The sequence below is a fragment of the Gorilla gorilla genome, chromosome 17 (genome assembly GCF_029281585.2).
Source record: "Gorilla gorilla gorilla isolate KB3781 chromosome 17, NHGRI_mGorGor1-v2.1_pri, whole genome shotgun sequence".
Classification (NCBI taxonomy): Eukaryota; Metazoa; Chordata; class Mammalia; order Primates; family Hominidae; genus Gorilla; species Gorilla gorilla.
In genome coordinates, this window is record NC_073241.2 from 93,199,178 (window position 1) to 93,267,614 (window position 68,437).

Genomic DNA, 68,437 nt, shown 5'->3' on the forward strand with positions numbered 1-68,437 from the left:
AAGTGTGATGAATATTTTAATAATTTATATCATTTACCAGTTTCCAGAATAATAATCTGGTCTATAGTATCATCTGAATTTGACTAATGGAGTTTTATATTTTTTCCCATGTAAGTATCATTTTTAAGTCATGGACTGTAATATATTTAAAATTTTAAAATTCACTACAGTTATTATTGTCTTTCATGCTCAAAGTTCCTCAATTTTGGCCACTGGGAACTTTTTCAATTGGCTCCTAGGTCCTCTTGACAAGATTTTAGTTGCCTTCGATGGCCTCTTTGCTTTCTGGTATGACAGAATGATCCCAACTCATCTTCTATATTGCTTACCCCAGACCTAGAATTTATAATTTTTTCAAGTATCCCTCATCCTCTATTTTAAATTTAATTTTTTTAATTGTTTTAACTTTTAAGTTCAGGGATACAAGTGCAGGTGTGTTACACAGGCAAACTTGTCTCATGGGGGTTTGTCGTACAGATTATTTCATCACCCAGGTATGAAGTCTAGTACCTATTAGTTATTTTTTCTGACCCTCTACCTCTTCCCACCTTCCACCTTCTGAGAGGCTCCAACATGTGTTGTTCCCTTCTATGTGTCCATGTGATCTCATCATTTAACTCCCACATGTAAGTGAGAATATGAAGTATTTGGTTTTCTGTTTCTGTGTTAGTTTGCTAAGGATAATGGCCTCCAGCTCCATCAATGTTCCCGCAAAAGACATGATCTCATTCTTTTTTATGGCTGCATTGTATTCCACGGTATATATATATAAACCAAATTTTCTTTACCCAGTCTATAATTGATAAGCATCCCTAGTCCTCTTTAGAGGCAAAAGTTTTGTAACTTAATACAAAATATTTTTCTGAGTTTGGGATAGAAAAGTTTTTTTTTTTTTTTTTTTAAGATGGAGTCTGTCTCTGTTGCCCAGGCTGGAGTCCAGTGGCCCAATGTCAACTCACTGCAAACTCTGCCTGCCAGGTTCAAGTGATTCTTCCACCTCAGCCTCCCAAGTAGCTTGGATTACAGACGCCTGCCACTACGCTCTAACTTTTGTATTTTTAGAGAAGAAAAGGTTTCATCATGTTGGCCAGGATTGTCTCGAATCCTGTGACCTCAAGTGATCCACCAGCCTTGATCTCCCAAATTGCTAGGATTTTGCTACAGGTGTGAGCCACCACACCTGGCCAAGAAGACTTTTTTTTTAAAGACATAAAATGCTAAGCAAGATGAATGTGACAGCATCAAAAGTCATCTTAAATGAAGGTTAAAAATGGCAAATTAGAATATTTTTGCAACCTATATAGCTAGCAAAGCTTAAATATCCAGTACATATAAAGAAGTCCCATAAGTCAATAAAAAGACAAATAACAACAAAAAAAGCCTTTCAAATCTTCTCCAAAAATTTTAAGTAAAAATTTCACAGAATAGGAAATATACATCATCATGATATTATGAAATATTAAGAGCTGTTCAATCTCTTCAGCAGTCTGAAAATTGCAAATCAGGACATGCCGCCTTATACATACTATAATGGCTTGTCAAAAATTAAGACATTTGACAAAATTAAGTGCTGGAGAGGTGTGTATTAGAAATGTCTTTGTATATTGTTGATGGGAATATATATTTTAAAAAGCATATCAGAAAACAATAACTAGAAACAGCCTAAATATGTATTGACAGGAAAAAATGAATAAATTGTGATACTTTAATTATTTCAATGGAGTAGTAATGAAAAAATGAAATATACCTACAAGAAACAACTGGCTGAATTTCGAAAATATAATGTAGAATTCTCTAGAGGACTTGTAACATTTTAGTAAATAATTTGGCATTCTTTTCTATATACACTAGAGAAACTCTTGCATTTCCCATGCGCATGTTCAGAGTTTCTCTAGAGGAGTCCGTATCCTATAGCATATGGCCCACCACAAGTATTTTGTAGGTGAAATTGAGTTGGAACACAGCTATACCAACTTGTTCATGTCTGCTTGCCTATCACAAGACAGGCATAAGTGGTGGCAACAAAGACTAAGATATTTACTATCTGACCCTTTTACCAAACAAGTTGGCTGGCACCCTCTCTAGAATATTTATAAGGTAATGTCAATTTTTATAAAGTTTACACACAAACAATACTAAACAATGTACTATCTGGGCATACTTTCATGGATAAAGATATAAAAATAAAACTAGAGAATAATGAATATAAATTCAGAAGAGTGTTTACTTCAGGTAAGGATGGAAAGGCTGATTTCTTTCTTTGGGAGAAATCCATAGTAAATGGAAGTTAATAGAAATAGTCCCTTCTATGCATTAAATAGTATATTAGAAACATAAAAAAATTAAAAAGACAAAAGGAAATAATTCAAGAAAGTTCCCTGAGACTAAATGACACAAGCTTCCAGGCTAAAAGGTCTTACTAAGTGCCAGTAAAGTGGATAAATGTAAGCCCACCCCAAGGCACATCACTGTGAAATTTCAGGACGTTGGAGACAGAGGGTTTGTAAGCTTTCAGAGACCAAAATTAAGTCACAGATTAAAGATCAGAAATTAAGATGACATTGGACTTCTAACAGCAAGACTAGAGGCTAGAGTATGATGGTAAAGGTCTTCAAATTTGGAGCAATAATATTTTTAAATCTAGGATTCTATACATCACCAAATTACCAATTTGGTGAAAGAGAGAGATGAAGCATTTTCAGAGATTTATGATCTCAGAAAGCTTTCTCCCCATGCCTTTTTTTTTTTTTTCTCTCAAGTAGCTCCTGGAGCCTGTGCTGCTTAAAAATGAGTCAGGGAACCATGAAGAGGATGATAAAAAGATGTAGGGAAAAGGGAAGCCGACCCAAGAGACAGGTAAAGGGATCCACCTCAGGATTCTGTGTTTTCTTTAGCAGTCAGAACTTCAGGGGCCTAAAGAGCAACCCCCTTCAGTCTGGAGCCCATCAGAGGCTCTGAGTGTGATTATTTTAAGAAAATGAAATTGATTAGATATTTCAAGTGTTTGAATGCATTAAAATAATGCTTGTCCAGCTAGGAGAGGCTTCGTGGTCAAGTTGGTGATAAGTATATATAACAGTAAACAAATTTTTTAAAAATCTGAGATAATGCTAGGAAAACAAAATGTGCAGAAAGTAAAATTATAGAATATGGCCCAGCAGTGAATTCCATGCACATAATCATGATAATGTAAACTGAAAATATTGATCAAAGTTTGGCATTACTACAGGTATATTTGAAATATGACAGGATGGGAAACGTTCACATGTGTATGAGAAATAGTCAATGCCTAGAGCTCTTTAAGAAGTAGCAATATAATCATGTTCTTTAGAGATATAGAGTTAAATATCAAAAAAGAAAAAAAAATTAGCTGAAGTAGTTTTAAAATTTGTCTTTTTAAAGGAGCGAGAAATGAGAAGAAAAACAATATGCATGTCTGGTTTTAATTAAAATTTAAAGACAAATTGCAACAATAACAGTGTAGAACAAAACTCATGTATTAAATATGATCATCTTCCTCCCGTCTAACCAACCAACCAACCAACCAACCAACCAACCAAATATAGTAATACTTGGAGTTGACCCTTTCCTTAATAGAAATTAATTAAACAAGTCTGCTTGAACCCGAGATGAGATATCATCTTTTGTAACCTTTTGAGCACATTACGCAATTCTTGAATGCATGTGAAGTTCGTTGCTCCAGAAACAAAATGCTGTTTGTCAGTTGAGAGAAAAAAAAAAAAAAAAAGAGCAGCATCTGCTGATATTTGTAAGCTGGACTGACACAGTTAGACCATGGTACTTACCTAGAAGACATAAACCACATAAACAAAATACCATCCTCAGACAAATTGCAAACCTCAGACAAGGTTACTCTGGGACCATGATAAAATGAGATCATTTAATAATTTTGTCTACGTGCAAAACATCACTGCACCACCCATAAAATATTACCAAATATCCACTATCTCACTCAAAATGATTGACTACTACTTCTTTAACATTTATAATCTTATCCTCTTTCTAGTTCCTGCTTCCTGTATATGAGATTTACTGAGATACCAATCAAAGACTTAACTCCACTTTCTGGCAGCACCCAATCTCGGGCAAAACCCAGGCACAAGTAGGGGTGGGATGTCAGATAATGTCTGATCAGAGGCAGCGTGACTAAGAGAAGATTCAATTTGGCAAATTTCTTGAGGACTTACCATTTTCTAATGACAACGCTAGGCCCTGGGGAAATCAAGATCAAAATCAAAATCAGGAAGAGCAATTATCTCTGTCTTTGAGGTTCTAACAGCGCCTTAAGCAATCACAGAAATGGAATCACACATAGTAAAATTGGAATGAGCAAGCAAGGTATTATCAGTGGAAAGAGCATTGGCCTAAAACACCTGGGTCGAATATACTCTGTCACAATTCATTAATAATGAGGCAACTCCCTTGACCACTCTGCATGTCTGCTTCTTCAGCTGTACAACATTTATCTTATTCAAACAATTGTTGAAATGATTAAATAAGATAATGTACATTGAAAGACATTATAATGGGGGCATTACAATGTAAAGAAGGGGAAGTCCGAAGAAGTTAAGCGACCTACCTAAGATTACACGGCTATTATCAGATTTCAGTTCAACACTCATGTGTAGGTAATTATCAATAATACCTCTATAATAATAATAATATCAAGGGCTTATTCTGATTACACATTCTGCCTAACATTTCACCTGCATTATTTCATTTATAATAACAATGCTTTAGTTTTATATATATATATATACATATATATATATATATATATATATATGGTGTATGACTTTTTTCAAATCTCTCCTACTTCATTATTTTAATCAGAGGTACTGGAACTCATAAGCATGATTACATTTTAAACAACTATATAAGAAATTTTGGACATGCAGGATTTGTGCTTATCTTTCCACATTGAGAAGAAGAAACAGGATCTTACTTCAACATTATGATGCCATATCAAGAATCACGCAATGTGATTTCAGTATGAGTCAGAGATAAGGCCCAAGGGGTCATGACTCTTCATTAGGAAATGTGATGACCAAAGGTTCTTTATGGATGCTGAAGTCTTCCAAAAAATGTTTCAAATGGGTTTTATGTGCTCAAGTCCAGGAAAACAGGAATTTGTCATGGAGTTAAGAGTGTTCAAACATTTGTAACTCTAGGAGATGATCACAAAGATATGCATACTTGAGCGCTGGGGAAAGTCTATCACCTTTCTTGAGTAAATGGGATGCATTTATTACCTATCTCTCCACGTGTTTGGGTTTCTTAGCAGAGCTTGGTGAGGCATGAGACTAATATAATATGTAGTCAGTTCTGAGTCAAAGAGACATTGGACACTAAGAAGGCAGTGCTATAGAAAGGTTAAATTATCATACTCTTCTGAGCTTTGCCCATAGAATAGTGAGCAATGTTTTCATACTAAAAGAAACAAGTATACGGGTGTGGATATTGAAATTATCCAGAAATGTGATTGAAATAGTGTTGGAAGGGTAATAAGAGTAAAACATCACTGAGAAATAACATGCTTTGGGAGGTACTAATTCCTTTGACTCGGGCTTCATCTAAGCAAAAGCTTTGAAGGGTTAGATTCAGTATCTAGAAGCAAATGCCAGGAAAAAAAAAAAAAAGGCTATCACAAGTCCTGACCTGAAGGAAATCCGGTATATTCCTTATCCTTGTTTGATTTCATTAGCCTAGTTACTTACATGTCAAATAAATCATTTAAATTATCTCTCACTCTGAAGCCAATGTTCTTGCAAATCATATGCAATCTATGAGCTAGAGCACAGTGTTTAGCAGCACTTTCCAAAGTTGGGAATTTTTTTGTCATTAAAAGTTTTATTTTCTTCTGTTTATAGCCAAGTATCTAATATAAAACTTAGAACATTAGGATAAGTGGAGTAGCCTTCCCCCCTTATGACTTCTCCTTTTGTTGCTTTTAACCCTTACCATCTTCTCTTTCTCTTTGTCTTCTTCCTTAGTACTTAATACGTACTCACAGTTTAGAACTTTTGTAATCCTATCTCTGGTGAGGCCTTACCCTAATCCAGGAGTGGGGACAGAGTTCTCTTGCTGCTGGCCTGATGCACTCTGTGCCTATTGCAATCAGTCAAGTTCAAGGTTTCTGTTTCGTTGCCTATGGATCCACCCCAGCACCTGCCCCTAAAGTCCCCTAAGCTCCTAGTCCCAGGATCCTAACATTTACCTAAAATCCAGTTCATGAGACTCAGCCTTAACTACTCCCTGTCCTGGAAGATGGTTTTCTATCCTCATAGCAAAGCGGGGAAAGCAGGAAGGCCATACTTTGAGGCTGTCTCAGTAGTGCTGGGGAGGATCAAAACTGAAGTACAAAAGTTTGTTTTCAGTTGAGTTCAAAAAATATTAAGTTGGGCATCCCCAAGTGAACACATAGTCTACTAAGTGCTGTGTATATAAAAAATAAAATGTACATTTTCTGCTCTCAAGAGAATTGAGGAAACAAACAGTAAAAGCATGAATTGGACACAATTTTCTAAGTATATTAATAAAGGTAAAGAAATAGTAATCCTTAATGCTAACAATTTTTGTGTACCTATGTGCCAGATATTATGATAAAAACTTCATCTAGAGTGGTTATCGTGATTAGAGAGGTGTCAGATAACTGATGGCCTTGGACACATATGAACCTAGCTAAGATATATCCTGTATTTAATGGAGAATCATTGAAAGATTTTAAGAAGAGTCATTGCTGGATCAGATTAAATTTATGGATTAAGGGACAAGACACTAGAAACACAGAACCCAGGGCTAAGATGATGAAGACCGGAGCCAGGGCAATAATTTTAGAGAAAAAAGAGGAGCACATTGACTCAAAAAATATTTTGAAGCTAAAATGATTGTTAAATTGTAGATGTGGAAATTGATAAGGACAAAAGATGCAAGGATGTTGCTTCGATATTAGCTTGAATAAATAACAGGCAAATGGGAAGTGAATGAGGACAAACAGGTCTGGGAAAATGATGGAAACATGATGTGTCCAGCTTCGGACCATGGACATGGGTGCAGCCATAATGAGGGGAGGGGTCATGGCTGGAGATAGAGTTGCGGGAGTCTTTGTTGTCTCTTTCTTTTTTCCCCGACCCACCACTCACATCCGATTCACATTCTCATCTTCCTGCCCATACACTCAGTGTATTATGACTAATCAACAGGGGAAGAACTGAGCAATAATTCTTTCTGCCTCCTCCTCATTTTTCTACAAGTCTAAATAAGGGTGTCATGATTAGAAAGCAATGCAAATTATCTGGTCCAACCCTAAGATAAAATGCATGACTACCACAAAGTTCCTTTAGTTTCTCCTTGCCATTTCCTTCCTAGAAATCAAGGGATTACCCACATTATTTTATATAGGATCAAATGAAGTCTGTCTGCAGGGCATGCATATATGTATTTTAGTAGAAAGTGTCAATCTGTTTCTGCTCTTTTAGCCACCCTTAATTAAAAAAAGATACAAAAAGTCATAAGAAGATAAAACAAAAATAATTGACATCTGAATTTAGAATGTATCTTATTTAGTTATTTAGTTATTTGTTTGTCATCTGAGTACATACGTGCTATGGCAATTAACACTGAATAGGCTACTTCCCCTAGGCCTAGAACACTGGCTGAGATGCACTAGGAACACGCTAGATAAGAGAGAGACTAAATTAAGACTTGTTAAGTAATATGAATAATTCATTTAATCATAATTAATCCACAAGGATAATGGAGAGGTGAGTGATGCATGGAATCAAGGTTATATGAGTCTAATATTATATATTAGACCCTCCAAGGAAACACACCATTGTAAGCCCGGAGTTTTACCAGTGTGTACAAGGAGTGAATTCATGACTCACAGTGTTCTGAGGCTGCTCTGGACATGCAATCTTGCATGCTTTTGTCATGACAGGTCTTAAGAAGTTTATCAGCTTTCTCAAATAGCTGAATGACAGAACACTGGATTTTTGTTCAGATAGCCTATCAACTTGGCATCTGTGTTGCGGTTGTCATTTGGTAACAAGATAAGTACTCCGACAGAGGTGTTACACTCCCTAACAAAGCTGACTTCATGTGCAGACTTTCTCACACTCATAGCTGGCCCAGGGCCACATCTTAAAATAGGTGAGGTTTGTTTTCTTTGCCCTGGATCTCGGGACCTTGCCTCCCGGTGGCCTAGGCCTATCCTTATTGAAAGCCTTCTCATTCTCCTATCCTCTTCACACACCCCGAAACTCCTTCCTGGACCACCCCTTTCTCTGTAAAACCCGCTTCACAGGAATTTAGATACACGTAATATTTCTCCCAAAGCCGTTAACAAACAAAGTGTTGTTGCTAATTTATTCTCTGATAAACAGATTTCAAAAAGTGTATATTGGAGAATGTTTTAGCCAAGATGTCCCAAATTCACACCATGGAGGTGACTGCCTTCTCCTCCATTTGGTTCTGCTCACAGCAACAACTACTTAAATTTCTGGAATAAACCATGCTATCTAACTACTAAGGCTAATTAATACTAATGATCTTTGTTGTAAATTAACGTTGTTTCAATATGTCTAACTGGAAGTCATTAAAAATAAGGTTATTATATAGAATTTTATATTAAAATAGGACTTCCTTTTGACCTACATTCATATCGTGTTTGAGATAATTTCAGTGGTGATATTACTGCTGATACAGAAATGATGCATTTTCCTAATTTGTACATTCCCCATATATCCACAAATCATGTAAAATAGGTAATTATGGAAGTATCACTGTTTGCTCTTCAAAGTGAAGAGGATAGAAATGCATTACAATGTGCCAAACATGAGTAAGTCATTCAGCAAACACTAAGTGAACACCTAATATGAGCCAAATGCCTGTCCTAGCCACTGGGGAAGACCATTATAGTCTTGGAGTTCATGGTTGTTACCATCTAGCAGGGAAGATAGGCACTGAAGAGTAAACTACACAGGTTATGCAATCACAGTTGGTTAGATGTTTCAAAGAAAAAGCACAGTGTATGCAAGTCTCAGATTAGTTATTAGAACTTTATTACTTATAAAGTTATTGTCTTCTTTTGGAAATTATTTCTCCTTTATACATGATTGATTGTAGTGATAGTCAGGAGAGAAAAAACACCTCAATATAGAAACTTTGGTAAATTATTTCTGATTTTAAAAGTAATGCATGCCTATTATGGAAAATGTGGGACTTTTTTAAGGTACAAAGAAAGACAATGGTAAATCTATAAAGTTACCACTTAGACATAAATCCTGTTTATGTTTTGAAGAAATATTATGTTAAGTAATATTTCTTCTGCATGTATTGTATTTATATAATTAATATCACACTGTTCATATAATTTTATTTCCTTTCATTTCCCACTTATGATTATCTTGTATACATTTTCCTAGAAAATAAGACACTTTCTGTTTCATTAATCTCATATTCCGTAGGAGTGACCTGCTCTGCAATTGTTGCCTGTACTGTTTCAGGTTATTTGAGAAAGCTTAATCTTATGTATTTTCTATTGGTAAGGAACACTCTTTAGTGACTGTGCTTTTTTTCTAGTTGACCTACTGGCTGGATGACTGCTATAGTCTCCTAATACATTTCTCACCCTTTAGGTTCTTTCTCTTCTGAATTTTCAGATTTTTCTTCATAAAACACCACTTTTTACAAGTCACTTCCCTTCTCCAGAGTTTACAGTAGACTGCCTTTAGCTTAGATCCCAACTCAGCCTGAGATCAAAGGCTCCTCTATAAGATCTGTTCCTTTTCTCCTTTCCTCCTCTATAAGATCTGTTCCTTTTCTCCTTTCCTCCTCTATAACACCAACTCGGATCCAGACAGACCTCAGAAAGCTATTCGATGATCTTTGCTTCCCACTTCTATAATATTAGTGCCTTCCTCTCTCTATTGTCTATTTTTCATTTATCTCAACTCTTTGCTCAAGACCCTAACACACTTTATCAATCGTTTCCCTTCTTTCTATGATACTTACTATTAGCACCACTCAATTTGGGTTTAAGTTACATATTATCTTTTACAAGTCTCTCTAGTTGTTTGACTTGTGAAAGTCTAGTCTTCTTATACTAGAGCTCATAAATTGCTCTAATAGGCAGAAAGGCAGCTCCCAAACCTGACACTAATAGTCACCCTGTTATATATCAGCTAATATTATGCGGCACTCACTACCAACGAGAATCTGCTAAGGATTTGGCAGGCATTATCTCATTGATTATTCACAGCAGCCTGTATTATTTAGAATGCTTTTGGCTGCAAATGACAGAGAACCCATAGTGTCAAATGCCGCTTAAACAATACAGACTTGTTTATTATAATATCTCAGCAACAGCAAGAACAAAAACTAGAGGTAGGTGGTTTCTAGCACTGGCCGATGTCAGAGCTCTTGTTTGGGATCGCTGCAAATTTCTCAGTCTTCCTATTTGGTTGAAATATGACTGTGACTGTGGCATCTTCTGGCATCACATCCTCGCACAACCATGCTCGAAGTTGGGTAGGAAGGGATGGTATAGATATGGAGGTTCTTTCTTCATGCTTTCTTCTGTCAAGGAAAGAAAACCTTTTGCCAAACATTCCCCAGTGGATTTCTCCCAAAACTCTTTGTCCAGAATTGGGTTTATATGTCCACCCATTCCCCACCCCCACCGCCCTGCCCAACACACACACACACCCTACAAGACTGGCAGCTAGGCTTTCCTTTCCTGAGACCAAGGGCTCTCTGAATAATACCTGAAGAAAATTAGGAAGAAGGGTAGCAGAAAGGCATTGATTGGGGTAGGCAATCAACAGCACCAGCTGTATAGAATTATTAGAAAATTAGAAGTTAGAGTAGTTGAGAAATATGTGCAAGATTATACAACTAGTAAGTGGCAAAAAGAAGATTCTGAGTCTGAGACTTTTCTGAGTCTCTCAGAATTCATATCCTTGTTCACCACAGTATGGGGCCTCTCTAGAGAGTTTTAGCATGTTACTCCACCCATTAAAAATATTTGGTAAGAATTTGCTTGATGCTCACCACTGTTCTTGCTGCTCAAGGGAAACCAAGTGTATATTTGTGGATAGATCCTAACTCAGATGATATTGTCAGAATATACAAGATTCCTATACCACATCCTGAACTCTGAAAGTTGCAGTTCTACGTAGAAGTTCACTGAGGGTTGTAAGAGTCAGAATGGACTCCATGGAAGTTATGGGGTGTGAATCAAACCTCATAGGTGAGTCAGTGGGGAGAAAGAAGCATGACATTCCTCTTGAGAATAACTGGAAAGAAAATAATACGGTGAGAAAGAGTAGCACCTGAAAAGTGAGTGAAGGAAAGGGTGGTGGAAGTTCTAGGTACATTGATATCTGTCCCAACTTGTTGAGCTGTCAATGTGTGGTTAAAAAACAGTTAAACAGGCCAGGCCCGGTGGCTCACGCCTGTAATCCCAGCACTTTGGGAGGCCGAGGTGGGCGGATTGCCTGAGGTCAGGAGTTTGAGACCAACCTGGCGAACATGGTGAAACCCCGTCTCTACTAAAAATACCAAAAATTAGCCAGGTGTAGTGGTGGGCACCTGTAATCCCAGCTATTCAGGAGGCTGAGACAGGAGGATCACTTGAACCCAAGAGGCGGGAGTTGCAGTGAGCAGAGATCACGCCATTGCACCCCAGCCTGGGCAACAAGAGTGAAACTCGATCTCAAAAAAACAAAAACAAAAACAAAAAACAGTTAAACAGATGGTTGGTCACATAGACATTACCAGAGGGGTCTTCTTGGACAGAGGCTGAAAAGAAAGAAGGGACTTAGCTCACCACCAGACTCCTCAGCACTCACGGGAGAAAAGCACTGAGGACAAAGGGGCACCTAACACGTGTAAAAGGGCAATGACTCCTAATAAAGGATAAGATCTGTTTTCTTTCTATTTTATTTTTTGTTTTTGAGATGGAGTCTCACTCTGTCACCCAGACTGGAGTGCAGTGGCACAGTCTCAGCTCAATGCGACCTCCACCTCCCAGGTTCAAGTGATTCTTCTGCCTCAGCCTCTCAAGTAGCTGGAAGTGGAGATGTGCGCCACCACGCGCAGCTAATTTTTGTATTTTTAGTAGTGACAGGGTTTCACCATGCTGGCCGGGCTGGTCTCAAACTCCTGACCTCAAGTGATCCTCCTGCCTCGGCCTCCCAAAGTGCTGGGATTACAGGCATGAGCCACCGCACCCGGCCATAAGATCTATTTTATAATCAAGAGAAGATGAAAAATTCTTCTTGTGTCAGGATATTAGGGTAGAATCCGAGTTATTTCGAAAATTACAGCTTGAGACAATGTAAGACAGTTCAAAATAGATAATTTCTAAGACAGAAAATGGATTTTTTCTTCCCTCCCATGCCCTAAGCATCGCTTGGGTCTCCCTAGGCTCAAAAGGGAGAGTAAATCTCATGATATTTATATATTGGAAGAAGCCCACAGGCCATGGTTGTCCAAAGCTAGAAGAAGTATTGTAGAATTTGATACTATCCTTGAGCACAAGTATAGTGGGGGAAATCTTGAAACTGGGGCTGACAGATTTTAGCTAATTTTCACAGGCATGTGTAGATATTGACAAATTCTTAAGTTTCAGAGTGACCTCATCCTCCCCCAAAATTTCTTAAACCATGCCTTTACAAACAAGTATTTCTATTCTAATGATGCCTTCCTGAGTAAAATGTTGAATCACTCAAAGGACACAGATCAAAAGACAGAAGGAGAAAATAAATGCCGTGTGGGAGGGGCAAAGCTGTATAAAACCAGTCATTACCATGTCTGAACTGTAACAACTCTCAGAGGAGCATTGCCGGTCAGACAGCAACTCAGAGAATAACCAGAGAACAACCAGGTATTTCAATGATTTCCATGCCATCTCTATGGGAAATAGGGTTTCATGTTTTCTCTTCCCTCATGCTGGTATTAATAGATTGAAAATTTGGATGTGGGGTGTTTGTAGAGGGCGAGTAAAATTTAAGTGGTGTTTTCTTGTTTAGTTGTTGAATTGAAAATATTTTATTTCAAGATTTGAATTAAATTTATAAGGTTTAATTTTGAATCTCAGAAGCCAACAAATACCTTTGTAGCATTAACCAAAACAAAATGTACATTCAGATTGTGATGCCAATTTTATTGAACAGGTTAGATTATATATGTTCTCTACTAGCTACTGTTTTGACACTAAATTTGATGGAAACAACTAGATACATTAAAATATTTTCATTTAAGCAATTGAATGTAATCTCTACATTGTATATAAATAATAGGAAAAGAAGCCTTCATTTGCACCTTAAATGAAAAAGCAGGAACTGCAAAAATTAAGTAGCAATTTGGGCTGGGTCAATCTAGCACAACAATATGTTTATTGAGTTTAGTTCAATAATGGGTCAATTTAGTGAAAGAGAATAATCAGCCAAAGTAGTTGCAGGGTTGACTGAAGTATGGTTCAGTAAATAACTTAATATCCCATAAAAAGATACTTATTCATTATGAAAGCCATCAACTAGGAGAAATTGCTTTTAATTCTGTTGGGGGAGATGTAGCAGTATTTGATGAGATATTCCCTTGAAACTGTTGTTTTCTGTTAGTTCTCATTAATTTTTGTGGTCAATTTCAAAATATTTCCACTGTCTAATTGTAAACAAAATTTGTTTTAAATGCTACAGCAAACTGCAATCTAACATCCAGGGCCAATAGGGTAAGAGACAATGGCCGTGTGCCTGGTGACTCCTCCCAAATTCTTCCTTCCCTGTGCCAAGTTTCAGTGGTGCATTTGTCAACTTGTGTTGCAGGAACCAACACAAGCACCACCAGGAAGCCCAACCCTGCATATTACTCCCATTAATTCATCCCAGTAATACTATTAAACCTTAATTAAGAGCATACTATTTGGAAGTTAATGAGATCATATAAATTACTATAATGTTAAAAAATTTACAACAGGTATACCTGTTCCAGGAGGCTGTGGTATTTCACAATACCCCATGACTTCAATTTTGCCTTGTTTTGAAAGATTTTCATTCAAACATAAAGTATGGCCTTATCTGAGAGTCAGGAAACACTGCATATGGGTGCCTTCATAGATTTCTAAAATTATGAAACTCTCAGACCTTATTTGAAAAGTTTGTAGGAAAGCATTAGACTTGGAATCAGAAGTCTGTGATCCAGTCTAGGCTTCTGAAATGGACCAGCTGTGCAATCTCTATTTTCATATTTTCATTCATATTACAGAAATTACTAAGCCTTACTGGACAGGTAATTATGCAAATTGAAAAGGGAGCTGAAGGAATTTGGTAACTGCCATATAGACATCAAATATTATTTTTACATTAAATGTAATTAATTACACCTTATTTAAAAATATAATTGAAACTTTTTTTTGAAAGAAGTAAATGCATCCAGGAAAATTTGCTTCTGTTCTTATTAATTTTTTTCTTTATCAAGTTACCTTAAATTCTAACTTAGTATTAACAGAACTTTCTGATAGTTTGTCTTTAGAGTTAAATATTTTTACTATCAAAGTTACTATGTAGATTGTTACAAAGAATCCGGTATGAATTGTTACAAAGAATCATGTATTTAGGTATGGGAGAAGTCTAAATTTACGTTTGTGGCTCTGATCTCTTATTTACATTTCTCACATGGGGATCGAGAAATATTTTATTTGTGTTATTAATACTCAGTTTGTTTCCAAAAGATATTGAGATAATTAATTTTAAAAATCTGTACAATAAATCTATTTAATTATGAAGAGAATTTTAAGAGGAAGAGGAACAAATTTTTGAGCCATCCAATGTAATCTAGTATCCATGATGAAGCAAGAGAAAAAAAAAAAGTGACTTTTTTTTTTTTTTACTTCCTAATAAGCCTTCTAGTAGAATTACAGGTTTACTACTTTTTTTCTTTTGACTTCCTCTTTCTAGCATTTCTTGCACTACAACTTGCTTAAGCTCTTACACTTCATAGTGAAGCTATGCATCACCGTGTGAAGCAATGTGGAACATTGGAAAGAGTGGGCTTCCTTAGACAGACCTGGGCTTGAATCCCTGCTCCACTACCTGCCAGCTGTGTGACCTTATACAAGTTACTTAATGTTTCTGGGCATCAGGATATAATCTATAAAATAGGGAGAATCACCTCTACCTCATACAGATTCTGCAAAGATTAAACGAGGAGAGGAGGTGAGAGAGTTTTAGGGATATGTTTTATTTAATTTACTATTTTTGTCTTGATAAAATAGTCTGGTTGTATTCCAAATGCGACATTTTAATACAAATAAATTTCAATCACTTTCTTAAAAAAAAAAGAGTTCATGAATCAAGGGTTCACACAAGAAAGAAGCGACCAATGGTCCTTGTTGGAGAGCAATGCTGTGTGAGACCACAGGTGTACACAGCCAAGACCAGAGCCAGAGGACATGCTTCCTCCTGGGTACTTCCAGCCCCTCCCCAGTTCTGGGAAGGCACTGTCATAAGGTTTCCTGAGGGATGATCAGTATCAGCATTGTTTGGTATATTTATGTATTTTGATAATTATCGGGTATGTTGCAAGCTATGATGAAAGCAAAACATACAGCTGGAAAGACAGTCATTGGTCAGGACCAAAAAACACACACACCTTGGGTGTGAGCATGCATTCAGTTGCCTGCAGAGCCTGAGGTCAGGGAAGTTCTCAGATGGTTCATACCTTGGTGTATACATGAGTTTCATAGGCCTGGGATTAAGGATTATCCCTGCAATCTTGCCTGGCATTGACTTTCTACCTGGTGGGGTGGCAGAAGAAGGGGGTCTTCTAGTCCTCCCAGTAATGAACTCCCCAGTATAGGAAGTCTTTTTTAGTAAGGCTGTGGTATGTGTGGTGCATATAGGGAAGGGGTTCTGGGATAAGGGCTGGGTGAAAGTCCAAACCTTCAAACAATGAGTCAAAGTCACTTTAGAAGCAGGAAAGTAGAAAGAAGATTGACCGTCTTACCAGATGCAACAAGGTATGTATGCAGGTGGCATCTATTTCAATATGTGTATATCTTCCTGTGTGGCAGTGTGTGTGGTGTGGATGTGTGCGTTGTGCTTGTGGGGGCAGCATAGAAGTTGAGAGCATGATCCTAGGGTCTGCCTATCTGGCTTCAATTCCTACTCCTGTCCCTATATATTGTCACTGTTATTCTATGGAATGCCACAAATTGTCACTGCTCATCATACAAAACACTTCATGTATCTCAGGACTGGCTATGTAATTTACAGGGTCTGGTGCACGATGAAAATGTGGGCCTTTTGTTTAAAATTATCAAGAATTTCAAGATGGCGATAGGAGGGCATTTGGCTAAACAAGGGGCTTTTTACGGCTGCACAGGTGGTATGTCCATGAAGCTGTCCCTGACCTGCCTCATGTTGTTCCATGAGGAAGAACAGACAGGGAATCTGTCCCTACACAGAATGCAGCCTGTCCTACTGTGCTGACCTCACCCAAAATGTTACCTTATGTTTCAGAGCTGTTTTTTTCTTCCTCTCTTTGCTTCTAGATTGAAACAATGGAGGATCTTTGTGTGGCAAACACACTCTTTGCCCTCAATTTATTCAAGCATCTGGCAAAAGCAAGCCCCACCCAGAACCTCTTCCTCTCCCCATGGAGCATCTCGTCCACCATGGCCATGGTCTACATGGGCTCCAGGGGCAGCACCGAAGACCAGATGGCCAAGGTGAGTTTGAGCTGAAGCTCCACATTTGGGCCGAGTGGTTCCTGAATGGAATTGGAGAACTGCTCTTGTTTTATGCTAAAGACATTTTAACTCAGGAGGTCAGCAATCATCACAGGTAATGAAGCACTGATCCTTACAACACAAATTCCTTAGATTCAAATCTATAAGACAGCCGAGCCCCCGAATCCCTCAACTGTAGCTGTTGAAGGCATATGGGAGTTGAATAGCCTGCAAGGCTGGAAAGTTATGAGTGACCACATCTTATATTTTAATAATATAATATTCTTATTTTTCAAAGTTAGTGTTTTGTACCCATTATCTCATTCAGTTTTAAGACAGATATCATTTTACAGATGAGAGCCCTGGTGGTGTCAGAGAAGCCCCCACTGTCTCCTAACTCCTAGCCTGGGCTCCTTCCCATTACTGTGCCACTGTGGTGTTTGTTCCCTATTCCTATGAAGAATTCCTTCTAATAATGTTCAGAGAGTATCACAAAGGGAAAAAAAAAACATACCAGGGTGGTGCTCACTATACCCACAGGATGCACGGATAGTGTTGTAGCTGCAGAAGATCATGCCTGTGAGGTCACGGTAGCAGAATGAGACCTGGCATTATTATGGCCAGCCCTGAAAACCAAGGTGGATGGGATGCACAACATCATTGTGAGGGATTTCTGCAAGGCCACTGCCTGCCTTCCTTGGTGAATGGACGCGGACTCAGTCAGGAAACTCTTTCCACGGAGTCTGGGTCCTTGAAATTATGCTGGACTACTTCAATTATACACTGCAATCGTTACTGTAATAGTCACTCAGCACATACAAAATTCTTGTGATCATGCTACTTCCAAGGTTAGTGACCTCGATGTGGCCATGATATCATTAAAATTCCTTTGCATTCACACACACAAACATTAACATTAAATGCTTTAAGGACAAGCATGCATTGTGCATGCAGTCACACCAAGATGCCGCCGGCTGGTTTCCAGTTTCCCACGAGAATGTACCTGAGTGTAAATACATTCTTTCCATGCATATGGTGACCCATGTAAGGTGGGCCTCATTTGAAGTTTGAAGTTTCACAGAGAGAGCATTGGCCAATATTGCTGCAGGAAGACAAGGGATGGGTGAATCAATCTCTGTGTTTGTGACAGTTGAAACATTGAGACTTACAACAAAACTCAATTGCTCAACTCCCTGACACAAGTAGTCTTTTGCAATATTCTTTCCCCATTATTTTTTATTTTTTGCCTTGAAAGAATAAAGACAGTAAATTGGCACAAAAACTTTAGAAACATCAGGTCTTAGGTTTTTTCTTTTTTCCTTTCTTTTTTTTGAGATGGAGTCTCGCCCTATCACCCAGGCTGGAGTGCAGTGGCGCGATCTTGGCTCACTACAACCTCCAACTCCCGGGTTCAAGCCCTTCTCCTGCCTCAGCCTTCCGAGTAGCTGGGATTACAGGCGCCTGCCACGATGCCCATCTAATTTTTGTATTAGTAGAGATGGGGTTTCACCATTTTGGCTAGGCTGGTCTCAAACTCCTGACCTTGTGATCCACCTGCCTCGGCCTCCCAAAGTGCTGGGATTATAGGCATGAGCCAGTGCACCCGGCCTAGGTTTTTTTGCTTTTTAAATGGAAAGGAATCAGTAGCAATATATTTTGGGAGCAAATGCTAAATGAAGTGCTCTGGGTTGTTAAAGTAAAAATCTTGATTTTGGTACTAGAGGAAAATAAACTGATTGCTCTGGACACAAGACAGCTTTTCTGTGTCTAAGAAGTGCTTTAAGCCTTTGGGACTATGCGAGGATTCTATTTTTTTTTTTTTGAGACTCTATATATATCATCTTTTGACAACTCTGTTGCATGTGTAGATTTTGAAATTCAAATGTTAATATGATTGCTTCCCAAATAAAAAGAAAAATACATTTATTGGCTTGGAGAAAGAAGCACAGACTTTGGGGACAGACGTATCTGTGTTTGAGTCATGGCTTTGTTCCTTACTACGTGTGTGTGAGGACATTGAAACCATTTGCATCTCAGTTTTCTCATCTACAAAATGGGAATAAAAATGTGTAGCATGCAAGAAAGTTGTGAAGATTAGAGGTACTATGTAAGGCACTTAGTAGCAGTCGCTGTAATAACACCGTACTTATTAGTGCCTTAGCCAGGCATCTTTCTAAGAACTTCTTATAAATTTACTCACATAAGACAAAATATTATGAGGTAGGTACGATGATTACCGTACTCATTTTACAGATGAGGGAATCGGGGCAAGAAGAGGCCACACAGTTGAGAATTGCTGTAGCTGTTACAAGTGGTACATTTGTAGTGAAAGAAAAGAATACATAAAAGATATAAGCTCCTGGACGGCATAGGTCTGTGGGAATTAGGGTACAAGCTCTTTTCCTTATAGTGAGGCAACAAACCCATCCAGGCCAAACTGCCTCACTATTTTCTCTGTGGCCTTTGTATGGACTAGGGGCAGCTCACAGTCCCACTTTTGCAGGGACATCTCCCTGAGTGACTTTAACACTGATTCAGGAAGGCTTTAGTGCTAGCCCAAAGAACCCTGATTTAAGGGTCAATTTCCTTGGAAGAGAGGAAAACCAGCCAAGCTGTTGTAGGAAATCTTCTTCTTTTACGTGAGGGTGGAGTTGCACCACTTCTTTTCAGAGAGTACTAGGCAGGACTTACGATGTATGACTCAAAGAGCAGAAAAAGACCTCACAAACCCTAACACCTCTCCTTCTAGCCCAGAAATTCACCAACTTGCTGGACAAGGCTGCCTTAATTAACTTCATTAGCAGAACCCCAACCATCAAGCCACTTACCAGATCAGCTTCTCCTCAGGGACCCCATAGGGAGGTGCTGCAGGACCAAGGGTTCCCAAGGAGGTGGGATGGGGTGGGTGGCTGGGAGGCAGGGCCAGCTTGCAGGTATTAAGACTGGCAGACCAAGGCGGGCAGGCAGCAGTGTTGTGGGAAGGGGATCTGAGGAAGCTTCAGAGGGGACAGTCCTTGTTGCCAGCTTCCCCGTGTCAGCCAAAACTGTCTACTTACTATATGAAGAGATTCACAGTGTCATCAGACCAACTTGCCCCTCACATGGACATTAATTTCTCTGTGTATGAATATGGTATGCGTAAATATTTTAGGTGAACCCCGTTAATATTACATGACCTGTTTTATGCCTTAGCTGACTCTGGCTTGTAGTTTTTGACAGATTGAAAGTATTTTGTGTATAAGGCCACTGAAAAGAGAGAAACACACAAGGTTCTGAGTTAATCTTGTGACTTTCTTTAAAATGCTGGCACTTTTTTTTCAAGGCCATTTATTGGTTGGATATAATTAAGATAATTTGGGGAAGAGGTTTAAAATCATTTCATAATAACAATTTGTTTTCCAAAATGGCCAGGATATAAATTAATCTAAAACACCTCATGCTGTTTTCTATAAGGGAAATTTAGGTTGGCTGATACTTTTATATTACACAGAAAGAGTATTGAGTATCTATGGTTGTTCCCCATGTATAAGGGCAGGAAAAAGATCTAGGACCATTTTAGAGCCACCTGATAGCCATCTGTTTTAAAAGTTCAGTAAATCCGTGGGCAAGTGTAACCATTTTCTCTAATTCTGATTGCAGGTGCTTCAGTTTAATGAAGTGGGAGCCAATGCAGTTACCCCCATGACTCCAGAGAACTTTACCAGCTGTGGGTTCATGCAGCAGATCCAGAAGGGTACTTATCCTGATGCGATTTTGCAGGTATCTGACTTACTGGTCCAAATTTCTTTTGTGGTTTATTTTTGCAATCTTGCTGTCTTAAAGCCACAGTGTTAGACTGGGAAGGAAGTGAATATACCCTCTCCCATTCACAGAAAGAAAACTAAGACTCAGAGTCATTAAGAAAAACATGTCCTAAGGTGATACCCATAATGAGAGACGAGCCAGGACAGAATCCAGATTTCATGAGTTTTAGGCCAAGCCTATTTACTTCTAAATTCTCTCATGCCTCTCTGTCATTGGTGAGGTATGTGTAATTTGTTATAAATCCACAGTAGAGACTCCTAGAATACATGTGTATGGATAAGGATTTCCAGAGGAGAGAGGGTAGGGACTGACAACTGATTGAGAAATGGCAGAAGGCTGGGCCCAATGATTGCATGAGAAATCACTGAACATCAGGTATCTTTCCTTCTGTCTATCTAATCTATCATCTATCTCATTGATCTCTCTCATCTATCTTACCTATCATACATCTATCAATCCTATCTATCTATATATCTATTTTATGTATCATCTATTTATCATCTATCTTCTCTGTCATCTGTCTATCTTATCTATTAATCAATCAGCTATCTCGGAGAGTAATACCTTTCCTCAATACTCCATTTCCTTAAATGTCAGCTATCCAGTTAAATTATAAAAACTGAATATAGACTGCTCCTGTTGGCAACCAACTTCCACAGTCATGCTTATGAGGTAGACTATGAAGAGATATCTCCCAAAGCTCTCTTCCTGGGCACTCTGACGCTCCTTCTACCCAGTGCCCAGGGAATTATGGGCTAGAGGAGGTGGACAGGACCCTGATCATGTGGAGATTCCGCCGGGTGTTCTGCGGTACCTGGCAGTCCATCAGGAGGGCTCTGTCCCCTGCCCTAGGACAGGCTGCTGCTGTGACCAAGCCCTGTGTCTGACATGGTGCTTACAAACTTCAGTTTGAGAACTGAAATAACGATTCACTTTTGTGGTTTTCTAAAACCCATGTTTTCCACTGCATAGTTTGCCCCATAAAATAGGTATCTAGAGAAGCTATATGAACTTTGTAAGATCATTACTAAGGCAACATTTCCTCCCTGCCAGCTTTACTGAGGTATAATGGACAAATAAAAATTGTACATGTTCAAGATGTACAGTGTGATGACTTGCTATACCTATACATTGTGAAATGATTACAGTCAAATTAATGAACACATCCATCACTACAATTACCTACCATTTGTATGTATGTGTGTATGTATAGTGAGGACACTTAAAAAATATATTCTTCACAAATTTCAAGTAAACAGTTTTATTAACTATAACTATTAATGAACACAATCTTATTAACTATAGTCATTATACTGTACATTAGATCCCCAGAACTTATCCATCTTATAAATATAACAAAAAGTCCTTAGAGACTTTGAAGTTTAGGAAACTGAGAAGGGGCCTTTCTTCTAGGCTGTTGGTCACCTGGTTAAATCCAATCCATAGACACAGCAAAATTGGAAAGAAATTAAAATTCACCTTATTAGTTTTAATGTACCACATCCTTATCGAAATGATTTTCTCAAAGATTCCTCTAATGTACCAAAAATAAAGTATGTATTAATAAAGCATTTCATGATTGTATTCAAAAACTATTACCATGGCTTAAGAACTATCTTGTTTAGTAGTCCTGTGTTATATAGAGAGAATTCCTTCTTTCTGTTCAAGGCACAAGCTGCAGATAAAATCCATTCATCCTTCCGCTCTCTCAGCTCTGCAATCAATGCATCCACAGGGGATTATTTACTGGAAAGTGTCAATAAGCTGTTTGGTGAGAAGTCTGCGAGCTTCCGGGAAGTAAGTGAAACCTGTAATTGAAATGGCTGGATCCCAAACAAGTAATGAAGTCACTTTCAAAGCAATTCTCTACAATTCTACAGTTCACAAAAGCAGAGTTGGAATTCCACACCAGCTCCCTAGGGCTGGCCTTGCATAACAGCTGCCCTTCCTGTACCCTCTGGGGCTTCCTCCTCTTCCCATTGCAAATGTCCCAATCTCAGAGTCATAAATCAGGAAAACAAATGCAACTGTTTTCCAGAGACACTATCCCCCAAGTCAAACCTCTTTCCTTTTATTCTGTCTCTATAATGCAAGGAGTGCAAGAGGGTGGATAGAGTTGGGGCGTGAGCATGGACAAAGTGTCTGCACTCTTTCCCCCTTCAGCACCTGCCTTCCATAGCCAACCTCCACTCCCACCCTACCCCAGGTCTCCTAATTTCAGTGGGAAGACCATAATTCACAATTATGCCATGGCTTGTTTGGTATGTATTTTATGTAACCTTTGTCATTTTCTTGCTTTAAAGGAATATATTCGACTCTGTCAGAAATATTACTCCTCAGAACCCCAGGCAGTAGACTTCCTAGAATGTGCAGAAGAAGCTAGAAAAAAGATTAATTCCTGGGTCAAGACTCAAACCAAAGGTAAATCCAAGAAAATATTGTATTTACTTCTTTCCAGTTAGAAAACTCTGATCTATCTTTTTCCATCCATGAACTTAGTTAGCCCTCACCCCTTTACAATTTGTCCAACTTCAGTTACTTTGGTGGATGCAAATTTATTCCTGATTAGCTCAGTGGAGTTTTAACTGAGAAGAAATAATTGAGGCCTACTAATAGAAGACATATGTTTAGTACTTAAATATTTGATTTTGGATATTGCTTGAGGATAGAATATGAAAGGAGGCAGAAGCTTTCAAAACAGGAAATATCAGCATTGAAATAATTGTGAGTCTATGCCCACTGTGGACAAAAAGAAAACAAGGCTTGACCCTGAGCTTAGTAAATGGTGTGAGCTATAAAGAATACGGGCAGTGGAGGAGGGAAGAATCATAAAATTATTTTCACTCTTTCTTCTCTTTCACCATTCAAAGCCAATCCATCGTCAAGTTTTTTTGGTCTCTGCTTCATCCCTCCTTGATTATCTAAGTCGCGTCTACCATTTTAACTCATGCTTTTAATTGTTTCACAGGCTCCTGCCTCCCTTTGTATATTTTACAATGAATAAATTATTTAATTGAATCATTTATTCATTGTAATTTAGTTTATTAAGTCATTTATCATTAAATTCATTCATTCATTAAGTTCAATTAAGTTCATTCACTTAGTCAACAAATATTTATCCACCACACACCATATTCCAGAAACTATATGTGGAGATAAAGATAAAAATGGTAAATCCTGCCACCATAGAGCCTATAGAGGAGGGATTCAGTCATGTTGGCAATTGCTATAGAGTAGTAGTCAGTGCTTTCATTGAGAAGTACAGGCGCTATGTGGGAGTACACAGGAAAGGCATCTGACTGGATTTAAAAATGATTAAATTGTAATTGGGAAGACAGGCTGGAGCTGGCCAGGTGGAGGGTGTGTGCCTGGGGGCAGATTTCCAGACAGAGTGCACAGAATATGCAAAGGTCCAGAGGTAACCCTAAGGAGAAGAATAGAGTCTGGTCTGACTGCAGTGTGGAGGGCCAAGGGAAGGAGGTGAAATTAAAGAGGTGATGCAATACACTTATTATGCTATTCCCACACTAAAAACTGTCAGTGACCTCCTACTGTCCTCAGGAGAAGGTCTCATTCTTTACCTTGACTTCTGAGTTCTCAGTAATCCAGTTGACTGTGCTTGGCTACCACTGGCCCTTGGAGCTCCTTAAACACTCATTGCTGCCTCTAGACTTTGTTTCTGAGGATGCCTCAACTACAGGATTTAAGTTGCAGTTTAAATTGCAGCCAAAGTCTTACTCTTTCCTGGAAGTGACTCCCAATTACTTCCTGATCTTTTCTTCTTCTCATCTCCTCATCTGCTTTTTCAGCTTCACAAGTCATATTAGTGTTAGTCATATATGGCCTTAAACAATTATGGAACTGATTTTTGTTAGTTTGCTTTGCTTTTCCTCTCAGGCTCTAATTATTTTTGGGTAGGGCCAGTATGTCGCACTTATCCTATGCCCCCACAAAAATTTGCACAGTTTTTTGCTGACAGTGAAAATCCTTCATTCTTCTGAATTTCCAGGTAGAGTTGTAGGCCTTAAGTAAACAATTGCTGAATAATAACATATAAATGTATTTCTAAGAAATAGAGATGATTATGAATTCAGAATTGTGTAAGTATTTCATTCATTTATGATCTGTTAGGATTGAAAATGTCCTAAGAGAGCTCCTATCCATCTTACCAATTTGTGGTTGGAGCACCATGTTCCCAGGGAATTAGCCAGCTCCCCTAAGATCCCACTGGTAGCGGTAAAGCCAGGGTTGCTTCTTCTTCTGATCCTTAGTCTAACTCCAGAATTCCTCAATCGGATGTTTAAACATTTTATAACTTATTTTTTTAAGGATTTTCATTTAACTTTTATGTTTAAGACATTGTTTCAAGAAATAGTTTGGTGTCTTGCTTTATTAGTTACCACAATGGAAAATGCACATAAACTAAGTTCTATGGGATTTCAAAAAATATGTATTTATTTGTTTATCTGAAAATAATTGATTTCCTTTTAGTTCTTCATTTTCATTGTGGATTTGTGAAATACTGTTCTAAAATATTGACAGACCACTGACACAAAGGAAGCAGAGAAAGATGATTTAAATCAAAAGTTCAAGTAAAAATGGAGAGCAAAATTAAAGAGACACATGGAAGTTTTGCCTTCTTTAAAGAATGGCATGAATTGTTTTTCTCTTTAGACATTGTGCTAAATGGCTGTAAGTCAATCAGTTATTTTGCCAAAATGCCAAGCAGCTATTTTGGCAGATTGTTTTACCAGCTTTTGTAAGAATTGGAGAGAATTGTCTGTTTCATCATGTTATGATCAAATACTAGTTTTATCATATACATCACAACATTACTATACCCCAATACTAACCAAAAATTTTAATAGCTTGGGAAATATATTGAATGTATATATTAAATGAATACATTGAAGATGAAACTGATGCAAGGCAGGCAAGCTCCAAAGTGGGGCTTAGCCTTGAAGGGTTCTTGGCTTCACCCAGGAAAGTATTGAAGGGTGAGCTGGAGGTAGGGTAGAAGAAAACAGCTTTATTGAAGTGGCAGTATTACAGCTCCATGATTCCTCCTGCAGAGCAGGGCTACCCCAGACACTGTGCTGAGAGGCACAGCTCAGGGCAGTTTTGGGGTCATATTTATACCTACTTTTAATTACATGTAGATTAAGGGGCAGTTTACGCAGAAATTTCTAGGGAATGGGGAATAACTTTTGGGTCATCAGGTCATTGCCACAGAAAGAGGTGGTAACTCCAAGGTGTTGCCATCACAATGGTAACTGACATGGTACACTGCTTCTACCCTGTCCCTGGTCCCCGTTTTAGCTAGCCCTCAATTTGGCCTGGTGTCTAAACCCTGCCTCCAGAGTCAGGTCCCACCTCCTATCACATTGACCTATTAATTTGTTAAGAGTCTTGTATTTGTCAGTAGTTTTGAATGTGGAGGCAGAATTTTTACAAGCTTACCAGCATTGTAACGTTGGGAAGACTGCTAACCTAGTGGTGTCCTTTTGCATAAAATGACACTAATAAAACCCACCTAATAGAGTATCAAAATAATATATTTTGATGCTTGGAATACTGCAGAGCAAGTACTAACTATAAACAAACTGCTTCTTAAACCAATTTCATTTTTTTAAATGACCACACTCAGTTGTCATTGTTTCTGTCAATCTTCTCGGGCTTACTCCTTCACTCCCTTCTCTGTATGATCATAGTACTCAATATATTATTTAGCTCAATTGCAGAAGTTATCACACTGGGTTTCACGACTGATTTTGAATGTCTCCCACAGTGTTCTAGGCTCATCCAGGATAATTCTTCCTTTCTCATCTCTTGTATCTGCACTACTCTTAATTTAGGTCTAGTATATTTTTTAAAAAATGTTTTTGAATAAATGAGTAAGTCAGATCCTCAGACTATCTAGACCAGATCTAGCAGTACATGATATATTTTGGAAAGGCACTATTATATTCCCTAAGAGCCTCTCTTTCACTTCCTTCTAATTTGAATAACTTTCAACTGCCAAGCTTTGAGAAAAGAATATAAAAGGAAGTGAAAATCTCCATTCCAAACTTGATAGGAGGTCTAAATTTTAAATGCATTATTTCTTCATTTTTTCTTGGATTTTGCAAGCTTTTGGGAAATTTGTTTCAATTTTAATTTTGCTTTAAATAAATCTAAAAAACTTTAGCTTGAAGATTAACATCTCTGCAATTTGAAGAATTTAGTTTGATGGCTACTCAGAAGATTCAGTAAGTAATTTCACAGTTCTTGATTATGAAACCTAAATATATGTTATGTTTTCTGTAGGCAAAATCCCAAACTTGTTACCTGAAGGTTCTGTAGATGGGGATACCAGGATGGTCCTGGTGAATGCTGTCTACTTCAAAGGAAAGTGGAAAACTCCGTTTGAGAAGAAACTAAATGGGCTTTATCCTTTCCGTGTAAACTCGGTATGAGACAACAAAATACATCTTCCTAGCATATATTTTAGGGCTTTTGACAAGATATAGACAGAAAAATTAGAGACCGCTCATTAGAGACTTGCTAGTTAGAAGTTATGCATGTTGGACAGTTGATTGACTCTAGAAACAGTATAGGTAGAGGGGAAGACCGTGGCTTCTTAATTATACATGCCCAGACTCCAACGTTGGCTCTACCACTTATTTCAAAGGGCTGTAAATATTGAGACATGGCATGGTTCGTGGCCCATAGTACGAACTAAACAAGTGTTTTAGAATTATGGTTGTCATTACCATTGTTGTCCATCTTACTAAATAATGGGTATAAAGTTGAACAAGCTAATAACATCAGAGTACCCACTGTAAGGTTGTACAAATAATTTATTTTGTTGATTTAAAAAAATCACATTTATCCAACACTAAAGTAGAACCAATCTTCCTTTATGTCTAATTGTAAATCTCTTGATATCTTATAATCAACTTCCACATTTTACCTTTTAATATTAGGTTCAGCGCACACCTGTACAGATGATGTACTTGCGTGAAAAGCTAAACATTGGATACATAGAAGACCTAAAGGCTCAGATTCTAGAACTCCCATATGCTGGAGATGTTAGCATGTTCTTATTGCTTCCAGATGAAATTGCCGATGTGTCCACTGGCTTGGAGCTGGTAAGACATTCAGATATTTGAGTTTCTGGGGCTATACCTACCTTTTGTGAGATGAATATATACTCCTTACAAATGGTGTGGTAATTTCTCATGGAAATATATGAAACAGTTGATAGTAAATATGGCATGCCTCTACATTTCATTCAAAGCCTTAACTATGTCATACGCGTTACCTTCTTGTAAAAATCTGACCAATCTGTTAACTTTCTATATCACCCACAATATAGTAAAGTCACTGATTTTTAATACTAGACTTAAAGTTGTTTTCCTTCTTTTCTAATACTTGCTGTATTTTCTTTTGTTCGTTTTGTTTTGTTTTGCTTTGCAGCTGGAAAGTGAAATAACCTATGACAAACTCAACAAGTGGACCAGCAAAGACAAAATGGCTGAAGATGATGTTGAGGTATACATACCCCAGTTCAAATTAGAAGAGCATTATGAACTCAGATCCATTCTGAGAAGCATGGGCATAGAGGACGCCTTCAACAAGGGACGGGCCAATTTCTCAGGGATGTCGGAGAGGAATGACCTGTTTCTTTCGGAAGTGTTCCACCAAGCCATGGTGGATGTGAATGAGGAGGGCACTGAAGCAGCCGCTGGCACAGGAGGTGTTATGACAGGGAGAACTGGTCATGGAGGCCCACAGTTTGTGGCAGATCATCCTTTTCTTTTCCTTATTATGCATAAGATAACCAAGTGCATTTTATTTTTTGGCAGATTTTCCTCACCCTAAAACTAAGCGTGCTGCTTCTGCAAAAGATTTTTGTAGATGAGCTGTGTGCCTCAGAATTGCTATTTCAAATTGCCAAAAATTGAGAGATGTTTTCTACATATTTCTGTTCTTCTGAACAACTTCTGCTACCCACTAAATAAAAACACAGAAATAATTAGACAATTGTCTATTATAACATGACAACCCTATTAATCATTTGGCCTTCTAAAATGGGATCATGCCCATTTAGATTTTCCTTACTATCAGTTTATTTTTATAACATTAACTTTTACTTTGTTATTTATTATTTTATACAATGGTGAGTTTTTAAATTATTTCTCACTGCCTATTTAATGTAGCTAATAAAGTTATAGAAGCAGATGATCTGTTAATTTCCTATCTAATAAATGCCTTTAATTGTTCTCATAATGAAGAATAAGTAGGTATCCCTCCATGCCCTTCTATAATAAATATCTGGAAAAAACATTAAACAATAGGCAAATATATGTTATGTGCATTTCTAGAAATACATACCACATATATATGTCTGTGTCTTATATTCAATTGCAAGTATATAATAAATAAACCTGCTTCCAAACAACAATACGTTTGTTGTCATTTCATTAGGTCTGCAGATCACAGACCTTGACTCCTAGGAGGTGAGCATTATGACTCACTTGTGAGAACTCAGAAAAAATAGACAGGATGAAGGAGCCGAGGGCATAACAACCTTCATTCAAAAAGACCCAATGTTGAGGGTCAGTGGGATGGGGTTGTATGAAAAATGGGTTAGAGCTGCTTTCTCACAGCAGCAAAGAGATAGCAATTCAGAATAGTCTAGGTTAGAGTCCTTTGGGGAAACCACTGTCTAAACACTAAGGACACCAGGATTAATGACCAAGTCCAGTGGTCCAGACACAGAAGAAGGCCTCAGTCATTGAGCTCAGAGTTGCAAGCAGTGAAGATGGGAGATGGGTTGGGTGCAAGAGCAGGAGGGGAAACATAAGATGGCTCTTTCTAAGGGTGTTTGTTTCTAATAGCAGTAATGCTTTTGAGTGAGTCAGAGGCAGAGGAGAACATAATTGAAGACCTGAGAAATAAGGCAAATTGTAGGTTGGGGGCCTGAACAACAGAGTCTGGCTGCAGAAGTGTGGCTGGATCCTGGAAATGCAGCACACTCCCTTTGATGGCAGGCAGGGATGCTTGATGCACTAGAACATGGTAGCTAAAAAAGTGGCCTCAAGACTTAGACTCTCTGCCTCCAAATCCCAGTTGTAACACTTACAAGTAGCTTCACCACAGGCCAACCGTGGTGCTTCTTTGTGCTTCAGTTTTCTCTCAGTGAAAACTAAACAGAAAACTGCTTTTATCATATTGCTACAATGACTAAATGAGTTCGTATATATCAAGCAATTAAAATAATACTTGGCATATATAATATTTGATAAATATTAGTGATTATGATCTATCTTGTCTTTGTCAGTAATAAAACTGTCTCACTCTAAGCTGGTCAAACACGAATCCCAGAAAATTACTCAGTTAACTTTTTAAGGCTTGAATAATGGTGTATTTCTTCTAATCAGACATTCCTGAAAATTAAGAGTTGCTGTTTCTTGCATTCTTCTACTTACTTTTAATTTCATTTCTCTATGTGCTTTAATAATTCTGCAAGGTGGTAGGTGGTAACTTTGTGAATTATCATGAGTCTTAAAATATCCATATTTCACTCTCATTATTGAGTTAGAGTATGGATATACAATTCTGGGTTCCAAGTGCTTTTCAGCACTTTGAGGGTATGATTTTATTGTCTTTTTGGTACCCAAAATTGTTGATAGGAAAGTTGATGATAAGATAATTCTTGACCCTTATAATTTTCATTTTTTTGTTTTTGATTTTTTTGATATTTCATTACATTAAGGATATTTTTAAAATCATATTTTAAAAAGCTTATCCTGTTCAGCAGCAGATTTTTCTATCTGGAAACTTATATCTCATTTCAGTTCTGGGAAACCTCAGCCATCACTATGGGCTCAATATATCTTCCCAAAATTTATATGTTGAAACTTTAATCCCAAGTGTGATGGTACTTGGAGTTGGTTCCTTTGGAAGATAATTAGGGTTAGATGAGGTCATGAGGGCAGAATCCATGATGGAATTACTGCCCTCATAAGGAGCTCTAGGCACCAGATCTTTTTCTATCTGTCATGTGAGGATATAACAAGAAAGCAGTCATCTGTGAATCAGGAAGAGGCCCTCACTAGAACCTGACCATGTGGAAACACCCCTCTCAGATTACCAGTCTCCAGAACCATGAGAAATACATGTTTGTAGTTTACGCCACACAATCTATGGTATTCTGTCGTAGCAACCTGAACTAAGACAGCAATTATCTACTCAATTGCTTGGCGCCAGTTGATCTACTCTCTTCTTCTGGATTCCTACTAAGATAATATTGATGCATCTGATGCTTCTCTCTCTGTTTCCAAATTTTTTGAATACCTAATAAATTCACATGGCCCAAACATCAAATATCATAAAAAAGACTAGAGCGAAAAGTCTTCCTTCCACTCCTGTTCCCTATTCATTTAGTTCCTATTTCTCTGTCTTTACTAGTAATATATGTGCATATTGCAGTATACACACAGGGTCATAAATAAAAACAACAAACAAAATTGTTCTAATAATACTGTATTATTAACTTTGTACATGATTACCCCTTTCTGTTTCCTAGTCCCCCAACAGGCAACAAAATAATGTACAGCTATGATTTTACTATTGTAGGCAGTATACCTACACGTAGGGTGATATAGTTTGGATATTTGTCCCTGACCAAATCTCATGTTGAACTGTAATCCCCAATACTGGAAGTAGGGCTTGGTGGGAGGTGTTTTGATCCTAGAGGCTAATCCCTTATGGCTTGGTGCTGCCTTCATGATAGTGAGTTCTCATGAGATCTGGTCACTTAAAGGTGTGTGGCAACTCCCCCAACCCTCTCTCTCTCTTGTTCCTGCTTCTATCATATGATATGCCTGCCCCCCCCTTTGCCTTCTGCCATGTTTATAAGCTTCCCGAGGCCTCCCCAGAAGCTGAGCAGATGCCATCACTATGCTTCCTATACAGCCTGCAGAACTGTGAGCCAGTTAAACCTCTTTTCTTTACAAATTACCCAGTCTTGGGCATTTCCTTACAGCAATGCAAGAATGGCCTAATACATAGGGGGTTTAATCAAGAAGTGAGGAAGAGATCTGGAGAAGGTTTTGAGGGAAAAAATGAATAAAACTTAATCTTTGACTTTAGGGAAGATGAAACCATTTGTTGCATAAATCCACAAAATCTACATTGATGCCTTTACTATAACACAAGCAACACAAGCAAGTTTTCATGCTGGGTGGTGTTGCAGCCCAAGTCACTGTGGTGGACTGCTGTCAGTCAAGGCGAACAGTCCTTCTATCTGGAGGCTCCATATGATGCTTTTGTCTAATAGCAGTCCTGGAGGCATCCTTGGATAATCATATCTGCTCAGTGCAAAGTTGGGCAGGCATCATGGAACTTTCTAGCACACATCTCATTCCCTAGTGAAATCCAGAGTATCACTTTGCTCTGGGTTCCACATCAACATTCAAATATTAAAGTCTGAGCCATCTTGCCAGAAAATAAGTATGCCTCTGTGAAGAGAAAAACAGGAACTACATGAGAAAAATATACAAAATAGTTTATAAATAGAGAGGCTCCTTCTTTGTCTTAATCCCTCCTGGAGATGTCTTCCTGTTCCAATCCCTCTCCCCATGACCCGCCCCGCCTTCCTCTATACACAGGCAAATGAAACAAATGGCCTGTTATTTTTCTTTTGTAATAAATAAGGAGTGAAAAAGCATTCCTTGGGAAAAATAAAAGGGAACCAGAAAATGATGAACTAACATCCGACCCAATAATGGTGTCTAAAATTTTGATCCAAAACCCTTGTCCCTGCTAGTGGGGAAAACAGACATCCCAGTCATTCAGGTGATGCTCTGGGTTCTACACCAATGCTCCAAATGAGAACAGAAAATCTTCCGGGGTGCCTTTCACATAGTAACCGAGAGCCATTTTTAACAGGCTTACAATAAAGGCCAGGCATGATGGGTTGTGCCTGAAATCCCAGCACTTTGAGAGGCCAGAGGTGGGAGGATCACTTGAGCCGAGGAGCTAGAAGCTGCTGTGAAATATGATTGCACCACTGCACTTCAGTCTGGGTGACAGAGTGAGACCCTATTTCTAGAAAAAACAAAACAGACACAATACAAATTAATAATTCAGTAATATTTTCAATTTCATTGATCATTATTATTCCACTAATTTGAAGCTTTCTATTTGTGTTTTATAAAAAAAATGCTACCTGGGAAAACCATGCCAAATATTCTCTGTTGGCAGACTAGAGAAAGGATTAAGCAAAAAAAGGATGAGTTATAATTTGTCAGAATCCAGGTCTCTCATGTGTACAGAGATGGAAAATGTGAGTAACTAAATAACTCAGGCAAACCCTTAACTGTCTCTTTCTGTCTTTTTATTGAGACTTCTGACAAAAATAAGCCTGAAAGAAAGAGTATACATGCTTGTGAAACTGAATCAAAGGGTGGAGCTAAGAACAGGGAGGTGCTAAGATTTTTTTTTTTTTTTAAATTTCTTCAGTTGGAAGTTTCTCAACTCTTCAGCCACAATCTCTTACTACAGGAGCAAATTGCCAGTTCTGCTCCAGTGGAAGAAAACTAGGTATTGTAAATATTTCTTTGGTTAATGATTTTATTTATGTTTTTCTTCTTGGTTGAAGTGCCTAGCTAGGTAACAAATAATGAAGACCCCTTCCCCCAAAAAAGTCCAGAAATAATAGATAAGGGCCAATCCCTTAAGAATTTTTCTGTATAAGTCAGAGAGTAACCTGAGCTGGTTTGAAGTTTGTACTAGAAAAAGGGATATGGGGGAAAGAACATTCATTCCCCAAAAAAGTTAGAGAAATTGTTTTTCTAGGAATTGTGGAGTGGAATTTGCTCCTTGTTTTACTGGGAATTGTGAAATTATGAGTGGAGTTTCCTCCAGTCACATATATGTATCTGTCAACATGGGCAGAGATAAATAAAATATTCTCTCAGGACAGTTGAGCCAAAACCCTTCAACTCTTTGGGAAATTTGAGCTTGGCACCCTCAATTTGGATGCTATTCATTAATATATGGAACTCATGGTTTGACTCTTTAACTGTTCCCCCCACAAACCCAAAACCCGACTCTCCTCTCCTGGCCACCATTTCATGGGCCATTAGCTTTCTTCTCTTCTGTGGAATAATCAATGTTCCTAATCCCCCACATTATACTAGGTGCTCTTCATAAACCACCCCAAACTATTACCTGTTTCTAAAAAAGGCCTTAGGTGAATAGAGAGGTGCTGAGGATTGGGGAAGCTGTCATTCTCTGATATGCAGAACTCCATGAGGAGGTAATATTATCAGTGTCATCAGAAAGGCAAGAGGCCCTTGGGAGTGTCTCATGGAAAACGGGACAAGAATCCTTCTCCCCACTCTCCAGATCTTCTTTCTCCCCCTGATGGTTCTCCATCACGTAATCTCTCTCTTTAGCCACTAAAATCTTAAATACAATGAGATACAATGGCAAGAGCAACTGTATTCACAATCAAGATAACGCAGTTGCAGTTTTGACTCTGCTGTGCATCCTTCGCTCAATCAACCTCTCTCAGCTTCAGTTTCTTAGCAGACAAAATGGGGGAGCTGGGTTAGGGAGATTCTAAGGGTCTTTCCAACACTGGTGTGCTAGGGGCATGCGATGATGAAATGTCTATGATGAGACATTTTGATGAATGACACTATCCTTTTCTTGCTTTCTTAATTCTCTTTGGCTTCTCCTCTGAGCCTGTCTACAGGTTAAGCTCATAGATGATCAGTTTATAGCTCTTGAAAACTGCAAAAGAGCAATTGATTTTGAAAATAACCTGGTAGACTTCTGACCTACACATTTGCAGTCTTCTCTGAAAATACAATTGTCCAACATTTGTATGGAATAATTATTTCCTGTAAAATTTCACCTCACAATTCTACACCCTTCAGAAAGTATTTTTCATTGTTGGGTTAAATATCACTAATGGATGGCTTAATACTTCATTAGATTTCTTTAAAAAAAGAAAATAAAGAATTGTTTCTCTTGTATGTTCTGGGTAACATCTGATATACAAATAATGATATTAATAAGGGAATTAATGAAGATGAGTACAACTAAATATTAAGCTTACATGAGAAATTAGCTTTTATAATAGGAAATTATTGTTTTCAGGAACATGTTACAAGTAAATAAACACTAGAATAACCATACACTGAGGTAGAAAAACCCCAGCCTCTGAAATGGTACTTTCTCCCCATTTCATGAAGAGTGTGGTTTGGCCAAAAACCAAAGATTTTCTGTGTAAATTTAATTCATGAGTTGTAAAAATACAAAGCTTGATATATACTGTATGCAGGTAGCAAAATGTTATTTGAATGAGTAAGAGCCTTAAAGGAAGTACAGAGTTATTTTGAAGATGGCATTTGATCTGTTGAGGAAGAAAGTCACAGGCAAATATTCAATATTTTATGAGAGTGTAGAATTACTACAGATCTACAGTCTTTTTTGTTTTCTATTTAATCAAATAATGTCAGCCTGGGATTATCATAAGCTTTTGGAGTAGGCAGGAGCCACACCTAGGGCATGATTTAGAGGTGGGGAAGCTGTTTGGTTAAGTGTAAATTTGTGGCTAGGGGGGATTCCCACAGTATCACTATTAACTCCAAGTTATGATGAAACCAAAACTTTGTCTACACATGCCTCTCTCATGATTAAGTTATTTGAGTATAGAGAATTCCTGACATTTTCCAAAGCTCTCATTCTAGGTTTCTCAGAAGGCCAGGTGACATTCATTGCAAGACCTAACTCTACACAACTTTGGCATTAATGAGATTTCCTAGGCCTAAGAATTTGAATTATTTTGTTTTTTAAATAATTTCAGTTTTTACTTTTGACTCAGAGGGTACATATGCAGGTTTGTTAGAAGGGTATAATGTGTGATGCTGAGGTTGAGGTTTAATTGAGTCCATCACCTAGGTAGTGAGCATAGTACCCAATAGTTAGTTTTTCAATCTTTTCTCCCTTCTCTGCCTCCCCATTCTAGTAGTCCCCAGTGTCTATTTTTGCCGTCTTTAAGTCTATGAGTACCCAATGCTTATCTCCCACTTATAAGTGAGAACATGTGGTATTTTGTTCCTGTCATAATTTGCTTAGGATAACAGCCTCTAGTGCATCCATGTTGCAGCAAGGGACATGATTTAATTCCTTCTTTTGGTTGCATAGTATTCCATGGTGTGTATGTACCACGTATTCCTTATCCAATCCAACACTGATAGGCACCTAGGTTGATTTCATGTCTTTGCTATTGTGAATAGTGCTGTGATGAACACGTGTGTGTGTGTGTCTCTTTGGTAGAATGATTTATTTTCTTTTGAATGTATACCCAGTAATGGGATTGCTGGGTTGAAGGGTAGTTCTAACTTCCTTGGGAAATCTCCAATCTGCTTTCCATAGTAGCTGACCTAATTTACATTTCCATCAACAGTGTACCCTTTTCTCCACAGCATCATCAGCATCTCTTGTTTTTTGACTTCTTAATAATAGCCATTCTGACATATACAAGGTAGTATTCATTATGGTTTTGACTTGCATTTCTCTAATGATTAATGATGTTGAGTATTTTTTCATGTTTGTTGCCCACTTGTATGTCTTCTTTTGAGAAGTGTCTGTTCATGTCCTTTGGCATTTTTTAATGGGGTTGTTTTTTGCTTGTTGAATTAAGTTCCTTGTACATAATAGATATTAAACTTTTGTCAGTGGAATAGTTTGCAAATATTTTCTTCCATTCTGTAGTTGTCTGTTTACTCTGTTGATAGTTTCTTTTGCTGTGCAGAAGCTCTTCAGTTTAATTAGGTCCCACTTTGTTTTTGTTGCAATTGCTTTTGAAGACTTAGTCATGAATACTTCCCCCAACACTGATATCCAGAATGGTGTTTCCTGGATTTTTTTTTTCTAGGATTCTGATAGTCTGAGATCTTACATTCAAGTCTTTAGTCCATCTTTAGTTAATTTTTGTACATGTTGAAAGGTAGGGTCTACTTTCATTTTTCTGGATATGGTTAACCAGCTATCCCAGCATCATTTATTGAATAGAGTCCTTTACCAATTGCTTGTTTTTGTTTACTTTGGTAAAGATTAGATGTCTGTAGGTGTGCAGCTTTATTTCTGGGTTCTCTATTCTGTTCCATTGGCCTATGTGTCTGTTTTTGTGCCAGCACCAGGCTGTTTTGGTTACTGCAGGCTTACAGTGTAGTTTGAAGTTGGGTAACGTGATGCTTCCAGGTTTGTTCTTTTTGCTTAGGGTTGCTTTGGATATTGGGGCTCTTTTCTGGTTCCATATGAAATTTAGAATAGTTTTTTCCAATTCTGTGAAAAATGACGTTGGTAGTTTGATAGAAATAGCATTCCATCCGAGGTTTGCCTTCGGCAGTATGGCCATTTTAACAATATTGATTTTTCCTGTCCATGAGCATGGAATGTTTTTCCATTTGTTTGTATTATTTATGATTTTTAGCAGTGTTTTTTTTTTTACCTCACTTTGTAGAGATCTTTCAATTTCTTCATCAGGTGTATTCCTGGGTATTTTATTTTATTTTATTTTTTGGCTATCGTAAATGGAATTGTAGTCTTGAGTTGGCTCCCTGTTTGAATGTTATTGGTATATAGAAATGCTACTGATTTTTGTACGTCGATTTTGTGTTCTGAAACTTTACTGAAGCCGTTTTTCGGTTCCAGGAGGCTTTTGGTGGAGTCTTTAGGGTTTTGTAAGTATAGAATTATATTGTCAATGAAGAGAGATAGTTTGACTTCTTCTTTTCCTATTTGGGTGCCTTTTATGTCTTTCTCTTGTCTCATTGCTCTGGCCAGGACTTCTAGTACTATGTTGAATAGGAGTGGTAAAGAGTAGGCATTCTTTTCTTGTTCCAGTTCTCAAGGGGAATGCTTCCAGCTTTTGCCTATTCAGTATGATATTGGCTGTGGGTTTGTTACAGACAGCTCTTATTATTTTGAGGTATATTCCTTCAACACCTAGTCTGTTGAGGGTTTTTATCATGAATGGATATTGGATTTTATTGAAAGCTTTCTCCACCTCTATTGAGATGATCAGATGATTTTTGTTTTTAATTGTGTGGTAAATCACATTTACTGACTTGTGTATGTTGAACCAATATAGTACTCCAGGAACAAAGCCTACTTGATGGTGGTAAGTTAACTTTTTGATATGCTGCTGGATTCAGCTTGCTAGGATTTTATTAAGCATTTTTGCATCTATGCTCATCAGAGATATTTGCCTATAGGTTTCTTCTTCTATTGTGTTTTTGCCAGGTTTTGGTATCAGGATGATGCTGGCTTTGTAGAATGAGTTAGAGAGGAGTCCCTCCTCTTTAATTTTTTGAAATTATTTCATCAGCATTGATGCCAGCTTGTCTTTGTACATCTGGTAGAATTCAGCTGTGAATCTACTTGTTCCAGGGCGTTTTTTGGTGGGTAGGATTTTATCATTGATTCAGTTTTGAAACACGATATTGATCTGTTCACGGTCTCAATATTTTCCTAATTTAATCTTGAGAGGTTGTGTGTTTTCAGGAATTTATTCATTTTCTCTAGATTATCTAGTTTGTGTGCATAGAGGTAGTCATAGTAGTCTCTGAGGATCATTTGTATTTCTCTGGGATCAGTTGTAATGTCACTTTTGTTATTTCTGATTGTGCTTATTTATATCTCCTCTTTTTTTCTTTGTTAATCTAGCCTGCAGTCTTTCAATCATGTTTATACTTTCAAAAAACCAACTTTTGGTTTCATTGATTCTTTGTATGGATTTTTGGGTCTCGATTTCATTCAGTTTTGCTGATTTTACTTATGTTTTTTTCTTTTGGAAGTTTTAGCATTAGTTTGTTTTTGTTTCTCTAGTTCGTCTAGGTCTGATGTTTGATAGTTAATATGAAATATTTCTAACTTTTTAAGGTAGGCATTTAGTGCTATAAACTTTCCTCCTAACACTGCTTTTTGCTGCATCTTAGAGACTTTGGTATGTTATGTCTCTGTGTCTGTTTCAAAGACGTTGATTTCTGCTGTAATTTCATTGTTTACCGAAAAGTCATTCAGTAGCACGTTGTTTAATTTCCAAGTAATTCTGTGGTTTTGAGAAATCTTCTTGGCATTGATTTCTATTTTTATTGCACTGTGGTCTGAGAGTATAGTTGGTACAATTTCAGTTTTTAAAAATTTGTTGAGACTTGCTTTACGGCTGAGCATGTGATCAATCTTGGAGTATATTCCGCGTGCAGATGAGAAGAATGTATATTTTGTGGTTGATGGCTGGAGTATTCTGTAGATGTTTATTAATAAGTTCAATTGGTCAAGTTTTTGTTTGTTAGTTTTCTCCCTCAATGATCTGTCTAATGCTGTCAATGGGGTGTTAAAGTCCCCCTCTATTGTTGTGTGTCTGTCTAAGTCTTTTTGTAGGTTGAAGAGTACTTGTCTTATGAATCTGGGTGCTCCAATGTTGGGTGCATATACATTTAGTATAGTTAAGTCTTCTTGTTGAATTGAACCTTTTGCTGTTATATAATACCCTTCTTTGTCACTTTTTACTTTTGTTGGCTTAAAGCCTGTTGTATCTGATATAAGAATAGCACCCACTGCTCTATTTTGTTTTCAATTTGTGTGATAGCTCTTCCTCCAACCATTTAGTTTAAGCCTATGGGTGTTATTACATGTAAGATGGGTCTCTTAAAGACAGCATATTAATGGGTCTTGTTTTTCAATCCAACTTGCCACTCTGTGCTTTTTAAATATGGTGTTTAGCCCATTTACATTCAAGGTTAATATTGATATGTGAGGCGTTGATCCTATTGCGAAGTTATTAGCTGGTTGCTTTGTGGTTTCTATTGTGTGGTTGCTTTATGAAGTATGTATGCTAAGTACTTAAGTAACAGGTATCATTCTTTTGTTTCCATGTTTAAAACTTCCTTAAGGATTTCTTGTAAGGCTGGTCTAGCAGTAACAGATTCCCTTAGCACTTGGTTAAATCGTTTAACTTATTCGATAAATTATTTTGCCATAAAATCAAAATAGATGGAATTAACTATAGAAACCTAGTTTTAAAAGGCTTTTAAATTAAAATATTATGGTATCGGTTGGGTATGGTATATTGGCTTTGGTTTAGGGTGGACTTGGTAGCATAATATCCATGCGGTTTCCTCAGTTGTAATCATCATCAATAATGTCTGCAATTGCCTCAGTGGTCCAGGCTGTGAGTGTTTGTGATGGAGTGGTGGTGGTGCACATTTGCTGTGGATTGGGGCACCTGTCATTTTCAGGCCAGGTACATGCAGGTGTGGTAGGCTGGCCAGCTGTTTGGTTGCTTCCATTAGAGATGACATTTAGATGTTGAGTATAATATCAAAAAAGATGAGGAAAACTGAGTATTCTTGTTCCAGAAGACCAGTTTCAGACGGTCTCAAATGAGTGAGAATAAAGACAAACAGTCTTAACTTCTCAATTTCTCTACAAGCATTTTCCAATTAGTTGTGCATGATTCCATGTTTACATAAATTAAAAATGGTAGTTACAGCCCAAACCATGAATATTGTAAATGAGTAATAAATATTTACAGGCACCCATTTTGTGCAAAATCCTTAGCTAGGTGCTGTTGGGTGCACGAAGCAGCATAAAAAGAATATTTTGTTCTCAATAAGCTTATGCTGGAGTTGGAAAAACTAGATACAAACACATGGAAACAAAACTGGTGGTGTGAAAAATGTCAAGAGAGTGGCAAAAACTATGTTATGGGACTCAGCTTTTAACTGACCAGAATCCATTTATTCTCTAATGCACATTAGCACTAAAATTTGAGGCAATTCCCGTAAATTCTCTAAACTTCAGTGTTTTTATATATAAAATACTATTATTGGACTAGAATTTTGCTAAAGTCTATTCAGCTCTTATGACAATGTATATAGATATGTATGCAACTATGAATACATATTTTTTCAAAGGTGAAGTGGAAATAAATATTAATATGCTCTCTAATTTTTGCTTTATTTTTCTTAGGTTTCCTCAATGGACGCTCTACCAACATCAATCAACCAGTTTGGCCTGGAGTTGAGCAAAAAGCTAGCTGAATCTGCTCAGGGTAAAAATATTTTCTTTTCTTCCTGGAGCATCTCAACTTCCTTGACCATGGTGTATTTGGGCGCCAAAGGTACCACTGCAGCCCAAATGGCCCAGGTGAGTGGAAAAGGTCAACTATCTTCTGTTTCTTGTAAACTAAGTGCTTTCATTGCCTTTTAACTTCAGTTTTCTCTTGACAACTCAATAATTTACATTTCACAATAACATTCTCTAAAACAAGACATACATTAAAACATTCTATACCATAAAACAAATCCTGGTAAAGAGAATCAACTTGCAAACTGTTGCTAGGAAAACCATTTGAGAACCTGTGTCCTTTAGCAAAATAAAATGGAGAAAGGATAAGGTTATCAATTTTCGTTCAACACCAAAACCAATTTTATTTTGATGATATTATTTCAAAAAGTAATTGGTCAAACTTTAAATAGTAGAATTATTCAGCATCTTTATAATCACATAAGGATTTTCTTGAAGACACAAAAAAGAAAAATAAAAGAATTCTGTTTCTCATGCTTTGTTTGATTCTCTCTTTGTTTAGTCCCTGGTTATCTGAATGAATCTAAGGAGCCCATTAAGATCATTACAATAACAATATAATACTATTATATACAGAACTATTTTTGCAATAAGCATCCTCAAAACATTGTGTGTATGTAAATATATATATGTAGTCATAGATAGCAAAATAGCCATGTGTGTGTAAAAATATATATGAATACATATATATATATGCAACAATATGTATATATAAATGTGATTTTAAATTAAAAAAAACCAGAAGGAGGAAACTCGGCCCTAAATCTTGCAAAACCAAAAGGCCAAATGACAGAATTTTCACCCAAGAAGGTGACTTCCTTAGAAAGTATGGATATGAACACGGTTGGTAATTCTGAGGGAAGTGGGCAGAACACATGCTATATTAGTCTGGACTTGGGATAACATCCTTACTCTTGTAGTTCACAAGATATCAGGTGGTTTAAAAACAACAACAGCAACAACAAAATCCTTGTTCACAACTTGTTAATGACAGGTTCATTAGCTCAAAAGTCTTAATCATTAATGTGACAGACAATCTTAAGTGGATTCCAATGTGAATCTATTTCATATAAATATATTGCTGGGTGTTGCTTGTCCTTGTTTCGGATGTTAACACTTTTAGTTGCAAATGGGCCTCATTAATTAACTGTGCACCCCTTTATGTATGGCAGGTGGCCCTTGTTCTATTAACATGGGTCAATGCAACCCTTGATGCAGTATACTGTATTTCTTATTGTCAGCCGGGTCCAGGACTTGGCAGATAAAAGTATTGCCTTCTGTTCTATTGTTGTACAATTCCAAGGAAAGAAGAGTATCTACATCCTTCCTGTTAACTTTCCAATGAAATGCTGGGGTAAACACAAACATTGTGCCTAAATATGTCAAGTGGTGGTAGACAATAGGAACTGAGCATTTAACTAGAAAAAAAAACAATTAAAACTCTTTAATTTTCCACATAATTATGGCTTTTACCTAAACTGTCTAAATGATGGTCTCAGTTGGACACCTAGCATTCTTCTTAAAACAACCATCAGTAAAAAGGAAACACGGAAAATAAGAGAATTTTACCTCAAGGTTTTCCTAACATCATTCTAGTTATAAAACATAGGAAAATAAAGAGACTAGCAACTTAAATTCGACTTTAGAAAATTTATTTAAGAGCAGTTCTTGACTTATTTTATTACACACATTAAGTCAAGTCAGAGCCCCTTTGTTTAACTAATTATATGTTCTGCAATTATAGGAATGACTGACTTGTATTTACAGATGATGTATGATTTATATGATTACTTCTCTGCAGTCTATTCATTTGTCTTTTTATTGAAATTACAGGTGCTTCAATTTAACAGAGACCAGGGAGTCAAATCTGACCCTGAAAGTGAAAAAAAAAGGAAAATGGTATATCTTATCCTTTAATATATATTTCATAATTAAGGAAAAAGTACTTTTAGTACGTGTATTTTAGTGATAACTGAAGCAACTTTTAGCAGGTAATTTTTCTTAGAAACATATATTAAAGTTACTGAAACTTTTTTTGGAATACAAAATATCTACACTTTTTGAAAGATCTCTTGTCCTCACGCCCTTTTAATCTCTCTAAAAATTTCTCTAGTTTCAAACTTTTTCTTGCCTGCTTTTGCAAACTAAATGTGAAGAAAATTATGGCCTCAATAACATTTCATTCTTTTGCACTAACACTAAAGAAAACATTTTTATCCACTTTAGGAACATTTTCAACTTTTGTTTGCAATTCCCCAAATAATTTTATTTAGCTTTAGTTTGCTAACATGTACGTAACTCTTGCTCAACATTTTTATTTGACTAGTTCCTTCTCTTTTAAAGGAATTCAACTTGAGCAACTCGGAAGAAATACACTCTGATTTCCAAACACTTATCTCAGAAATCCTGAAGCCCAACAATGACTACTTACTTAAAACAGCCAATGCGATATATGGAGAGAAAACGTATCCATTTCACAATGTAAGTGCAAATGTCTTATTTTAAGCTAATGGAAAAGAAAGAGCAATGTGAGACCAATCAGTAAACTCTGTATATTTCTCTAGGGATCCAGGGACAATCTTCATGTGGTCAGTACTTCCCTGTAAACAATCAATTAGACCAACCAATGAGTGTCTAGTGGTAAAGGAAAGCAATAACAGGTCTCAAATCAGATCTAGCAATCAGATATTTCTGTCTAGAATAAAGAGGTAGCCCCTGAGAATGGCCTACAAATACATATGGAGACTTGGCTGGAGACTGTCTACTTGAGAGCAAAACTGACCTTGGGATGAGAGAAGTGAGCAGTTTTCACATCAAGACTTTACAGACTTTGGGAACATGAAACATGAAATAATATCAACTTCTCCTCTTTACTAAGGGTTGAAACCCCACCAATGCAGATCATGATGACTCTGTCCTCTGTTAAGAGGGTCACATGACAACCCAAGTCAATAATTTACTTCATTGTCCAACATCTCTTTGGGCAGGAGGACCCGTGTGTCCAGTGGGCAAAGAGCAAGGAAATTAGATAGGGTAGAAGAATAGCAATAAATAAAATAAAGCTACCTTGTGATTTCAAGCAATGCTATCCCTGTTCAAATCTAGTGAATTCTGGGGAGTTCAGGAATTGAGCTTTGTTATTACTAAAGATATAAAATCATCCAAATGGAATCTTAAAGACAGTTTCCTTTCTTGTAGGCTCACGGACTCTCGTTTGATGCAGAAGTAGGAGACATGATTGACTCAGTGGGCGCTTAGAAACAAGAGGGACACAGAGATAGAGACAAACATATTTTTATATGTCCACAAGCCCTGAATTAAGACAGGCAGTGGTCCCTCATAAATATTTAAGTTTTCCTTTTATTAGATTTTAAATTCCATAGAATTTAGACTTCATAATCTTCAAGCCACTTCCTGGCAACAGAATTAACTCATCACTTTTTACTCCTACAAGCCCTGCATAAAGTAAGCAAATTGAAGGAATACTACAATGTCTTGAAGAATAAATTGTGTTCCCAAGGCAGATGCCCCCATAACAGCAAACTCAGTCATAGCCTACATGTGATGACTGCCACTGGGTGAACATCAGAGGACCAGGAGGAGGTGGAGGCCTCATTTTTTTTTTTTTTTTGCCTCAGAATGCCTAATATAACATTCAACTCTGCTTAGAAATCCATTTTCATGGCAGGATATCATTTTCTTCAAGGGCCCTCCACAAGATTCTTGATGTTTAGAATCCACAGAAGGAAGCTACCAGTATCACAAGCCTCACTTTGGTTTCATCCCTACCATAAAAAGTCAAGTACAATGCCCAATACCTCTTGGCCACTGGGGTCACTCTTGTTATTTGTAGTCCCTTTCCATTCTAGCCTCATTTCAAGGCATGGATAAAAATAGAAAGGAAGAGGATGTGGAAGCCCCAAATATGTGGGCATCCGTACTTCCTTCCACAGCTGGAGCTCTGCATAGCTAGCCAGTGCCCTGCTAAGTTTGAAGAGTGAGGTGTTTAGTTTTTGACCAAAACTGGGAGTCAGGAAAGAGAGGATGGAGTGATGGTGTGGGAGTGTGCAATTGCCCGCCTACCTAGTTCTTTTGATAATCTAAATAGATTTGATTTCTCAATTTTGAACAAACTCTACAAAAGGGGATTTTTATCTATGTCTTTCAGAAATATTTAGAAGACATGAAAACATATTTTGGTGCAGAACCTCAGTCTGTTAACTTTGTGGAAGCTTCTGATCAAATCAGAAAGGACATCAACTCTTGGGTTGAAAGACAGACCGAGGGTAAGCTTTCACCAAGGGGTTTGGCGGCGTGCTTTTCCCAAACATCCTTGTATTTATTTTAGTTTGTGTCATGTGTAAGTATGTATACTCCTTAAATAGAAGTGTGGACACATTGTAAATATTCAGAACATTTATTTCTATTCATGTACATTATTTTTAGATTCACTGCTTTCCTAATAAGTCTTATCTAAAACAAGTAAGTCAGGCCATCACTTTACCAAATAGACAAGAAAATTATCATCTCCCACTAATTCCAAAGAAGAGCCCAAGGGTAAAAAGCAGAAAAATGCAAAAAGGAAATTGAAAATACTGCCACGCGCATGGTTTTTAAGGAAAAATATCTACTAATAACAGAAATGTGGCATTAAATGTGCTATAGAATCTTAAATACTTTTCAAAGTAAGTTCAAGTATCAGTTAGAGTATGGATTAAACTACTCTAAAGAAGAGACCCAAAATATAGTGGCTTAATAAGACACAAGTATGTCTTTCTCTCAAATAATAGTTCAAAGGTAGTTAGGCATCCTGGGTTAGAGAGAGCATTCTGCCTCCCAAGGCCATCCAGAGATCCAGGCTGGTGTTCAGCACTGCCATCCTCAATACATGGCTTCCATCTCTAGGTGCAAGATGGTTCTTACAATAGCCAGTTGTAGTAGCAGCAGGAAGTGGGGAAAAGAAATTTCAGAAAAAGCTAATTTGTCTTTAAGGGGATGCCCTGGAAGTTTCACATGTTAATTCCACTCATCTCCCGCTGGTCTAAACTTAGTCCATAGCACACTTTCTGCTAGGGTGACCAGTGCATTCTGGTTTGCCTGTGACTTTCCTAGTTTTAGGATCAAAAAGCTCCTAATTCCAGGCAAGAGTGACCAACCACATTCCAGTCAATTCCAGTCACCATACTTGCTGGAAGAAAGACCTGCAAAATGGAGTTTTCAGCTGGGTTGCCATTTGTCACCTAAATTTCAGGGTTTTATTTCTAAAAGGAAGTAGTAGAAGGATTCTCCCAGGCAATTAACAGTCTTTTATTATTATTCTTATTTTAGAAATAAGGAAGCTGAGATTTTAGAGAAATTATCTATGATTACACAGTTTAAAGCTTCAGCAATAGGATTTCGAATATAAGTCAGCTTAGTTCCAAAGTCTGAACTGATTTCTACACAGCATGCTGCCTTTTAAATCAACATTTCAATTGATATTATATTATATCTTATGAAGAAATTCAAAGGCATCATCATTAATGAAGATTAATTAATCATTCATGACTTAATGAAGATTAATTCATCATTTGTCATTAATGAATATTAATGATGATGCCTTTTCTTTGTGTCTAAGCACATAGAATGTTTTGCTGTCTTCTCCTCTGAACTTCAGGGCTCATAACAAACACCTGCTAGACATATTTGCCAAGGGTCCCATGCATTTCAAATTCACCATACCTGAAATCACATTCAGAATGGTTTTCCCAGACCTTGTCTTCCTCATGTATTCTCCATCTTGGTGAATGGGTACACCAATCACACACTTGCCCAGAACAGTAATCTGAGACATACTCTAAATTCTACCCTTTCCTTTGCTTCTTCTTAAATGTTTCTCAGAGTTCACTTTTCCTTTCCATTCCTTTCCTCCACAGCCTTTCTTTCTTAGCTATCTTTTATCTGCACCAATGCAATAATTTGCCTCTAATCTTGTTCCCTTCAAATCTAACCTCCATTTACCACCCAAATTACCTGCCTAAAATACAAATTAGACCAGATAGGCCATGTCACTCCTCTACTCAAAACTGATTCATACTGCCCCATGACCTATGGGATCAACACAAAGCCCCTAACCAGACATATAAGGGCCAATGTGACTGTGGAGCCTTGCTTGTCTCTCCACTTAAACTCTCGTCACTCCCTGGATTAAAATTTATATTTCAGGGGTTCTACATGTCATAGAATGTCCCTAACTCCCTGTGCTACTTAATGGCCCTGTACTCATGCCATTTCTTCTATCTGAAATACTGTTTCCTGCCCTGCCACCCCCAACCCCTCTTTTGCCCCCAAATAACTTCTCAGGGCTTCATTCAGGCTAAACATCCTCCTCTTTGCTCCCAGACATTTATGCAAACCTTTACTTTGACACTTACCACACTGTTATCAAAACTAACTGCTTATACATCTATGTCCCCTGCTACACTGAAGGACTCTATGTGCGATAACTCTGCCTTCAGCTTTAAATCACACATAACAGGCCTGCTCATAGCAGTTGTTCAGAACATTAATGTTTATTGGAATGAATTGATAACATTGGCAGCCCTAAGTGCTCAGTTCCTTTTACATTGAGCCCATGACTCAAAAGCCGTGGTGAAGCAAGAGTGACTATGATATTTAACTTCCATCCTGATTTGCATTCATCTGAAACTAAGTTTGTTTTGTTTAGAATTATAGATTAGCTAGCAGTTACTAGGTACTTGCACTTTTGTAGCTTGTGTGAGACCACGTTTGATTGTACAGGCAAAAGTATGTTGTGACCTACAACACAAATTCAACATAGCAGGAGTAGGAGTAAGAATGGTGCTGGAGTTGGGAAAAATGTTATGTTTTAGATTCCTGGCCTGGTGACTGTTATGTTGTTTGGAAATCAGGTAGGGATCCTACAGATAGGAAGGCTGGGACAACTAATCTGCTAGCTTTGCATCCTAGCAAAGCCTTTTAGAGCCAAGAAGACAGCTGTTGTCTGATGCCACATAAGCACGGCTCTTAGGGGTTGGTCCTTGCCTTGCTTCCCCAGCTTAGACTGATGCACTCAAGGCACATAACAAAATCCAGGTGTCTGAATTACAGAGCTGTCCAGAAGATCTTCCTATGATGATGGAGATGTGCCATAAATCTGCACTGTCCAGTGGAGTAGCTTCTATTCCCATGTGAACACAGGTGATTTGAAATGTGGCTAATGCGACTGAGGAACTGAATTTTCAACTTCTTTCATTTCAATTAATTTAAATTTAAGTAGCCACATGAATCTAGTGGCCACCATATTAGACAGCATAAGTCTAGAAGTTTCATTTCTGAAGAAGAACTGAGCAAATAATCTTTTACTTTATGCAAGAAAGGGCAGACTGCAGATTATAGTACTATATGGCCACAGTATGGGACATCCACACTTCAAAAAATTCTCTGTTATCATACCACTGGTCAAATGAGAGGCACCAAAAAATAAGCTCATGGTGGACACAGTTCGAATCTTTTACTGAGCCTTGTTTGCCACATCCCATGATTTCATTCCTCCAGCTGACCCTCCTCACTCTATTCCTCAGAAGCGGAATTGTCTAGAGAGGGAGAAAGCTGTAATCCTTCTGTATTTTCTATTTTGGACACAAATATCTGCTATTTGAAAGCATTCAACATCAAATAAAATAAGGAATTAATTAGTTCTTCAGGAACTTAGACTTTGTCGAGGCAGAGTTCCATATGTCCTTAAGGGAAAGTTCCTAGGGTGTTTGGCATGACTAGGTTCTACCTGAACCATCTCAAAGATACTTCTTTCCTTGAGCTTTCAACAGGTCTTCTCCAAGGTCTTCATTTTTCCTTTAGACAGTAGCATCCAGCATCATTAATAAAAACAACAAACCTGCACCCTGAACCTTCCCCAGAAGATTTTAGAATACCTTTCTTTCTTTTTGGTGTTCTGAGGTTTCAACATTATGTTCTAGGCAGGGGTCTTTTTATTTTTATTTATTTACTTTATAACTTTGCTGGCAATTATTTTAAATCTAAATATAAAGGCCTTTAGGTAAACAAAATTGAGTATATTATTTATTTCATGATTTTCTTCTTTTCATTCTGTCCCTTCTTGCCTTCAGTACTTCCAATAAACAAATTTGAAATTTCACAATCTATCCTATCTGCTTTGATTTTCCATTTATATTTACTTTTCATTGCTTTGCCCTTCTGTTATCCTTTTCCAGCTCATGATTTTGCTCCAGCCGTGTTCATTCAACTATTCAGTCAATCTATTCAAGAGTTTTATTTCCACAGTTATTTATGTTCTGCTTTGACAATTATTTCTTTTCTCTTCAAGACTTATGGTTATTGGTTATTTCTTTTTCATTAGTGAGATCAGTCAGCTTTATCTGAATATGTAAATTTTGCTTATTGTTAAGTCTTTTTGCTGTATTAATTCTGCTTCCTGTTAGTGCATGTTGATGTTGGTGCTTCTCTCTCATAGGGTGGATTTTCTTACCTGTTTAATCCTTTTGGTTTTCTGTGTGTCTTTTTGTTTGGCAACCCCAGTTTACCAGTCTTAGTTTATAATACAGATCGCAATAACTTGTCTATGGTCACTGTTGGACTGACATTGATGTGCTGTGTTTATAACTTGCCTTCTGGGCATGGGAAGCTTCCAGTTTTTCTTGGGAATTCCTAGTACCTTGGGAACACTGTTCTAACTCCACTGTGATATAGGGTGTCCTCACTCATTACTCTAGACTGTAAGCTAATGTATTTGTAGCCCATTGCTGGTACCCAGGGAGGTATAGAAAGTCAATAAACACAGTTGCTGTAAACCAGTGACTCTCAATCGTGGCAACATATTAAATTGAATTTACTGATTACTAAGCCTAACTCCAGATGAACTAATTCAGATATCTTGGAGTGAGGTTCAAGCATCAGTATTTTTAAGTCTTTAGGAGATTCTAATTTGCAGTCAAAGTTAGGAGCCACTGCAATAAATGGAATTATTTCATTAATCTCACTGATGCTCCCTGCCCCCAACAAGCTCCATGAATGCATGGCCTTTGAGTTTCTAACTCCCTGAGCAACACCTCAACCTCCCAAGAAGTCATCTGTGATGCCTTTTGTGTGTGTATGCTGTGGTTTCCTCTATCAGTCTAATCCATCTGTATTTTCTCTTTTGGAATTCTTCAAATTTTCCAGTCCTTTAATGGCATCTTGGCTTGTAGCACTGTTTCAGATACATTCTTTTAAACAAACATATGGTCTAAAACATTAAGTAACCTTGTAAAACAGCATTTTTGACTATAAATTCAAAGGTTAAAAAAAGTAAGTATACTTCGACTATATATTTTAAGGCTGAAAAAAAGTACACAAATATTGTACCCTAGTTTTTAAATTTGTTTTTAATAGAAGAATGGATTTGCAATCCTGAAACTACTTTATGTTTGTTCTAGGATTAAGCAAATAAGGAAATATATTGGAAATCATGAGAGCCGGGAAAGAAATTACAAATAAGGCAAAGACAAAGCCTACAATGAACCCTGTGTTATTAGATTGGAAGTGAAAGTATCAATATGACCTCCTACTCTTCAATATATATGCAGAAAGATAATTCATTAGATAAATGTAGAAATAGATACAGATGTGTGTGTAATGCATACATTTCCTAGCCCCATTTGCTGAGAGGATCTGGAAGCAATGACATCCCAATAGTAATCAGCATATCTGACACCAAGATCTTGATTTCTAAACTCCTTCTTTCAAAAAAGAAAGCAGAGCTCCTGGACAAAATGGTGGTAACAGAGCTTGGACAAGCGAAGTACAAGATAAGGACTTTTTGTGGTGACAGAATGTAAGGAAATGCTCAAAATACTTGGGAATATGTCAGAAGGACACAGGAGCCAACAGGGGAGGCTTCCAATGACAAAATCTGGAGCAATTTGTGCAACAAAATAAATAATGATAGTAATGGATTATAACCCATAGAATAAAGCAAATACCCATGAGTCTATACTGATATAAACAAATAATTGAAGATCCAAATAAATGAAGAAGGGAAGGCTCTTTCTCACAGTAGAATTCTAGTTAATGAATACAGAAGAATGATGGAAATAGAAAACCACCATCTGCAATAGTAACCACAGTAGTAATTGTTTTAGATAGGAATCATAAATGGATACTAAAATTAGTGGACAAAAGCCTGATGGGAAACAGAATATTACACGCTCTCAGAGTATCTTCCCACATGACACCAAAAAATAAAAAAACCAGCCAGTCCTTTTACATTGGAAAAATCAGTGTTCAAATTAATAGCACCAGTAATAGGACATATGGGCATCATGCACTTCCTTACATGATTCATTGAGAAGAACACAGCATGACTTCGGTGGTTGTATTAGTTTCCTAGGGCTGTCATAACACATTAAGGTAAATGGAGTGGTTAAAAACAACGAAAATATATTCTCTCACAGTTTTGGGGGCTAGGTGTCAAAATCAGGCTGTCAGCAAGGCAGTGCTCTCTCTGAAGGCTCTAGAGAAGAAACTTGCATGAACTTCTCATAGCTTCTGGTGGTTGTTGACAATCCTTGGCGCTCATTTGCTTGTTGATGCATCACTCCAATCTTTGCCTGCATTGGTACATGGCTTCCTCTTGTTATCTGTATCTCTCTTTTGTCTCTGCATCTTCTCATGGCACTCTCCTCTCTGTGTGCCTATGTCCAAATTCCCCCCTCCTTACAGAGAGACTAGTCATTGGATTGGGTCTCACCTTAATCCAATATGACATCATCTTAACTTCATTTCATCTGCAGAGACTGTATTTCCAAATAAGGTCACATTCACAGGTACTACAGGTTAGAACTGGGACACGTGTTTTTGGGGGACACAAACCCACCACGGTGATACTCTCACAAAAATGCATAACTTGAATATTATCTTGATTAAACATCAGACAAACCTAAACTGGGAATTCAGGAGAATTCTACAAAACAAACGGGAAGTCTTTCTTAAAGGTGTCAAGGTCATGAAAGACAATGAATGAGTGAGAAACTGTTCCAGATTAAAGGTGAATAAGAAGAAATTACAACTAAATGCAATGCAAGGTCTTGTATTGATTTCTAACCCAGAAAAAAAGGACTTTATTAAAACAACTGATGAAATTGAAATATGACCTGTCAATAATATTCTATGAATGTTAACTTCCTGGTTTGGATCACTGGTGTATATAAGATGTCATCATTTAATGATATTTTATAATCATAATTATTATAAATGTGGTGTATCACTAGGATGTAATTATATCATTTTCTAATTGTTTATTGTTAGAAGATAAGAAAATAATTTTTAGTGTAATAGTGTAACAGCACCTAAAAGAACTTCTTATTAGTTTTCATTGTTTTTTAGTTGATTCTCCTTTCTTTCCTTATTATTTGCAAATAATAATTTTGTCTCTTCCTTTTATATAATATCTCATCTAATTTTTTTTGCTTTAGTTAGTATTTTGAGAAAAATGTTAAATAATGGTAGTCATAGCAGGCCATAAATACCACTAATGTTTCTGGGTTAGCATTATTATGGGTTTGTTGAAGAAAAATATTATTTTTAATATTATAGAAGTATTCTTCATTTTAATTTACAAAGTCATCATTTTAAAATTAGAAATGAATGTTGAAGATCAAAAGTATTTTTGCAGATGATGTTATGATTTTTTTCTCCTATCAGTCATCAAAGCAATTGTCTCAGTCCATTACAGCTGCTATAACAAAACATCTTAGACTGGGTAATTTATAAATAATAGAAACTTATTGCTCACAGTTCTGGAAGCTGGGAAGTCCGCAATCAAGGTGCCAGGAGATTCAGCATGTGGCTAGGGCTTGCTCTATAATTCCAAAGTGACACCTTCTCATTGTCATCGCATAGTGGAGGGGGCAAACAGGCTCCCTCAATCCCTTTATAAGGACACTAATCCTATTCATGAGGGCAGAGCCCTCCTGATCTAAACCTTTCCCAAAGGCCCCACCTGTTAATTCTATCACACTGAACATTAGGTTCCAACATATGAATTTTGGAGGAACACAAATATTCAGGCCATATCAGCAACACGCTACATTAATAGATTTCCTAATATATGTTTCTTGCATTCCTAATGTATATTAATTAGATTTATTTCCTAAAATGTAATTTATGGTTTATTTGTTTATATTCACAAGAGAAATGGGTTTACGGATGGGAATTTTGTGCTTTCTTGTCGTTTTTATACTAGATATATACCAGCTTGATAAAAGTAATCAGAGAATTTTCTATTTTGTGCTTTGAAACTGTGTTAATAGTGTAGAGATTTATCGTTTACTTGAAGGTTGAAAAGAATTTACCTGTCTACATGTCTGGGGTTGATGCTGTTTCCACAGGAGGTAATCACTTGACAGTTGTACAATTTCAATCATGTTTAATTTTTTTTCAGATTTTCTACTATTTCTTGAGATTCTATTAATATTTTCCTGGAAAATTATTTTTTAAATTAAGTGCCACAAGCTGTCTCTTATAATTTTAACAGCTTTCCCATGTCTGTATTTTGGCAGTTTAAAAGATCAGCCCTTTATTCTGAGTAGTGTCTGTTGCAGAGTGAAGCTGGGTTGGCCAGGAGGTTCTTCTCAATCCAGTTCTATCTACCTCAGTTATCAAACATGTGCCTCTAGAGCAAACCTATAATACTTGATTCGAGAGATATATATTTGACGTATTTTTATAAATCGTTCAAGGTGCTTTATTAGAGAGTTTGGAGAGAATGTATTCGGGGTTGATAGCCAAATATCAGTTTAAGTTGTAACTATAACAATCTGATAGAAGCAATTGCACACAGCAATATTTTGGGCAACAGGAAAACATTGGCACAGCCTTTCAGATGTTAATCAGAGCAGCTCACGGTTTGTGGCTACAAACAGAAGTGAAAAAGAAGGAAGTATTTCAGTCCCCTCAAAATAGGGGTACAAATCAACTCATATTACAGGGAAGTTTTAATAATTAAAATGCAAATTTGTGCTTTATGTGGAATAATGCTTACTGACCGTCCAGCATATTATTTCTTCAGGGTTTCTCTATTTATTCATAGCAGCTATTCTGGACAGGAATAGTACTTGTCCATTTCCGGAAAATCAAAAACCAGGACTTTTAAAGAAAACTTTTATAGTTCCAGAAAAAATAGAAGCCTGGTTGTCTTTAGTTAAAATATACATATTTCTACAAGTCATTTGCAACCTGCCTTTTGTTCTTACAGGTAAAATCCAGAATCTCCTGCCTGATGACTCTGTGGATTCCACAACCAGGATGATTCTGGTGAATGCCCTATACTTTAAAGGAATCTGGGAACATCAATTCTTAGTGCAAAACACCACAGAAAAGCCTTTTAGAATAAACGAGGTAGGAAATTTTTAAAGATCAGTTTGGATTTTCACATGGCATTGTACAAGTGATTCTCTTATAAATTCACTCTTCTTTTAGATTGTATGTTCTAGTGAACTATGGCTCTTACTAGGGAAGTGATGGCTGGGCTAAAAGCCTTCAGTTCCATGGGGAATTCATTGAAATTCCCCTGTCCTTGTTTTTCTCTGAATATACAATCACTCAGTCCTTGCTACCCATGTGAGCTGGGTAGGGTAGTTTTCATATTTATTTCCTAGGTGAGAAATATAGTGTAGCCAAGTGACTGGAGGCATGCCTGAGTTAGAAGCAGTCCAGAACAAGAACCTAAGAGTCCTCACTGCAAGTTCTGTACCTGCCCTGCTAAACCAGTACTAACTTCTACCAAATTCTTACCCTTACATAAGTAAAAGCAATAAAAAGGGAGACCAAAGTAAGGTTATAGATTTGACTCTCGTGAATGGGCTGGAGTGTGGCTGGGCCTTGGGACCTGACTGGAAACAAGGACTTAAATGTTGTCAGGATTTTTTCCTCTATTTTTTCAACTCTGTTTCTACCATCATTCTTCTCTCAGGTTGAGGTCTAACTTTCTCTGCTTCCCAGTTCACAATGACAGAACATAGCTACTCACAGGACCTTTGCCATTCTAGAGACCAGTTGGAAAATCCCATTCCAAATTCCTAGGAAAGGAACTAGTTGACCAAGGTTTGTTACAGTTGTTTAGTCTAGGGATAGGCCACAAACAGTGCTGCTGTGGAACTATGGCTGTAATGAATGTGTGCAATAGTCATTTCTCGATCAGTGGGGTGAGGATGGGGAAGAAACTGAACACATAATCAAGTAGGTTAACGAGAAGTGAGCTGGATAGTTACCTGGGTTTATATATTCACTGGAAATTTTCAGTTGCAAGTGATAGAAAAGTATTCCAAACTAGCTCTGGCAAAATGGGAATTGTATTGGAATTAGCTGAGGTGACAAAAAACTGAGAAGTCCAGGAGTGAGTGATTGGGGTATTTAGAGTCTCAACACATAATCCCAGTTCATTCTCATGCTGTCTCTTTCTCTTTTTCTCTCTAGTTGCTACTCTCATTCTCTAATAATGATCAGGGAATATGGTTGCCTCATATTCAGTCTTCAAGCTTCACAACTCTAGTAGACAGAGAAAGTGTTTGCCATTAGTTCTAGGAGGGCTCTGGTTGGGGCCATTCATGGGCTCTCTCTGGAAACAACCACAGTATGCTAGAGTACTCGCAGTAAACAGCCCTTGTCATATGGCCACCACCTTAGCATATGGTGGGGCTTTGTGATGGACAGTTCGACATAGAATGGAAAAGTAACATATGTCTACAACATCTAAGTTGCAGGGGTGTTTGTTTTGCTTTCATTTGGCAATTGGTCTTATTTTAAAATAAGCTTGATTTTTAGAGCATTTTTAGGTTTACAGAAAAAATTGTGCACAAAGTATAGGGCTCTCATATGTCCCCCCTTCAACACACACACAGTTTCCCTTATTATTAACATCTTACATTAGTGTGGCATATTTGTTATAATTGATGATCTAATATTGATACATCATATTAACTAAAATCTATAGTTTACATTTGGGTCCACTCTTGATGTCGTACTGTTCTATGGATTTTGAAAATGTTCAATATCACGTAGCCACCATTACAATGGCATTCCGAATAGTTTCACTGCCCTAAAAGTGCCCTGTGCTTCACCTGTTCATCCATTCCCCCTAAATTCCTGACAGCCACTGATTTTTTTTGTTTGTAGTTTTGGCTTTTCTGGAATGTCACATAGTTGTAATCATACAGCATGTAGCCTTTTCAGGCTGGCTCCATTCACTATGAATTTAAGGTTCCTCCATGTCTTTTCAGGGCTTCATAGATCTTTTTGTTTTATTGCTGAATAATATTTTATGGTACAATTGTACCACAGTTTGTTATCCATTCACCTATTGAAGCACATCTTAGTTCCTTCCAATTTTTTGGCAATAATAAATAAATTTGCTATAAATACTACACTGTGTGCATGTTTTTCTGTGGACACTGTTTTTAACACATTTGAGTGAATACCTAGGAACAAAATTGCTGTATCGTATGGTAAGACTAGGTTAACTTAGTAAGAAACTGCCCAACTGTTTTCCAAAGTGGCTGTGCCACTGTGCATTCCACCAGCAGTAAATGACAGTGCCTGTTGCTTCATATCGTCATCAGCATTTGGTGTTGTCAGTGTTTCATATTTTAGCCATTCTAGTAGCTGTGTGTAATTTGCAATCTCCTAGTGACATATGATTGAGCATTTTTCATGTGCTATATGTCTTCTTTGTGAGGTGTTTCTTAGATCTTTTACCCATTTAAAAAAACTGGCTTGTTTGTTTTATTATTGTTGAGTTTTTTATTATTTGTTGAGTTTTTATTATTGTCTCATATGTTTTGCAAATATTTTCTGCTCATCTATTGCTTGTCTTTGCATTCTCTTAGTGAATGTCAATTTTTATAATACTAAAATACTCCCTAAAATATTTTCATGTAAAATATGCCTTAGTTTTTGGATTATTGGCATTTCCATAATTTACACAAGATCATATATTAAGAGTTTGATTTAATACATGTTGCTGTGATTTATAGAGGTTACCACAGTTGTGTTAGAAACAGAAACTCACATATCTGCTATTGCTGATACTTTTCAGTGGAATAGATATTTCCATAAAGGAAGGTCTGGATAACTTTATTCAGCATTTAGCAGAGAATCAGCAGTTTCACCAACTGAGAGCCAATGATGGCAGAGAATTAAGGAGTTGGTGGAATACTTCTTCAATGACCTTGTTACCTGTTTTTTTTTGTTTTTTTTTTGTTTTTTTTAGACTACAAGAAAACCAGTGCAAATGATGTTTATGAAGAAAAAGCTTCACATTTTTCACATAGAAAAGCCAAAAGCAATGGGCCTTCAACTCTACTACAAAAGCCATGACCTCAGCCTGCTTATACTACTGCCAGAAGACATTAATGGGCTGGAACAGGTAAATAACTTCAGTGTGTCTGATGTGAGGGTGTTTCCAGTGTTTACTAAGAAAAGAACTGGTTGGCCAAGGTTTCTCCCAATTGTCCTCAGGAAGAATGTTCTCCCTATTATTTAGTTCCTATAGAGAAAGTCACCAATGTATCTTGAGTTCTAGGCACTTCACCTTCACAATATTATTTAAACTTTACAACACTCTATAAAATTAATATTACTGTTCCTCAGAAAGCTTAGGCAATGTATAGACAGCTCCAGCCTGGGGTCATCACACACATAGCCACATGTACAACGGATGCAAATATACCTTGTCAGTCACAGAACTGTGTGGATTGATCATAACCATCTTTCAATCAGTCTAGGTTTCCCTCTGGTAGGACCTATGTAATTTGAAATTAATATTTTAACCATTTGCATTAGTATACACACACATACACAGACATCAAGCTGTCTTCCAAAACTTATTTGTTGAACATTTTTATCAAGTAAGCAACCTTCAGGAGAAAAAGTCTCTATCAATACTGTCTTCAAGAATTATTTAAGCTGTTTACCAGCCAAATTTCTATTAATCTGGACACAACTTTGGTCAAACCATGCTTCTGAGCAATTTGCATGCCTAAACTGAACATGAGTCTCATGCAACGGATGGCCTGTCTTTCTTTGCACAGTGTCTAATTTTTCCCATGTGTCAGACTCTTAATACTTATAAGTTTCCACGATCCTACTAGTATGTAGAAAATATTTCCAAATTATGTCATAAAATTTGTGAAACTGGAGAGGATAGTGAAAATAAAACCAGTGTGGACAAATAACCATTAGAGTCAAGCCCTTGTAAGATAAAAACCTAGAAGTGCAATTTCCTGAGCTGAAGATATTGTCATGTTATTAATGTAAGTGGTTTACAGGTATGCCATTGACAGCCAAAACTTCCGTCTAGAAGATGCATGTGCATTGAAACAAACATGTCATTTAAAAAATCAAACATACACATATATACATGTGTAGTATGTACACATATATTTATCATTTTAAAAATTTAAAATATAAAGAAGAGGGAAAGCATCCTTAAACTCACTGTAAAATAATTACTTTTGAGATTTGGAGGATTTTCTTATCTTTTCTTTCTTTTTTGACTTAGTTTATAATTATTAATCTCACGTTGTTTTGATTAGAGTATAGACGTGTTATTTTATTCCAAATTTTGTTTTCAAAGAGCTGTCTCCCATGTTGATAAACAGGTTTTTTTGTGCCTTGGCTTAAAACTTGAACTAGAGTATACGCTTTTGTATAGCTAACATCTAAATGTATATTTATATTTATGTATTTGAGTGTATAGCTGATGTCTTGCATACTATAGCAGAAGTACTTCCATTTTGAATTAAACTCTAATTCTCCTATATCCGGATAGCAATTAATCTGCAGAAAAAAGATTTTGAAGGTCAACATTATACAACCAAAGGATTTCCAGATGTGTGTGTGTTGTCACCCTGAGTAACGGGAGTGATCATAATTCATCTATGTAATTCCTAGGGTGCTCTCTCTACTACTGTTTTTCATTCCACTTTGGAATTACTGATTCTTTCTTTCTTGGTTCCAAATGGGCAGCTGGAAAAGGCCATCACCTATGAGAAGCTGAATGAGTGGACCAGTGCAGACATGATGGAGTTGTATGAAGTGCAGCTACACCTTCCCAAGTTCAAGCTGGAAAACAGTTATGATCTCAAGTCAACCCTGAGCAGTATGGGGATGAGTGATGCCTTCAGCCAAAGCAAAGCTGATTTCTCAGGAATGTCTTCAGCAAGAAACCTATTTTTGTCCAATGTTTTCCATAAGGCTTTTGTGGAAATAAATGAACAAGGTACTGAAGCTGCAGCTGGCAGTGGGAGTGAGATAGATATACGAATTAGAGTCCCATCCATTGAATTCAATGCAAATCACCCATTCCTCTTCTTCATCAGGCACAATAAAACCAACACCATTCTTTTTTATGGAAGATTATGCTCCCCCTAAATCCTGCATATCTCTCAACAAACAAGACCATCTTACAGTGTGAAAACTGTACCATGAGATGGAAAAGCACAATTTTCACAAAAATGAGTTTGTAGTCTAAACCTTTTTCACATTTGAATATAAGTAAATAGATCTTGAAATAATGCATTCTAATGATCCTGTCATATCTGTACAGCTGGAGAGAATGACGATTTTTATTTTTACCACGTTAACATTTTGCCTAATGTGACTTTCATTTACATTTCAGAAGTACTATGCTATTCAACTGAATGCCTTATAATTCTTGATCACTTGCAATATCCATGATACTTGTTATCATTATATATTTCATATACATCATTAAATGAAAAAAAATCTTTATAAAGGTGATATGATATTGATAAATACGAAGTTTCTCAAGAATATCGTTTTGATCAAAAATTTAGCCCGGCATGGTGGTGCACACCTGTGTTCCCAGCTACTCAGGAGGCTGAGGTAGGAGGATTGCTTGAGCCCAGGAGGTTGAGACTGCAGTGAGCCAAGATCACACCACTGCACTCCAACCTGGGCAACAGAGCAAGACCCTGTCTCAAAAAAATCATTTTGGTGGCTCATAAATTATCATTGTAAAACTAAACCCCCTTTTTCTGCTATTTAAAAAATACTTATATTGACATTAGCTTAAAAAACTAGTGAAATCCAAATGAAATTTGAAGTTTAGCTAGTAGCAATCTCTCAATATTGGTGCCCTAGTTTTGACAAATGTACCGTGGTCATGTAAGATGTTATCACTTGGGGAAACTGTACTGGAGTATATGAGAATTAGCTGTATTATCTCTGCACCTCTTCTGCCAATCTAAAATTATTCCAAAATAAAAGTTTTATTAAAAATAATCATTATGGATGGTTGAAATACTCAATGCCAACATCCCCCAGTAGGCTTAGCCCCGGCGAGCGCAATGCAGCGCGCGTTCTCATCCTGGGCGCCCATCCTCGGCTGCTGCGTCTTCCCTTCGGGCCCCTGGGCCTGACCTTCCTTCCGGGTCCGCACAGAAGGCCTGAGCGCGTCGCCTCTAACACTGGTCCAGCGCGGGGGAACGCGGTGTGCCTCGGCTGCCACCTCCTGGAGACTAATTCTAGTGGACGTGGAGAGCGAACCACAGCCTCAACAACACCTAATTCTAATTACAGCTGGTGATCGGTGAGGTGACGGAAATAAACGGGGCGCTATGGCGGGAACTAATAGATGGTCTCCTTAGGGTGTATGAGGTGTCCCTTGACCCTTCTCTCCCCGAAGTGGACATCAAGGTGATCCTCCCCCCATGACCTCCTACCCGTGGCATCCTGCGACCCCCACCCCCCGCTGCCAACCCAGTCCTCCCAGGAGCCCTCGAGGGGAGCACGGGGTTGGCTGAGGGGATGGGGGAGCTTCCGCGGACACAGTCCAGCCCCGCAGAATGCAAGTGGCGCAGAATCCTTGAAAGAGCTTCCGAGTGAAACCCACGCCCGCCCGTGGGGCGGAGCCCTAGCAGGGGCGGGCGAGTTCCCGCAAGGCCAGCGCGGAAGGGAAGAACACGGTGTGGGGAGGCAGGGGCTCAGGAGGGCGCCATCAGCTGGTGCTCAGAGCCGGAGGAAGGAACTCCCCCCGGAGTTGGGGGGTGGCCCTAGGGACGCCTCACCGGCCCCATCTCTCCACGGAGCTACGGGCAGCATCGCCCATCGCTCCTACACCCCACGCGCCCTGGCCCAGAACCGGCGCTAGGCTCGGGCAGGGATCACCTCGAGGCCGGGGCTACCCCAATTTTAGGGCCTGAAGTTACCTGTTGCTTTCAGGGACTCCAAGCCCTGTATTTCTCCGTCTGACTCAGCTCCTAGACCACACGGGAGCCTCTGCTCTTTTCCCGACATCTCCGGATTTCAGCATCTGGCTCAGCTTCCTGGTCATCGGTACCTGCACCATCATCTGTCCACACATCTGCAGCTTTCAGTTCCTCCTAGATGCCCGGCTAACCCCCAACCCACAAGATTCTACACCCGCTCGAATCTAGGCACTTTTACTGCCACTTAACTATGGCCACGCACTCTGTGACCCCATATGAGCCTGGTCATCTCCCTAAACTGCTCAACTTCCTCCTCAAAAGTCCTCCTCCTTTTATTTGTTGTTTTCAGTAACTCTCTTATCTAGTTCTTTCTGTGCCTCTCTTGCCTCTCCAAGTGTCTTTTTCTGGCTCTTTTTTCCTCTATTGATAGCTTATATTTTGGCGTTCTTAGGGCTCTGGTGCTCTTCACACACCCTCTGGAAAATCACTCAATTCCCGTGACTTCAGCTATATCGATTTGTTGAGGACCCCTAAGTTTTTCTTTTTTGTAGAGAAAGGGTCTCATTATGTTGCCCAGGCTGGTCTCGAACTCCTGAGCTCAAGTGACCTTCCCACCTTTGCCTCCCAAACTTCCCCTGAACTTTCCATATAACCTTAGCATGTCAAAAACGAAATTCATTTTCTCCTCCAAATTCATTAAGTTTCCTCTTTCCCCAATCTTGCTTATTGTCACTGCCATTCACTGGCTTGTCCAAGTCAGTAAGTCTGGAAATCATGCCAGCTTTCTCCTTCCTCACCCTCCTACCCAACAATCCCCAGGTCCTGTCTATCCTCCTTTTTAAACAGCTCTTCCACACATTTTTTAGTTTAGGTTTTTCATTAAATTAAAGATATTTCCCTAATTTCCTAGTATTTTACCTGCTGTTTCTGATTGTCACTATTCAGAAGGCAAAAGACATGGTAAATGCCATCTGTCCTTACAATACTATCCTTGTTCCAGCTTCCCTTATCTGTAGACAGCATGCTCTCTCTAGTTCCTCATGGCTAGGTTTCTTGAAAGAGTAGTCGAAGAGGCCTGTCTTCACTTTTCCCTTTTATATCTCAATCCAATTCAATTTGGTTTTTATCCCAACCACTCTCACTAAGGTAAGTAGTGACTAGAATACTGAGAAGTGGGCTCTCTTCAATCTTAATGTTCCTTTTCCTCTAGTAGCAGCTGCTGATACTATTCACCTCCTTCTTTTTCTTTGTCCAGCTTTTTCTGTATCTTCTCCTTTTTTACATCCTTTTTGCTATGTCCTCTTTCTGAAGCCATATCTTAAATGTTGGCATTGCTGGGCATGGTGGCTCATTTCTGTAATCGCAGCACTTTGGGAGGCAAAGGTGAGAGGGTCACTTAAGCTCAGGAGTTCGAGATCAGCCTGGGCAACATAGTGAGACCCTGTCTCTACAAAAGAGAAAAAAAAAATTAGCCGGGCATGGTGGTGCATGTCTGTGATCCCAGCTACTTGGGAGGCTGAGGGAGGATCACTTAGGCCTAGAAGGTCAAAGCTGCAGTGAGCCATGACTGTGCCACTGCACTCCAGCCTGGAAGACAGAGTAAAGACCTTATCTCTAAATAAATAAATATTGGCATCATCTAGACTTCTTTCATCAGACCAATGCCTTATTTATATGCAAGCTGTCTGGGCCAATTTGTGTCTCCTGAAACTTCACTTGGTGCCTCTACACCATACCTTAGTCTTTACTTCTGTCTCCAGGCATTTTTACTTGCTACTCCTTTCCCCCATGTTCTCTCTCTCTCTGTTAATAGGGTCATCATTTATCCAATTATGTATGTTAAAAAACTAAGACATATAGTAATCTGCTCTTTTCCTTGCCCTCTCCCCCAAAATCAACTTGGTCATTAGCTCATGTGATTTCTGCCTTCTAATGAGTTCTTGGCATCAGCATTGCTACTGTCTGGGCTTAGGCCCAAAATACTTGTGTTCTGGTCTCCTCCTGCATCCTAAGTATTGACATTAAAGTAAATCAGACAGACAGACAGAGAGAGAGAGAGAGAGAGAGAGAGAGAGAGAGAGAGAGAAATCAATAAATCATGCTATCATGCCACTTCTCTGGTTTTTATTCTATAATGGTTTTCTGTTGCTCAAAGAATAAGCCCCAAATTTCTTAGAATGGCAGACAGAATCTTTCCCAGTTTAGCCTTGCCCTACTGACTGGGTTTAACCTCATTCAGTGTCACCATGTGCCACTCCCCAGTATACACCTTCTATTCCACCCTCAAAATATACCTATTCTTCACCTGCTACAAACCTTTTCACAACCACATTTTAGAAATATGTCCCGTCTGCCTAATATATTCTTTCTCCACTCTCCATCTGTAAAATCACTCATCCTATAAGACTCAGCTCAACTGATGCTACTGTGGATTCATCCCGAGTCCCCAGAGCTACTGTTTCCATCATTCTCTTCTCATCCTGCTGTGTACCTGCTCCATTAAAGCCGCTGTCCACTCTATTGTAAATACAACCTGTCTTTCCCATTCATCTGAGATACAGAGAAAAAGAAGGTACATATTTTATTTAGTTTTGTTTCTTAACTTCCTTATGGCCTGTTACAGTGCTCAGTACAATAAAAGTCTAATAAATGAAGTTATGGACAACTAGTAAGTGGTTTGTTTATATTGTTTCCCAAATCTGTTATTTAGTGAAGAAGGGATTTCAAGGGATGAAAAGATTTGATGTGGGAAGGGTTTAGAAAATATCTAAGCATCTAAATGTAAAAGATGGTCTGTGGTTTAAAAAATACAATCACTTTTTCTCTTTTTAAAACATAGTACAATAGAAATCTAGAGTGGAGCAGGAGAGCATGGCCTCATTGCATCGCTGAGTCCTTTTCCCTCAAAAATGAATTATTTTGATTTTTAACTGTGGGAACAAGAGAGGTAAATTTATTCGGAATTTTTCCATGAAATCCAGTAAGGGGGAGAAAAAAGCAATTTGCATCTGTATTGATGGACTATGAATTTTCTTCAATTCCAGATCTATTATTTCAGTTCAGGGAATGGAAGCCACTAGAGATAAGGAATCTTCTTCAGCACTTGGTGGTTACCAGTCTGTAAGCAGAGGCGCGGATTGCTGAGTGCCGGAAAAATATGTTCCAGCCTCAGTGCTTGACCCTCCACTAAGATATTTGAAGATATGGCCAGGCGTGGTGGCTGACACCTGTAATCCTGGCACTTTGGGAGGCAGAGGCCGGTGGATCATAAGGTCAAGAGATTGGGACTATCCTGGCCAACATGATGAAATCCTGTCTCTACTAAAAATACAAAACTTAGGAGAGATCAGGTTCCAAGATGGTCCAATAGGAACAGCTCCAGTCTACAGCTCCTAGTGTGAGCAACGCAGAAGATGGGTGATTTCTGCATTTTCAACTGAGGTACCGGGTTTATCTCACTGAGGCTTGTTGGACAGTGGGTGCAGGACAGTTGGTGCAGCCCACTGAGTGTAAGCTGAAGCAGGATGGGGCATCACCTCACCCGGGAAGCGCAAGCGGTCAGGGAATTCCCTTTCCTAGCGAAGGGAAGCCGTGACAGACGGCACCTGGAAAATCAGGTCACTCCCATCCTAATACTGCACTTTTCCAATGGTCTTAGCAAATGGCACACCAGGAGATTATATTGCGCGACTGGCTCGGCGGGTCCCACGCCCACGGAGGCTCGCTCGCTGCTAGCACAGCAGTCTGAGATCGAACTGCAAGGTGGTAGCGAGGCTGGGGGAGGGGTGCCCGCCATTGCTGAGGCTTGAGTAGGTAAACAAAGCGACCAGGAAGCTCAAACTGGGAGGAGTCCACCACAGCTCAAGGAGCCCTGCCTGTCTCTGTAGACTCCACCTCTAGGGGTAGGGCATAGATGACCAAATGCAGCAGAAACTTCTGCAGACTTAAACGTCCCTGTTTGACAGCTTTGAAGAGAGTAGTGGTTCTCCCAACACGGAGTTTGAGATCTGAGAACGGACAGACTGACTCCTCAAGTGGATTCCTGACCTCCAAATAGCCTAACTGGGAGGCATCTCCCAGTAGAGGCCAACTGACACCTCATATGGCCTGGTGCCCCACTGAGACAAAGCTTTCAGAGGCAAGATCAGGCAGCAACATTTGCCGTTCTGCAATATTTGCTGTTTGGCAGCCTCTGCTGGTGGTACCCAGGCAAACAGGGTCTGGAGTGGACCTCCAGCAAACTCCAACAGACCTGCAGCTGAGGGTCTTGACTGTTAGAAGGAAAACTAACAAACAGAAAGGACATCGATACCAAAACCCCGTCTGCACGTCACCATCATCAAAGACCAAAGGTAGCTAAAACCACAAAGATAGGGAGAAACCAGAGCAGAAAAGCTGAAAATTCTAAAAATTAGAGTGCCTCTTCTCCTCCAAAGGAATGCAGCTCCTCGCCAGCAAGGGAACAAAGCTGGATGGAGAATGACTTTGACGAGTTGAAAGAAGAAGGCTTCAGATGATCGGTAATAACAAACTTCTCCGAGCTAAAGGAGGATGTTCAAACCCATCGCAAAGAAGCTAAAAACCTTGAAAAAAGATTAGACGAATGGCTAACTAGAATAAACAGCATAGAGAAAACCTTAAATGACCTAATGGAGCTGAAAATCATGGCATGAGAACTACGTGACACATGCACGTGACACATGCTGATTTGATCAACTGGAAGAAAGGGTATCAGTGATTGAAGATCAAATGAATGAAATGAAGCGAAAAGAGAAGTTTAGAGAAAAAACAGTAAGAAAAAACAAAGCCTCCAAGAAATATAGGACTATGTGAAAAGACCAAATCTACATCTGATTGGTGTACCTGAAAGTGACAGGGAAAATGGAACCAAGTTGGAAAACACTCTGCAGGATATTATCCAGGAGAACTTCCCCAACCTAGTAAGGCAGGCCAACAATCAAATTCAGGAAATACAGAGAATGCCACAAATATACTCCTCGAGAAGAGCAACTCCAAGACACGTAATTGTCAGATTCACCAAAGTTGAAATGAAGGAAAAAATGTTAAGGGCAGCCAGAGAGAAAGGTTGGGTTACCCACAAAGGGAAGCCCATCAGACTAACAGTGGATCTCTTGGCAGAAACTCTACAAGCCAGAAGAGAGTAGGGGCCAATATTCAACATTCTTAAAGAAAAGAATTTTCAACCCAGAATTTCATATCCAGCCAAACTAAGCTTCATAAGTGAAGGAGAAATAAAATCCTTTACAGACAAGCAAATGCTGAGTGATTTTGTCACCACCAGGCCTGCCTTACAAGAGCTCCTGAAGGAAGCACTAAACATGGAAAGGAACAACCAGTACCAGCCGCTGCAAAAACATGCCAAATTGTAAAGACCATCGATGCTAGGAAGAAACGGCATCAACTAACGAACAAAATAACCAGCTAATATTATAATGACAGGATCAAATTCACACATAACAGTATTAACCTTACATGTAAATGGGCTAAATGCTCAAATTAAAAGACACAGACTGGCAAATTGTATAAAGAGTCAAGACCCATCAGTGTGCTATATTCAGAAGACCCATCTCATGTGCAGAGACACACATAGGCTCAAAATAAAGGGATGGAGGAAGATCTACCAAGCAAATGCAAAACAACAAAAAAAGAAGGGGTTGCAATCCTAGTCTCTGATAAAACAAACTTTATACCAACAAAGATCAGAAGAGACAAAGAAGGCCATTACATAATGGTAAAGGGATCAATTCAACAAGAAGAGCTAACTATCCTAAATATATATGCACCCAATACAGGAGCACCCAAATTCATAAAGCAAGTCCTTAGAGACCTACAAAGAGACTTAGACTCCCATACAATAATAATGGGAGACTTTAACACCCCACTGTCAATATTACACAGATCAACGAGACAGAAAGTTAACAAGGATATCCAGGAATTGAACTCAGCTCTGCACCAAGCAGACCTAATACACATCTACAGAACTCTCCATCCCAAATCAACAGAATATACATTCTTCTCAGCACCACATCACACTTATTCCAAAATTGACCACATAGTTGGAAGTAAAGCACTCCTCAGCAAATGTAAAAGAACAGAAATTATAACAAACTGTCTCTCAGACCACAGTGCAATCAAAGTAGAGCTCAGGATTAAGAAACTCACTCAAAACTGCTCAACTACATGGAAACTGAACAACCTGCTCCTGAATGACATCTGGGTGCATAATGAAATGAAGGCAGAAATAAATAGGTTCTTTCAAACCAATGAGAACAAAGACACAACATACCAGAATCTCTGGCACACATTTAAAGCAGTGTGTAGAGGGAAATTTATAGCACTAAATGCCCATAAGAGAAAGCAGGAAAGATCTAAAACTGACACCCTAAAATCACAATTTAAAGAACTAGAGAAGCAAGAGCAAACACATTCAAAAGCTAGCAGAAGGCAAGAAATAACTAAGATCACAGCAGAACTGAAGGAGATAGAGACACAAAAAACCCTTCAAAAAATAAATGAATCCAGGAGCTGGTTTTTTGAAAAGATCAACAAAACTGATAGTCCGCTAGCAAGACTAATAAAGAAGAAAAGAGAGAAGAATCAAATAGACGCAATAAAAAATGATAGAGGGGATATCACCACTGATCCCACAGAAATACAAACCACCATAAGAGAATACTATAAACACCTCTATGCAAATAAACTAGAAAATCTAGAAGAAATGGATACATTCCTGGACACATACACCCTCCCAAGACTAAGCCAGGAAGAAGATGAATCCCTGAATAGACCAATAACAGGCTCTGAAATTGAGGCAATAATTAACAGCCTACCAACCAAAAAAAGTCCAAGAATGTTTATATGGATTTCAGAGGAGAGAATAAGTTGGCATTGATCAGGAGAACTGTAGGTAAGGAAATTAACTGTTTAGGAGAGAAATGAGACATGATGAAGGTGAGAAAGAGAGAGCGGATTGAAGCAGCATGAAGGTGACAGAAATGGCAGAGCTGTTGATAATTTAGTGAAGAGAACTGGGAAGGGATGCACCCAGGTTTCTGAGAGATGTCCAGTTGTACACAGGTAATGTCTACAGCTCAAGAGCCAGGTTAGCGATATGGATGAAATAAGTAAAATTTGAAACTTGAACCTATGGATGCAGTTAAGGTCATATGATAAGATCATGACAAGATCATATTATAGTGAAAAGTAGAGGGCCTAGAATGGGAGGAAAGGAATCTGGATACCAAGCAAAGGAGTTGAGCAAGAAAGGAAGGGGGCTCTGGACATCCTGGGAAGGCCGAAGACGAAAGGGCTAAAGGTCGCCAACAAACAAAATGAGATAAGACCTGGGGCATATTTTTTGGCCATGACAATTAAAAAAGGAGTGGTGACCTTATCAGGAGGAATTCCAGAGAATGTTGGGGTGGACTTCTAACTGCAGTGGGGTCAGGAGAGAATC

General features: G+C 38.2%; 2 protein-coding genes across 2 annotated transcripts; both read left to right on the top strand.

Moving 5' to 3' along the window:
• The first annotated feature begins 12,517 nt into the window (after positions 1-12,517).
• On the top strand, positions 12,518-29,003 carry SERPINB2 (serpin family B member 2). The gene is made up of 8 exons (XM_004059517.5): positions 12,518-12,910; positions 16,577-16,753; positions 20,393-20,512; positions 22,226-22,354; positions 22,861-22,978; positions 26,864-27,006; positions 27,523-27,687; positions 28,016-29,003. The coding sequence occupies exons 2-8, from the start codon at positions 16,586-16,588 to the stop codon at positions 28,418-28,420; spliced, it is 1,248 nt and encodes a 415-aa protein (XP_004059565.1). The 5' UTR covers positions 12,518-12,910; positions 16,577-16,585; the 3' UTR covers positions 28,421-29,003.
• Positions 29,004-33,065: 4,062 nt separating this feature from the next.
• SERPINB10 (serpin family B member 10) lies at positions 33,066-60,031 on the top strand. The gene is made up of 8 exons (XM_019014239.4): positions 33,066-33,148; positions 40,598-40,774; positions 42,548-42,613; positions 43,058-43,195; positions 44,883-45,000; positions 53,988-54,130; positions 57,000-57,155; positions 58,757-60,031. Exons 2-8 carry the CDS (start codon positions 40,607-40,609, stop codon positions 59,159-59,161), a joined length of 1,194 nt encoding a protein of 397 aa, XP_018869784.3. The 5' UTR covers positions 33,066-33,148; positions 40,598-40,606; the 3' UTR covers positions 59,162-60,031.
• Positions 60,032-68,437: the final 8,406 nt, after the last annotated feature.

Coding starts and splice junctions, on each gene's coding strand:
- SERPINB2 (XM_004059517.5), top strand. CDS start 16,586: ATGGAGGATCTTTGTGTGGCAAACACACTCTTTGCCCTCAATTTATTC. Junction 20,513..22,225: donor ATCCTGATGCGATTTTGCAG/GTATCTGACTTA, acceptor TTTCTGTTCAAG/GCACAAGCTGCAGATAAAAT. Junction 27,007..27,522: donor ATCCTTTCCGTGTAAACTCG/GTATGAGACAAC, acceptor TTTTAATATTAG/GTTCAGCGCACACCTGTACA.
- SERPINB10 (XM_019014239.4), top strand. CDS start 40,607: ATGGACGCTCTACCAACATCAATCAACCAGTTTGGCCTGGAGTTGAGC. Junction 40,775..42,547: donor CTGCAGCCCAAATGGCCCAG/GTGAGTGGAAAA, acceptor TTGAAATTACAG/GTGCTTCAATTTAACAGAGA. Junction 45,001..53,987: donor GGTTGAAAGACAGACCGAGG/GTAAGCTTTCAC, acceptor TTGTTCTTACAG/GTAAAATCCAGAATCTCCTG.